This window comes from Astyanax mexicanus, chromosome 9, assembly GCF_023375975.1.
Source record: "Astyanax mexicanus isolate ESR-SI-001 chromosome 9, AstMex3_surface, whole genome shotgun sequence".
Classification (NCBI taxonomy): Eukaryota; Metazoa; Chordata; class Actinopteri; order Characiformes; family Acestrorhamphidae; genus Astyanax; species Astyanax mexicanus.
Window position 1 is genome coordinate 44,387,964 of NC_064416.1, and position 72,089 is coordinate 44,460,052.

At 38.3% G+C, this 72,089-nt stretch overlaps 3 protein-coding genes across 3 annotated transcripts; 2 read left to right on the forward strand and 1 right to left on the reverse strand.

The window, feature by feature from the left end:
* Window positions 1-756: 756 nt before the first annotated feature.
* c9h15orf48 (chromosome 9 C15orf48 homolog) lies at window positions 757-5,586 on the forward strand. Its single transcript, XM_022687030.2, has 5 exons — window positions 757-926; window positions 1,317-1,382; window positions 1,521-1,609; window positions 1,782-1,842; window positions 5,111-5,586. The coding sequence occupies exons 2-5, from the start codon at window positions 1,338-1,340 to the stop codon at window positions 5,177-5,179; spliced, it is 264 nt and encodes an 87-aa protein (XP_022542751.1). The 5' UTR covers window positions 757-926; window positions 1,317-1,337; the 3' UTR covers window positions 5,180-5,586.
* Window positions 5,587-22,269: 16,683 nt separating this feature from the next.
* slc30a4 (solute carrier family 30 member 4) lies at window positions 22,270-38,211 on the reverse strand. The gene is made up of 8 exons (XM_022686994.2): window positions 38,006-38,211; window positions 36,185-36,777; window positions 32,102-32,248; window positions 30,441-30,594; window positions 28,094-28,289; window positions 27,512-27,617; window positions 25,047-25,181; window positions 22,270-24,620 (listed from the first exon to the last, which is right to left on the reverse strand). The coding sequence occupies exons 2-8, from the start codon at window positions 36,579-36,581 to the stop codon at window positions 24,469-24,471; spliced, it is 1,287 nt and encodes a 428-aa protein (XP_022542715.2). The 5' UTR covers window positions 36,582-36,777; window positions 38,006-38,211; the 3' UTR covers window positions 22,270-24,468.
* A 692-nt stretch (window positions 38,212-38,903) lies between these two features.
* bloc1s6 (biogenesis of lysosomal organelles complex-1, subunit 6, pallidin) lies at window positions 38,904-55,513 on the forward strand. The gene is made up of 6 exons (XM_022687014.2): window positions 38,904-39,016; window positions 41,433-41,528; window positions 42,051-42,246; window positions 50,465-50,552; window positions 51,023-51,109; window positions 54,756-55,513. Exons 2-6 carry the CDS (start codon window positions 41,462-41,464, stop codon window positions 54,873-54,875), a joined length of 558 nt encoding a protein of 185 aa, XP_022542735.2. The 5' UTR covers window positions 38,904-39,016; window positions 41,433-41,461; the 3' UTR covers window positions 54,876-55,513.
* Window positions 55,514-72,089: the final 16,576 nt, after the last annotated feature.

Here is a 72,089-nt window from a genome sequence, read left to right on the forward strand (position 1 = left end):
GTAGCTCCTCCTTGCTAGAATCCTTGCTGAAAATGACATAGACATATATATTGTTATCTTCAGTTCAGTAATGGCGGTGCTCGGAGCTGAAGCTAGCGTTACAGGATGTAAACAGAGGTTTTAAAGTTATTAATGCCTCGTTTTAAATGTCAGGGCTCTCCGGATTCTAGAAAGGAGGTGTGGAGCTTCTTTAAGCTGAATAACGGTGTAAAAAGTGATTTATCAGGGTAAATTATGCCCCGTATCACCCAGTCTGAAGGGTGTTTGGATAAACTGTTAAAATTTCTGGATCTCTGAAAGCTCTGGGAGAACGGAGGTGTGCTATTCATCAAAGGTAAGAACTTTTTATCATGTTTTACTACATCAAAAAGTAAATTTTACACTGGAGTGTACTTTTAATATTAACTAAGGTAAAAAAAAACTTAAAAGAACTTATACGCAAGTTTACATGGTCCTACACTTCTCTTCACATAACTACAGAATCCAGACGTCATACACTTCAGTCCTCGTGTGTGTGTGTGTGTGTGTGTGTGTGTGTGTGTGTGTGTGTTCAGTCACGTATGTTGTTGTGCTGGTGGTCAGGTTGGACATGTGCCCCCCTCTCTCTGCAGAAATGCAGATGGTGCTATAAATAACAGCTTTGTTTCTCCTGTCTGCTGCATGCGGGTCGTTACCCTGGAGCCGTGCTCTTAACTCTGCCTCCACAGTCTGTCCCTGCACGAGTCACCTTCCAGAAGCTCGGCCACCAGGAGGCGCCTCGAGCCTCAGATGATGGTGGTTTCCATGGTGAAGCGGTTCTTCCTCATAGATGTCGATACACTGTGTGTACGTGCCATGCAGCTCGTCCCACCTGCTGTATAAAGCCGGAGGAGGCTGGGATGCTGAGCGTCTTCTTCTGGCAAGCCATCAGACAACTTCACTTTGAGGTAGGAATAATTATTATTGACTTATTACAGCCATAATTATAATATTATAATCAGAATTTTTATTTATTTATTTTATTTTATTCTTAAATATCTTTAAAAATGTATATACTTCTTATATATTTAAGTTTGTATTAATATATAAAATAAAAGTAAATACTGTATTAATACTGAGTAAAAGTTAATTTATACAATTATTCTGTCTAAATAATTATGTAGATTAAAAACTATTAAAATAAATAAATTCTTATAGTTAAGTTTTCATTGTAAGTATTCATGAGGAACTACTCAATATTTCAAATTATTGTTTTAAATGATAGATTATTAAATTTAATTATCCATTGATTATAAAGTAATGAATTAGTTAATTCATTAAATATGTCTCTTTCTTAGGCAACTATATAAGCTGTGAAAATGGTGACAGGAGGTTTTCTGCAAATGCTGAGGAAAAAGAAGGAGGTAAGTAGTCTCTGCTTCAAGTTTTCTTCTTTTCTTTTTTTTACAGTTTTCTTTGAAGTATTTGGAGATTAACAAGTGTGTGTGTGTGTGTGTGTGTGTGTGCGCGTGTGTGTGTTTTGATTGTTTTTTCCCCTCTAGCTCATTCCTCTGATCGGCTTTATGGCTTTTGCCGCCGCTGGAGCCACATCTGCTAGTCTTTACTTCTTATTCACCAAACCTGATGTGATGTAAGCAAATTTAACAGGTTTAACATGTTCTACACTGTTTTCTTTTCCACCTGAAGCTGATGTTTCTCATGTTTCAACTGTAACTAATGTCTGAAAATTATGCGATCATGTTTTTTTATATATATATATTTTTTTTTTTTACTTTTTTTTTGTACTATTATTTGTTTTCTAGTCTAAACAAATCCCAAAATCCAGAGCCTTGGGAAAGAGTTGACCCATCAACCCCACAAAAGGTAATATATTTATATTTATATAATATACAGTACTAGTCAAAATTTGGGACACAATTTTTTATTTTTTTTTATTTGTATTATTCAAAACATTATAGCTTGATATTAAAAGCTTAAAAACTATAAAGGAACACATATATAGTTAGATAGTAGGCGAAAAAAGTTTGAATCTGCTAAGCCCAAAAACTTAACCCAGATGTTAAATGGCACAAGTTGGAGCTCAGAGTGAAGGAAAAGCAGTTACCAAGAGCTCAGCACCTCTAGAACTCTTATAAAACAGCTGAAAAAACAGTAAAAGTTCTACCTCTTAAAGATACTGACAAAAGCAAAAGGTGCTACTTTAAAGAATCTTATATATAAAATATATATTAATTATATTCTTCAACTATATTTCCTCATATTTTTGGAATAATACAAATAAAGAAAAAGAGTGTGACCAAACTTTTGACAGGTACTGTATGTATACGTATGTGCCGTGTCATTCTGAGTCTTGAGATCAGTTAAAATGGTAGAGTGAGAAGCCATATAGAACGTGCAGCAGCAGCAGCAGCAGCCACTGTAGGGAGGAAGTGAGAGAACAGAAGACAATTCTACTTGAGCTCAGAAAGCAGAGGAGGATCACAATAGGAGAGAAAATAACTGATTATATAGAATTATTATTATATATTGTTTATTCTGTAAATAGGTGCCTGTTTACTTTCCAGTGTAGATTATCACTGCAGTTGTGTCATCATTACTTAATGCACAGACAGAAATGAGGCAATACTGAATCAGCTGTAATACTGTATATTCCAGAGGAAGTCATGAAATACTCATAAGGCAGTATTAGTAATGAGATTTTGAGAAGATGGAGACGTAGTGATGACACAATCGTTGAGGTGAGGCAGCACTGAGGCAGGAGAGAGACAGCAGTGAAGTAGCAGTAAGGCAGGGGAGAGGTAGCAGTAAAGTAACATTGAGGCAATGGATAGACAGCAGTGAGGAAGTGGAAAAATAGTAATGAGGTAGCAGTGAGACAGTAGTAATGTAGCACTAAAGCAGTGGAGAGACAGTAATAAGGTAGCACTGAAGCAGTGGAGAGACAGCAACGAGGTAGTGGTGACAGTAATGAGGCAGTGGTGAGACAGTAATGAGGTAGCGGTGAGACAGTGGAGAGACAGCAATGAGGTAGTGGTGAGACAGTAATGAGTTAGCGGTGAGACAGTGGAGAGACAGCAATGAGGTAGTGGTGAGACAGTAATGAGGTAGTGGTGAGACAGTAATAAGGTAGCGGTGAGACAGTGGAAAGACAGCAATGAGGTATTGGTGAGACAGTAATGAGGTAGTGGTGAGACAGTAATGAGGCAGCAATGAGGTAGTGGTGAGACAGTAATGAGGTAGTGGTCAGACAGTAATGAGGTTGCGGTGAGACAGTGGAGAGACAGCAATGAGGTAGTGGTGAGACAGTAATGAGGCAGTAATGAGGTAGGGGTGAGACAGTAATGAGATAGCAATGAGGTAGGGGTGAGACAGTAAAGAGGTAGCACTGAAGCAGTGGTGAGCAAATAACGAGATAACACAAAAGCAACAGTGAGGCAGTGGTGATCAAATAATGAAGTCGCACTGAGGCAGTGGTGGGCCAACAATAAGGTAACACTAAAGAAGCTGTGAGACAGTGGTGATCCAATAATAAAGTAGCACTGAGGCAGCAAAGAGCCAGCGATAAAAAAGCATTTAGGGACTGATGAGACAATTCTGAGCCAATAATAGGGTAGCACTGATGCAGTGATGAGGCAACAGTTGGGTAGGAGTTGAGGCAGTGGTGAGTCAAATGTGAGAAATCACTGAAGCAGTAGTGGAGAAGCAGCAATGAGGTAGCAGTGAGGCAGAGGAGAGACAGCAGTGAGGCAGTGGAGAAGCAGCAATGAGGTAGCAGTAAGGCAGTGGAAAGACAGCAATGAGGTAGCAGAGAGACAGTAATAAGAAATCACTGAGGCAGTGGAGAGACAGCAATGAGAAAGCACTGAGGCAGTAGAGACAGCAATGAGAAAGCACTAAGGCAGTGGAGAGATAGCAATGAAGTAGTGGAGAGACAGCAATGAGAAAGCACTGAGGCAGTGAGGAGAAAGCAATAAGGTAGCAAAGAGGCAGAGGGGAGACAGCAATTAGGTAGCAAAGAGACAGTGGAAAGACAGCAGTGAGATCAAAGTGAAGCAGTGAGGAGACAGCTATGGGAAAGCACTGAGGCAATAGAGAGACAGCAATGAGGTAGCAGTGAGGCAGGTGAGAGACAGGAGTGAAGGAACACTGAGGCAGTGGTGAGTCAACTGTGATGTAGCAGTTATGCAGTGGAGAGATAGCAATGAGGTAACACTAGAGCAGCAGTAAGGTAGTGGTGATCCAATAATAATGTAGCACTGAGGCAGTAATGATCCAATAATAAAGTAGCACTGAGGCAGTGGTGAGTCAACAATGATGTAACACTAAAGCAGCAGTGATGCAGTGATGATCCAAAAATAAATTAGCACTGAGGCAGTGATGATCCAATAATAAATTAGCACTGAGGCAGTGGTGAGTCAACAATGAGGTAACACTAAAGCAACAGTGAGGCAGTGATGATCCAATAATAAAGTAGCACTGAGGCAGTAATGATTCAATAATAAAGTAGCACTGAGGCAGTGATGATCCAATAATAAAGTAGCACTGAGGCAGTGGTGAGTCAACAATGATGTAACACTAAAGCAGCAGTGAGGCAGTGATGATCCAATAATAAAGCAGCACTGAGGCAGTGGTGAGTCAACAATGAGGTAACACTAAAGCAACAGTGAGGCAGTGGTGATCCAAAAATAAATTAGCACTGAGGCAGTGATGATCCAATAATAAAGTAGCACTGAGGCAGTGGTGAGTCAACACTAGAATAGCAGTGAGGCAGCGGTGATCCAATAATTAGCACTGAGGCAGCAAAGTGGTGAATCAAAAGTGAAAATTACTACAGCAGAGGTAGCAGTGGGGCAGAGATGAGGCAGTCGTCGATCAAAAATAAAGTTGCAGTAGGGCAGTGGAGAGACAGCGATGAAGAAGTCGTGAGGCAGCGGAGAAATAGCAATAAAACAGTGGTGAGACAACAAGAAGGTAACAGTGAGGCAGTAGTGAGCCAGCAATGAGGAAGCAGTGAAGTACAGATGAGGCGCTGGTGATCCAGTGAGGCAGCTGTGAGACAGTAGTGATCCTCCACCCCCAATCCATAGCTCTCTAATCCTCTCTCTCTCTCTCTCTCTCTCTCTCTCTTTAGCTCATCACTATAAATCAGCAGTGGAAGCCAGTGGAGGAGCTCCAGCTCGTGAAGAGTCTGACCAAGTAATCGCATCGCCTCCATCCTGAGACCTCCATCCATCCCTTCATCCCTCCATCCCTCTCTCTCCCCCGCTCGCCCTCTGCTCACCAGTCTCGCGGAATCTTTTCCGCACAGACTCGCGCTCATAGGCTCAGTGTGCGGAAACGCTTCTGCTGTATTGGTGAGATCTCATCGCATGGGCGGTGCGTAGAGCACATGCGCTCACTCGGGGAAGGGGAGTGGAGTGGGAGTGGGTGGTCGATTGATATATTTGCGTATATATGTGATTTGCATATAGCTGATTTGCATAACATGCAGCGTTTTACTGCACTGTGCTGAATTGTAATGCATTACTGTAAAGTAATTAACTGTTATGAAATAACATATATAAATGTACATATTGATACTGAATAAATATATGTGTTTATCAAAAAGACCCATTCTTTTTTTTTTATTTATCAGTAATTAAAATTCTGTCCACACCCATGTTATCTCTACATTCCGTCTGCAGCAGGGCAGTACATTAGTGATGTACAAATATCGTTCATCATTAATCTGTTTTGGTGGTGGCCGCTTCCCTCCAGCTCTGCTCCTGCTGAGTCACTGGGCTTTTAACGTAATTGCGGTTGGAACCGCCCTCCAGCAGCAGCTACTCAAACATCACGTTTATTATGGTGGTAAAAAAAAGAGCCTCTAGGCAAACGAAGCGACAAAACGCGTGACTCCAGCGTGATCACTGGCTTCAAAAACACACACCACACCTCACTGCTGCCTTCTTTTTTTACGCAGCAAACAAGACCCAAAAATACATATAGAAAAACATTTTTTCTTTACATCAATACCTAGTGCTACAGAGTTTCACCATGTTGTTTCCACCGTACAAAAAATAAAAAAGATCCAAATAGTAAGTGGCTACAAGTTTAAAAGTTTGTGGTTTAATATCCATTACGTATAGGGAGTAAAAAATTCATCTTAATTTATTTGTGATCAGAGACCTTATTAAAAAGCCATTTAACCTTAAATTATATATTTTCTATTAATATCTAAAATGTGTTCCTTTGAAGTAATAAAAAATATCAGACCTCCTTTAACTTTTTATAAACATTTCTTAACCTTAAAAACCTTTTATTGTGGCAATATCTGCCTCTGTAGCGCCCTCTGTGTTTCAGCTGTGCTATAGGCGTGGATGATGTGTCCGTGTATTTTGGTATCAATGTATTTTTGCCAGTCAGCTCTCCCTCCTGCCCCACCCCTAAACCCATACATCACCCAGTGCCCCTCGCAAACTACTCCTCCCATTTTTTTTTTTTTTACATTTTTCAAATTTGAGCTGAGGGTCGAGTCAGCTAAAATCAGAGGGTTTAGTCTCCCTTTAATAAGTTTACAAAGCCAGTGGTTGCTGTATGAATAATCTCTAAGTCCCTCCCTTTAAAGAAAAAAAGAGCCAATCAGCTTGCTGCTTGTGCTGACAACGGAGAAGCTCTCTTTGCTGTGGAGATCTGCGCAGGTGCAGTAGCCATAACAAGGTGAAAACAAAAAATCACATTGTATGTGCATTTTGAGCCAAATGATACACAACTGTTACTTAGGACTTTATTAAATTTTATCAGTGATGTGAAATATTTTGTTCAAATGGTAATTAAACCTTCAATTAAACATTTAGAGTGTTATGGTCTTTCCCCATTTAAACAGATAGGAGGCTTGTCTTGCATTAGGAGATATAAGCATCCAGCCATGTTGCCAAGATGGCCACCGAGTGAATTGACTTGTTAATGAGTCCATCATAAGGAGAACACTGAACAAACAAAGTGGTTTTTCCCTATGAGAAAAATGAATAGGGTTTTAAAAAACCCACCTCTGTCACATTCTGTGGTAAATAAATCTGTTCAGAACCCTGTACGATTTATTCTGTGTACATTTTACTCCTGAACATCACTGGATCCTCTGAATTATGAGATTGTTTAAGAGTCGTAATGAGAAAAATGCTAACTTTAAGCTAATGCTACAGCCAGAGAACTCCAGCTGTAACTATACAGCGTATTAAACACAGCTGATCCAACTAATGAACTAACTGCGCTAACTGAGGAGAGCTGAGAGTCTCACAGCATAAAATCACTAAAACAGGTCAGTGATACTCCAGAACCATCTGTAACACGTTTTAACATTTACCCTCTTTATTATGCAGTGAAATAAATGGGTGTTTCTGGTTGGTTGTCGCCTCAGTGAGGGCAGGTAGTTAGTTGATTAGTTGATTAGTTAGTTGTTAGTTGATGATTTGGGTCAGGTGTTGTAATTAGTATAAACTAATGACCGTAATTAAATACTAAACCTGCAGGAAAGAGCTGATCCTGACCTGAGAACCACTCTCTCTTATTATCTGCCTTTTACAGCTCTAACACAGACTACACTGCTCAACACTACACTGCTCAACATCACACTGCTCAACCTCACACTGCTCAACATCACACTGCTCAACATCACTCTGCTCAACATCACTCTGCTCAACCTCACACTGCTCAACATCACACTGCTCAACATCACACTGCTCAACCTCACACTGCTCAACATCACACTGCTCAAAATCACACTGCTCAACATCACACTGCTCAACATCACACTGCTCAACATCACACTGCTCAAAATCACTCTGCTCAACATCACTCTGCTCGACCTCACACTGCTCGACCTCACACTGCTCAACATCACACTGCTCAACATCACACTGCTCAACATCACACTGCTCAACATCACACTGCTCAACCTCACACTGCTCAACATCACACTGCTCAAAATCACACTGCTCAAAATCACTCTGCTCAACATCACTCTGCTCAACCTCACACTGCTCAACCTCACACTGCTCAACATCACACTGCTCAACATCACACTGCTCAACATCACACTGCTCAACACTACACTGCTCAACATCACACTGCTCAACATCACACTGCTCAACATCACACTGCTCAACCTCACACTGCTCAACACTACACTGCTCAACATCACACTGCTCAACATCACACTGCTCAACATCACACTGCTCAACATCACACTGCTCAACATCACACTGCTCAACCTCACACTGCTCAACACTACACTGCTCAACATCACACTGCTCAACATCACACTGCTCAACATCACACTGCTCAACATCACTCTGCTCAACATCACACTGCTCAACATCACACTGCTCAACATCACTCTGCTCAACATCACACTGCTCAACATCACACTGCTCAACATCACTCTGCTCAACATCACACTGCTCAACATCACACTGCTCAACATCACACTGCTCAACATCACACTGCTCAAAATCACACCGCTCAACATCACACTGCTCAACCTCACACTGCTCAAAATCACACTGCTCAACATCACACTGCTCAAAATCACACTGCTCATCATTACTGAAAGAGTTTTCACCTGTTTAAATGCTTTAATGATTCTCTGTGAAGAAGCATAATAATCCAAAATGTGATCTGACTGGAGTTCGCTGGTGTTATGCAGAATCCAGTCCGGGGTCATTTCCAGCCGCTGTGCTGTGACGTCAGTTAAGCATTAGCTTAAAGTTACCATTTTTCTGATTACTCCCCTTAAACGATCTCATAATTCAGAGGATTCAGTGATATTAAGGAGTAAAATGTACACAGAATAAAACGTACAGGGTTCTGAACATATTTATTTACCACAGAATGTGACAGAGGCCAGTTTTTAAAAATTCAAATCCCGTATTGACTTGAACCGCTTAGACACGGAACCCCAAAGGAACCACAAATATGGGCATAAACAACATGGCGCTGACTACTAAATGACGACACAACTTCAGTGGTCTATGGTGTGCATGGCAGAGTTGCAAGGAGAAATGCTATGAGACCAAAAACTAACTTTTTGGTTGAAATGGAAACTGTTATGTATGGAGAAAGGAAAACACTGCAGTCCAGCATAAGAACCTTGTCCCATCTGTAAAACATGGTGGTGATAGTTTCATGGTTTGGGTCTGTTTTGCTGTGACCAGGCCAGGGTGGCTTGCCATTATTGATGGAACCATGAATTCTGAAACTTTGGAGTATCACTGTAGCACCAGTCTGTCAGAATGACTGTAATAAAGTCTGTCACAATCGCTGTGTGGATAAAAAAACATTATCTAGCAATCATACATTAAGCAGTAGACTTGCCTTGCCTATAATGATTTTGGTGTGACTCCTGTAGTGTGGCGAAACCCTAATTATCTGATGTCATCCGGTAAATCTGTTAACCATTAATCATTTACCTGAATGCAGAACCTGATTAAATGAAAAAACTAGATAAACGTGGAGCCAAACAGCCCAAAACGAGATCTGAACAAATCACAGAACTAAACTGAACAGAGGAACATGCTGGTGAAGAGCTGATCTGCTCTGAAAATTCAGCCAAATGTTAAGTTTAGTACAGAACTGAGGTCAGTTATCCTCTCTGGGACTCGAGGCTACAGAAGACTGTTAGCACGAGCTTAGCAACTATTTCTCTCCAAAATCATGGAATGTCAAGTGTCTGTCAGACATTTTAGATCATATGTATATTATGAACATGGAGCATTATATAGAGTTGTGCTGGAAAGTTTCTCATGTTTCTACATACATTTCTACATAGATTTCTACATTCTGTCACAATAATTGCAATATCGATTAATCAAACAATAAATGAGCATGACCTCAATCATTTTTGATAATAGTGATATCGTCTATTGTGTTTATTTGTATGTTTGTTCACATACTGTATATAACAGTGAACAGTATTTTAGCCAGTCATGTTTCAACAACATATCATACACAGTGTGCACTAAAGGAGGTAAATAATTAGGTAAATAATTCCCAAACTAATTATAATAAATTATTAAAAAAAATTGTTGCTGTCTTTAAAAAAAGTATATATTTTTTTACACTATTCTGTTATTATTATGTCAGTGGCATTTAATAGTCAGGTGTTTTTTTTTTATTAGTGGGATGACAATCAGTTGTGTGTCAGGAAATACCCAGGCAGGGAGACGAGGAGGCGGACACAAGTGCAGGTAGGGACGAAACGAATAATTGAATAAATATATATATATCAATAACAAAGATAAACAAATAACAAAGAACACGTAATAATAAAGTAAACCAAAACAAACGAGAGGAACTAGTGAACATAAACTAAACAAATAAGAAGTACTAAATATATATATATAAACAGGGAGTAAATAAACAAAGAAACAAACAAAGCTAAGAACATAAACAAGGAATAAACAAGAAACTAGAAACTACCAAAAATAACCAAGAAATAACCAAAACTAAACAGGGCAGGGATATATATACAAGGGCATAAACTAATAAACACAAAGCAGGGGTATCTACAAGGAGCCAAGGAAGACGGAAATAAACAAGAAACTAGAAACATGAACAAGTGATAAACATAGAAACTACGACGTGAAGAACAGAGGCTATGAAACACTGAGAAACTATAAAACACAGAGAGAGACGAAACAACAGTGGAAGGTGCAAAGACCGACGGAGACAAAGTGGCAGAGGAGGGCTATTTAAAGAAACAGGAAACACACTATGATTAGAAACACCTGGGGAAGGGGCGGAGCTACAAATGAGACACAGGTGGAAAAGTACTGAGACGGGAGACACAGGGGAGCACAGGTCACGTGGGGAAGACACACAGAGACACGAGACGAGGCCAAGACGTGACATTGTGAGTGGACACCCTGGTGACAAATATATATACTTTATTGCACTTAAAAACATATTGAGAAATGTCTACATATTCTGTAAATAACAGATTTTTGTACTTACTTAAAATATATTACATTAATATTACGCTTTTATAAAATGTTTGAAAGTTTAATCATACGTTTTAAAAAGTACAATATAGTGTATTTAAGAAAATAGTACACTTTTAGTTTAATGTAATTCAATGTACTTTTAAAATACTTATTTCCAAATATACTTTTGTACATTTTTAGTAAAGTGTGTTAAAAACAACTGTTACAGTAGTTCAGTTAAAGTAAAATATATAATGTAAGTTTTTTGAAAGTAAATTAAATTTCTACTTATAATAAAAAAGTAAAGTAAATTTATAACATGCTAAAAATTGTACTACAGTATATTAAAATATATTTTTATACTCAACCAAGTATACTAGAAGTGTGCTACTTACAAAAGACAGGAACAAGAAGCATATTTGTACTCTGATGTAAATATATTTTACATTAATTCTTAGTACTGGTGTATAATAAATAGTGATACAGTTGTAATACTCATTAAATGTTAGCATATTTAAAATATGGGGTTACATACATGAAGTATTATGTTTAAATGTTACTTAAGTATATTTAAATGAAACTAGTTCCATTTAATACAGTTAAGTACACTTAGCACAATTTATCGAAGAATATTGTACTATTTTTATACAATTAAAGTATAATAAATACAAAAAAAGTTGTTCTATTTAAGAACTCTTTACATATACTGATTAATAATAATGTGACTACAAGTACACTTTAGTGCAGTATAGTATAATAATGATTAGTGTACTTTAATCTACTTCTTATTTAAAGAATAAGGATCTATCAAAGTTTGCTCTTCACAACATGTTTGTGGAAGTGCATCATGGCACCGCAGAAAATGAGTTGTTGATGCACATCAGACTGGAAAAGTTTACAAAATCATCTCTAATTGTAGAAATGGAGAAAATTCAAGGCCATTTTTGCCCTTTAGAGGTGGTCGACGAACAAAGATCACGCCAATAGTAAGGTGTGTAATAGAGAAAGGTCACAAAGCAACTTCAAAGCAACTGAAGGCCTCTCTCACATGTAAATGTTGAGAGTCCACCATCAGGAGGACAGGAGTACAGCCCCACCCTGTCATCAGTTATTTGTAACCCCACCCCACCCCCTCTTGATTGATCCTCAGGTGTTTCCAGTTTTCTGTTTCCAGTTTCATTGTGTATATTATCCCCTTTGTTTCAACTCTTCCTTGTCTAGTTTTCTGTGTAGCTTTTGTTTATTATGTTTTATTTTTCATTTATCTTGTTTATTAAATAATATTAAATATATTCTGCATTTACATCCATCCCTCTTATCTCTCACACCATTACTCTCCAAAAAGAACATTTCTGCTTGTTTGCAGTTTGCTGAAGATCACATGGACAAGCCAGAAGGTTATTGGAAGAACAAAAATAAAACTTTTGGGTTTGAATGGAAACTGTTATGTTTGGAGAAAGGAAAACACTGCATTCCAGCATAAGAACCTTGTTCTATCTGTGAAACATGGTGGTGGTAGTATCATGGTATGGGCCTGTTTTGCTGCAACTGGGCCAGGACGGCTTGCCATAATTGATGTAACCATGAATTCTGAAACTTTCAAGCACCACTGTAGCACCAGTCTGTCAGAATGATTAAGTAAATCGTGCAGTTTGCACACGTTAGATTGCCCCCTAGGTTACGATACTGTATTACAGTCTGTCAGAATGGCTGTGTGGATCATGAGGTCATTATAAATCATCATGTAGCGTTCTTACATTAAGCAGTTTAAGCCATGTTGCCCTCTATACTCTCTCTATAGTGCAGCTGAGTGGAATACACTGGGGGGGCGGGGAAGAAGGGGAGGGGTCTGTGATTATACCAGTGCTAGGGTCACAGAACATTGACACACAGGCTGGAAATGGAAAGCAGTGTGCCTGCTGTCATGTGACACAGTTTACTGTGTGTGTGTGTGTGTGTGTGTGTATGTGTGTTTATGTATGTTTGTGTGTGTCTCTCTGCATCATCAGCTATAATCTGCAGTCTAGTATCACATTAATCATCTGATTAATCTGATTGATTCTATACTGATCCAGAGAGATTCAGAAATGTGGTATTGGGAAGGAGGGTCTTCAGCTGTGTGTGTTTTTATTTGTGTGTGTGTGTCTGTGTGTGTGGAAGGAAGGGGTGGGGACTGTACATATCCGTGGCCGTGTTTCAAGGTCAAATGTAATTCTCTCAGATACAGGCCTGGTATGATGGCTGGAGGCAAAGGATGTTTTTCTGTGGCTGCAGGATGTAAGACATAAAGCTTTGGTGCTATGTTACCATAGCAACCATAAGGAATTAGAGCACAGATTTTCCATTCATGGCCTCCAATCACCTTGGGATGGTCCCGCATGCTCACACACGATTCCCGCGGTCATCACTGCCTTCAACTATCTGATTTTACAGTGGCCAAAAAAACAACAACAAAAAACGCTTATTAACTAATTTAACATTGGATATTTAAACATAATTGTATTAATCAAAACTGTAAATTATTTACACACACCTCTCTGATGAAGATTAACAGGTTTCTGAACAGGTGGGCGTGTCCTGATTGATTTCCTGAGTATCTATTGGTCAGTTTCACACAAAACTCTACAAACAGAATCCACCGATTACTGATGAAAGACAGATGACAGACCCATGATACCACTATTCAGATCCATCGAGAGGCAAGTGTGTGAGTGTCTCAACTATTGGTAGGCTGAGACTAGAGCCTTTTAGATGAATTTACTTTAAAAAATGTACATGTTACGGTTTCTAAATTAATCCCATGCGTGGACACATTAACACTGACAGCACAATTACCGACAATGTTTACCGACGTGTGTTTCAGAACTTTTGAATCGGACAATTCTTGGCGCCTGACACTCTGGCTGAAACTCCACCCTCTTTGACTAGGTCTGCCTAACAACAGAGCGATCTATATTCTGATTGGCTCAACAAGAGTACATTATAATATACAGCCGATGGATTGGCAAGCGTGAGAAATACCATGTGTGGCCAAAGCGTGAGACTTGAGAACACTGATCCAGATTATGAAAAGAACTTCTCAACTAATAAAAGAAAAACAGTGTAAAGAAGAACTCTGGTGTGAAATTGACTTTAAGTGTAGTAAAACATGATAAAAAGTACTAATCTTTGTTGAATAGCCCACTTCTGCTCTCCCATAGCTTTTTGATAGGGTGACCAAACGTCCGTATTTCCCGGGACATGTCCGTATTTCACTAGGGCACCCCCCCCCCCCCCTTTTGCCCTGATAAAGCTCTTAAATTATAATTCCTAAAAATTCCACATTTTAAATGTCAGAGCTCTCCGGATCCTACCAAGGAGGTGTGGAGCTACTTTGAGCCTGGACTTTGAGCCGGGGCAAATTGGCCATTGTAAAGAGTGCTGGGCAAAAAGCACAAAATTAGTGGATCTTAGGAAGCTCTAGGACAATGGAGGTGAGCTATTCAACAAAAGTAAGTGCTTTTTAAATCATATTTTACTACACCCAAAGTCCATTTTACACCGGAGTTCTTCTTTAATAAATGAAGCTCAGTCAATCTGATAAATTCAGAAAACATTATGATGAAACTGGCTCTCATCAGGGCCGCACATCAGGACAAACCCAACTAAAAATGTTTTATAGGAACCAAAGAGAGCCATCAGGTGAGTCTAAACCTTTAACTGATGTGTGTTACATGCCAGTCCAGCATCTATTAAAAGCAGTTAAGAAGCTGTGTGTGTGTGTGTGTGTGTGTGGATTCTTTGCATGCTTTGTTGACCAGTTGCTATGACCTTTACCATCAGCTCTCTGTCTGGATGTCCAGCTCTTTTGTTGTGAGAGCAGAATTTCATCAGTCAAATGAATAAGAGTGACACAGTAACATTACACCCGCCCTGTGTGTGTGTGTGTGTGTGTACGTGACACACATCCATTGCCGCCTACATGTAAGTCATGTGATGGGTGATGTGGGGTGTGTGCATTTGTTCCAGTTATCATTATCCCTCCCCACCACAAACAAACCTGAAACAGAAACCACCGCACTCCTCCACTAAACACACTGTTTATGTGTGTGTGTGTGTGTGTGTGTGTGTGTGTATGTGTGTGTGTGTGTGCGTGCATGTATAAAATCACCTCACACACACATACTTACTGACTGACAGACATGCATCTGCTGTGATGAGGCCCTGTAGTAGTGGGGCAGTAAATGAGGGCAGGTATTTTTGGAGAATCTGTCAATGCTAATGCTGTGTGTGTGTGTGTGTGTGTGTGTGTGTGTGTTTCTCTTCTGAACTTGGGGGGCTGGGTCGCTGACCTTGAGCCTGACCTTCACACTGACTGTCCAAAATCATAGAAAATACCATCAAGCTAACTAAATCATAACAAATCCTAAAAGAGCCAATCACATGCTAACTAATGACAGGTTAACCAATCATGAGCAAGCAGTCAGAGCCTAACAATTTATAAAGTAACCAATCACTGTTATAGGATAATAGACCTGTCATAATAACCTTTTTTTGGATGATATATTGTCCTTGGAATAACTGAGATAAACAATAATATAGTGATTTTAGGACCATTTTATGCCACTGTTATAATGGTTATACAATAGCATAAAAATGCATTACATATCACTTTTAAAAAGTAATGAACTGCATCCAAATACTTGGATGTTGACCAAAAAAAAAAAACATTGTTTTAAAACTAAATTAATATATCTGCCTATTCACCTTAATGTATGTTCTTGCTAAAAAAACACCAAGGAATACTAAGGTCAGCAAAATTTATTTAGGTTATGTTCATACATTGTACGATAAGTCGATAATGATTATTGTGACAGCCGTGTAAGATGGTAACCAATCACCAATCAGATGCTAACTAGTGATCAGGTAACCAATCAATCACACCTTAAACAATCACGCTGTAACCAATCACGAGCAAACAGTCAGAGCCTACCAAGTTACAAGGTAACTAATCACAGACTAACCGGTTATTGAACAATCGCATGCTAACCAATCACAGTTATAGCATTGCAGTTATAGTATAACAACACATGCAAACTTTTTACTCTCATTTTTTTGAGTGCCGGCACCTAAAGGGCTAACTATAGCTATGGTAACCAATCAATCATGCTAAGCTATCATAGGTTAACCAATCATGAACAAAGCAGTCAGATGTTATACACTCTTGGTGTAACCAGTTAGAGGATGACCAGCCATCAGGTAACCAATCACATGCTAACAATTCACAGGTTAACCAATCATGGTAGGTAGGCAGGCAGAGGCTACCAAGTAATAGGGTAACCAGATATAGGACAATTACTTCCTAACCAATCACAGGATAACCAGATATAGGACAATCACTTGCTAACCAATCAGAGGCTAACCAGATATAGGACAATCACTTGCTAACCAATCACAGGCTAACTATTTATAGGACAATCACTTGCTAACCAATCACGGGCTAACCAGTTATAAGACAATCATATGCTAACCAATCACAGGCTAACCAGTTATAGAACAACCACAGGCTAACCAGTTAAAGAACAAGCACTTGCTGACCAATCACAGGATAACCAGTTAAAGGACAATCATATGCTAACCAATCACATTTTAACCAGTTAATAGACAATTGCTTTCTAACTAACCACAGGCTAACCAGTTATTGGACCATTACATTCTAACCAATCACAGGCTAACCAGTTATTGGACCATTACATTCTAACCAATCACAGGCTAACCAGTTATAGGATAATCACTTGCTAACCAATCACAGGTTAAACAGTTATAGGACAATTACTTCCTTACGAATCACAGGTTACTGTGATTCATCACAACTTAAATAGTTATAGGACAATCACTTGCTAACCAATCACAGGCTTGCACTTTATTTGGGCCCTAAATTGGGCTAACTACAGCTATGGTAACTACTGAGAATAGATCGGTCACCTATCATAGGTTAACCAATCATGAGCAAAGCAGTCAGATGTTATACACTCACTAACCACTCACAGTGTATCCATTTATTGGATAGCCAAATTCAGGCAAACTAATCAAAATATGACAATTATAGGTTAACAGCCATTGGCTGAGCAGTCACAGGCTAAATAGTCACAATACAATGATAATAGGTTAACCAGTCAGAGGATAAAATAATCACAGGCTGAATAGTCAATCACATCCCTTTCTTCCTCACTGCTCTTATGAGGAAGTGCAGGTGGATTGAGCAATAAAGGTGTTTGTGTGAGTCACCAGGGGGGCGTGTTTATGGTGGAAAATGCAGAATCATCACAGAGTAGTATTTTTCATTCCTTTCCTGCTCTGCAGCTTCATAACTAAACTATTCAGTACAGTACACTCCCTGTTCTGTCTGCTCTGTTGGGATTCAGTCACGGTAAAGGCCCTGGGGGACAGATACCTTTACCTTTGTCTTGTTTAATTAAACTGTATATATATATATATATATATATATATATATATATATATACAGTGGCGTAAAAAAAGTATTTGTCTGACAACATGAAGCAGGATAAAGAAAACACATTATGATCATTGATTATTATCTGAAGAAATTCAAAAACAGATGAGAAAACACTCATTGATTATCTATCAGTCTCTCTATCAGGATTTGGGACGACAGTAAGAGCTATTATTCACAAACGGAGAAAACATGAAACACTGGTAAAGCTTGCCTTGAGTGACCGGCTGACCAAAATTATTCTAAAACGGCATGGACAACTCATCCAGGAGGTCACAAAAGAACCCAGAACAACATTGGCACAACAATTGGCAGAACAATACGCCAACATTGGCGTAAAACTAACATATAATTTCAGAAAAAGAGCATCATACATAAGACATGGTGGTAGTGTGATGATCTGGAGCTGCTTTGATGCTTTAAAACCTGGCAACTTGCTGTAGTTGTTGGAAACATGGGTTCTGCTCTCAACCACAAAATTGGGTTCTGCAGCAGGACAATGATCCAAAGCACACCAGCAAGTCCACCTCTGAATGGCTTAAAAAAAGAAGAATGCAAAAGGCAAAAATGTGAAATACTTTTTTTTCTCAGTTATCAGTAAAGCTTATTATTATTATTAAGTTATTAGTTTTAGGATTCAAATACTTTTCACAGGGCTAGATTGGTTTGGATAGTTTTTTTTACCTTCATAAATGATTTTTTTTCACTCAGGTTATCTTTGTCTGACATTAAAATGTTTTATATCTGAACAATATATGTATGATAAAAAAGCAAAAACAAAAGAAATCTGTAGGGGGGGGGGCAAATATTTTTTCACAGCACTGTATAGGGATGCCTGGAGCGATGGGCAGCCACTATACCCAGAGATCCCACGTTTCACAGAAGAGTCACATATATTTTTAATAGGTGCTCCTCTATAAACCAATAGGGAGTCGGAATGGTGTATGTTTATACTTCTCTACATCCAATCACAATCAGTTTCACTCTATCTGGATGGAGAGATTTATCTGGATAGGGGGTTTATTGAAGGATGAGAAGTCGGAATAAGAAATTCTCATTATTTCGCATTATTCTCACAAAAATATATAACTTTTTTTTAAGAAAAGTTACATTTCGAGACAAGTAAAATTAGATTGTTTAAATAAATTTTAATAATAAAGTTTTAATAAAGTTTTAGCTAAGTAGGTGAGAATCTTTTTACTTCAAGAAGTACAAAAAGTATATATATATATATATATATATATATATATATATATATATATATATTTTTTTTTTTTTTTTTTTTAATAAATTGCTATTAATCTGGTCACTTCTCTTTGGCTGAGCATGTAACAGTTTTGGGTTAAGCTGTGGTCCAGAATGAAACCCCTCACTCCAGACTCCGGCGCAGGCAGGATGGAGCCGATGTGGCTCAGGCAGAACTGCTGTGTAAATAATGTAAGAAGTGTGGACAGAGATATATGTGGTAATAAACCTGTAAACACAAGCAGACACACACTTCAAACTCTATAGCAACCATGACCGTCACTACCTGCCTCCAGCTACTGACTCTCAGTACTGCTGACATCAACACTAGCATTCAGTACTACTTGATTTATACATATACAGCTCTGGAAAAAAATTAAGAGACCACTTCAATTTCTGAATCAGTTTTTCTGATTTTGCTATTTATAGGTTTATGCTTGATTAAAATGAACATTGTTGTTTTATTCTATAAAATACAGACAACATTTCTTCTAAATTCCAAATAAAAATATCGTCATTTAGAGCATTTATTTGCAGAAAATGAGAAATGGCTGAAATAACAAAAAAGATGCAGAGCTTTCAGACCTCAAATAATGCAAAGAAAACAAGTTCATATTCATAAAGTTTTAAGAGTTCAGAAATCAATATTTGGTGGAATAACCCTGGTTTTTAATCACAGTTTTCATGCATCTTGGCATCATGTTCTTCTCCGCCAGTCTTACACCCTGCTTTTGGATAACTTTATGCCTTTACTCCTGGTGGGAAAATTCAAGCAGTTCAGCTTGGTTTGATGGCTTGTGTCATCTATCTTCCTCTTGATTATATTCAATTGGTAAAATCAAAGAAACGCATCATTTTTAAGTGTGCTCTTGTTTTTTGTCTCCAGAGCTGTATATACATAAAGTATACAAATATAAAATACTTGAGTTTCATTGCAGACAGTATAAACCAAAAAAAATCTGATTTATTTGCTTAACCTTATTTAATGTATTAATATACAGTACCATTAAAACTTTGCACACACCTTTACATTTAGTATATTTTCTACAATGTAGATTAATATCAAATGCATGAAACTAATAACTTAATAACTAATAAAAACAAATACAAATTAGCTTTAATCTATGGATTTTTTTTTTTTAAATAATTTTATTTTCTGATTTTTCCCCATTTTCTCCCAATTTGGAGATCCAGTTGTCCCACCCCTTTGTGCGTCCCCATCACCGGTGACGCCCGTGACCTTCGGAGGATGCGGACGAGCACACGCCTCCTCCGACACGTGTGAAGTCAATCACCCCTTTTTTTGAGCTGCTGCGGATGAATCATTGCCTGAGCAGCATCACAGCGCGCTCGGAGGAAAGCACAGCGGCTCGGTTCCAATTCATCCGCTCACAGACGCCTCGTGCCGCCCAGCGCCACCTTAAGTGTGATGGGGAGAGAGCGCCATCTACCCACCCCAGAGGGAGCAGAGCCAATTTTGCTCTCTCTAAGCATCGGCAGCTTCATGGCAAAGCTGCATGAGCGGGGGTTCGAACCTGTAATCGATGGATTTTTGCCAGTGTTGGCCAGACAGCGTAGTTTTTTTAAATGTTGTCCTAATTGGTTCACTATATAGTTCTGCATGTGTTGCTGTACAGCTTTAATGCCTTTAATATTAATTTACATTGAAAACAATCATACAAATAAAGAAAACAAATTGAATAAGAAGTGTCCAAATGTTTGACTGGTACTGTATTTAACATCAGCCTCTATTGATAAATAAAGTATCTCTTTTGCCAAAATGTTCCGACTTCTGATTATTGCAAACATATACAGTGAAGGAAATAATTATTTGATCCCTTGCTGATTTTGTAAGTTTGCCCACTGTCAGAAAATCACATTCTATAAATCATATACATTTATTTTGCTGAGAGAAATAAGTATTTGATCCCCTTACCAACCATTAAGTCTTCTAAGAATTCTTGCTCCTACAGACCAGTTAGACGAACTCGTTACCTGCATTAAAGACAGCTGTCTTAAACTCCTGTCATCTGAATAAAAGACTCCTGTCCACAATAAATAAATCAGTCAGACCTCTACAACATGGGCAAGATCAAAGAGCTTTCTGAGGAGGTCAGGGACAAGATCACAGACCTGCACAAGGGTGGAATGAGCTACAAAACAATAATACACTCAATAAAGACACTCTGTGAGAAGGAGACAACTGTTGGAAGATGGAAGAAATACAAAATGAATGTCAATCAACATCAATCTGGGGCTCAATGCAAAATCTCACCTCATGGGGTATCCTTGATTCCTTGATCATGAGTAAGGGGAGAGATCAACTTAAAACTACACGATAGGAACTTGTTAATGATCTCAAGGCAGCTGGGAGCCACAGTTACTAACAAAACTATTGGCAAAACGTTATGCCATAATGGATTAAATTCCTGCAGTACCCGCAAGGTCTCCCTGCCCAAGAAGGCACATGTGCAGGCCTGTCTGAATTTTGGCGAATGAACACCAGGATGATTCCGAGAATAATTGAGAGAAGGTGCTGTGGTCAGATGAGACAAAAATTGAGCTCTTTAGCATTAACTCAAAGATCACCGTCCTCACTGTCAAGCATGGACTTTAAAAAATGGATCGTAGATGGGTCTTCCAGCAAGACAATGACCCAAAACAAGATCAGGAAGTGGCTTAGCCAGTCACTAGACCTTAATCCCATAGAAAACGTACGGAGGGAGCTGAAGCTTAAAGTTGCCAATGCCCAAAATCTTAATGATTTAGAGATGATCTGTAAAAAGGAGTGGATCAAAACTCCTCCTGACATGTGCGCAAATCTCATCATCAAATATAAAAAATGTCTGTCTGCTGTGCTCACCAAAAAGGGTTTTGCCATCAAGCATTTGGTCTTAGTTAACAGAGGGATGAAATACTTATTTCTCTCTGCAAAATGTTAATAAATTATTACATACAATGTGATTTTCTTACTTCTTTTCAAACTTACGAAATCAGCAAGGGATCAAATAATTATTTCCTTCACTGAATATAGAACCATATTTGGCAAGGGGTGGTTTGGCTCTAACGTTTGAGAAGCCAAGAATCTGCAAACCTCTAATAGCTCATCTGTGTACATCACCAAGACTTCTAAATAGGATCACAACTAGAGTATATTTACAGCCAAAATGACTGATACACTGTACGAGCGGCTGATACTTTAAAATCTTTGTACAGTAACGCTTCCTCCAATGATGATCATTCCTCCAATGATCTGCAACCACAAACACAGTGTTACAGTCCTCATCCACAGAAACCATATCAGGTCTCCTGGCAGATATTCCAGACATTTATACCAGTACATCTTCACCATACACACACACACACACACTGTGTAACCTCAGACAATTTACCACACAGTTCACATGTCACTCACAGCAATAGTAAGAGGAAAGCAATAGTAACATTTTAACCAGAGGGTAATTCATCACTCACAGATTCACACATTCAGCTTCACTCACACATTCAGCAACATCTAGTGGTGGAAAGCAGTACAACCAAAACATGCATATGTGTAAAAAAAAAAAACAACAACAAAAAAAAACACTCTTCAGATTCTTGTGCACGTACTTAAAACTGATTTATTTCAAGTTACGAGGAGCTTCCGAGTGGTGAAATGATCATTTCAGACGCACTCCAAACGCTCCACCACGCCAACACTGCAAAATCTTTAATTAATCACTGTTCAAGTTACGGGAATGTGCAAATTATCAGAGATGAGTTACTAAATTACAAAAAAAATCAAAAGAACGATGGTTAAAATAACAAAATACAAAAAATTAACAAATAAGAAAAGTTATGTGATATGCAAAATAATATTAAATCAGCATCTACACTAACCATTGCAGATTCTTCTTCTGAAATCATTAAATAAAAGGAGAAAATTAAAAAAAGGCGGTGATGATGAGCGGGCTCTGGGCCGACTGGAGTCGAGTGTGTGTGTGTGGACGTGAGATTCACACAGCAGTTTTCCGGAAAGGCACGTGCGTCCTCCTCCAAACCCCGTTGCATTGCACTGTGGTCATCAGAGTTTTACTGTGGTACTGCGGTACTGAGGTTCATGTGGCGCGGTGAGGAGCGCAGTGGAAGGCTGAGATTTTTTTTCTTTTACAGCAGTCCGATTGTCTGCTGCACAACTGAATTCCAACAATTTCGATCAGAAACATGTGGAAAACAAATGCGGAAAGTCAGATCTGACAAAAAAAAAAATAAAATAAAGACGTTTGAGGTTGTGGTGGTTTGGAGACTGTCTGGAGGCTAAGCCTAGATTAGCGCTAGATTAAATTCTTCATCTTAGAGCAAGACCAGCATAGCTTACTAAAGACTAGTTTAACCTACAGCTGGACTTGCTTCTTCTGCTCAGGGCTTCATAGCTTATTATTTATAGCGAAACTGAACCTTAAGAGCACAGAGTCAGTAACTTAGCCTGGATTTAAACCAGCAATTTTGCATAGCATTAGACTTGCTTGGTGTACAGCAAGACCAGTCTAACCTAGAGCCGGACAAGCATGACCTAATCTCTGACTGTTTCTGTGTTTTTTTTAGCTTAGAATCAGACTAGTTTACCTAGACCTGTAGCTCAGCTTAGCTAGGTCAGTTTATTTTATCAGTCTCGGCCCTGGGAGTATTTCACAAAGTGGAATTTCTCTTTTTTTCTGAATGATTTAAGCTCATAATGAGGACTTACATGAGAAATTGTACAATACAATCTATAAAATAATTTTTCTTAGCTCTTTTTTTAGCAGACAGACTATGACCTAATTAATATTATTTAGTATCTACAGAATTCCTATGATTTAAAGTTTTTTAAGTTGTGTCAACTGGTATTTAAGTAAATGACAAATAAACCAGAAAGAAAGAAAGAAAGTACAGAGCTTTCTGTGGACTGGCCTCAGGTTATTTCTGTTCAATTTTCTGAGAAATCCAGCTTCATAAACATCCTTCCTAGCTAAGACTGAGTAACTCTAAGTACTATAATATAAGGACTACAGTTTGGCCGTCTCAGATCAGGCTGAGATGAGGACCAAGTGGAGATGGAGACTCAGCAGCATTCAGAGGCAGTTTAAAGGAACAGTTTAGCAAAAAAAATCAGTCGATCAGCCAAGACATGTTTGACATTATCTGCAGTGTGCTTCATTACTTTACAGCCAGAAGTGCCAGACTTACACTGTCACTGTTATCTAATCTCCATGATCACACGCTCAAAAAATAACATTTCTCAAGCTGTCTCTCAACACACATCAAACACATCAATTTGATTTGATCCGTTCTTCATTTGTTTGCATCAAAATCGACAAACCTGCATGCGATTTTTCACCTATTTCTCACTACTGACATAATAAACTCATCTGTGCATGTAAACAACAAGCTGGACAGACTTCACGTCCCTGAAAAACGTAGAGCCACCGCAAAAGATCAGCAAAATAAAATAAAATCACCACCTAATGTGGTCAAAAACAAGAAAATGTGCATTCCATTCTGTTCACATATGTATGAAAGTGTTTTTCTATCAAAAAAGTGAGAGAGATTATTGTATTTTAAACGTTAAAGAGGGGAAATCGGGACATTAGACGTGGGTTAAAACTTTTTAAAGTTCTTGGTGGGACAGTCACTCTGCTGCCTTTGGCTTTGTCTGTGTTGTTGCATAGCAACACATTCACTGTCACAGTAGCAGTATAAAGGAGAGATGCGAGGATGCGCGAGGGCATGTGTCTGTGTGTGTGTGTGTGTGTGCACGTCAGTAAGTGTGGAAGTTTAGGCACTCGGTAGGCAGTTGGAGCAGGTCTGTGGCGCCCCCTGTCTGCGGCTCTGCAGCTGCACTGTGCAGTGAGACACGCTGTGGGACTTCATCAGCACATGGCGAGCTTTGGCTTGCACCTCTTCCCACTTCCCCAAGCTGTCCGGCACTGAAGAGACAGAGAACAGAAATATCAACATTATCATTTCTGTATCACTGTATTAGAAACACCTCCTCTTGTGTATCCTCGGACTGGCCACTTTACTGGAAACATCCACCCTTGCACTTTCACACACTAGTGACCATATTGGAAACATCCATCCATTAGTGTTCACACACTGGACACATTTTTGGAAACATCTAATCTCAGGGCTGGTGAGATTTTACAGCACTTTTGAGAGATGGGGATTTCATTTTCCAGCAGGACTTGACACACTGCCCACTCTGCCAAAAGTACCAGTTGGTCTTATATAATATTGACATTTTTGACTCCTGCTATATGGTCTGCATACAAGCCCACAAAAAGTGTGTTCAAATATCCAACATACTTTTAGCCATATAGCGTGTACTGAGATGATTATTCAGAATGACTCACTGAGTTGCAGGTGTGCAATAGCTGCCGTTTTATCTGCTGTTAGAGCCCACAACTTCAGCTCCACTACTGCATCCACATCCTCCAGATTCAGCAAATCTGCCTTCATCACACTAACGTCCAGGTGCCAAGGAACACCTACACAGAGGAAACGAGAGGGAGAGAGGAGTGAGAGATTTTAATAGCAGACAGATCAATACATTAAACACTCTCTTTATCTCTCAAAATGATTATAATACCACAAGACGTCTAGGAAACTAGACCCTGGCCCTGGTCAGTTTTGGCTGTAAATTTCCAGTATGTCTCTGGCCTCATTAAAAAATTCCTTGAATTTTCTTGAAAGGCAGTGAAGGTGTCATCGTTAATTAATGAACTCTATAACAGCCTGTTTTGGACTTCAGCTAATGCAGATATGATATTAATCCCACAGTGCTGATTAAAACCACTGGGATTAACCATTTTTCCATCACAGTTACGCACACATTCTGTCTCAGCGCTGTTTTTAACATGCCCTCGACTACAACAGGACCCTGTCAACACATATTCAGATATTTAAAAACAGATCAAGCAGCAGTACTGAAAATCACACACACAAAAACACTAAAATCACTAAAATGCTTGTGTGATCATGTCAGTCCAACAGGGGGCGCCAACAACAAATATTAAAGAAATAAAGACTTTCTCACTTTAATCCAAAATACCTCATAAATCTGCTCTCACTTACACTCAAACACAAGATCTATAACAGGGGGGAAACTTCATATAATAAAGCAAGTATTTGTTTGTTGACCTTCAATCTGAAGAGTGTTTTCAAACACTCCAAACCTAAAAATATATACAGTTCTGGAAGAAAATAAGAGAGCACTTAAAAATGATAAGTTTCTTTGATTTTACCAAATTGAAAACCTCTGGAATATAATCAAGAGGAAGATGGATGATCACAAACCATCAAACCACCAAACTGAACTGCTTGTATTTCTGCACCAGGAGTAAAGCAGCATAAAGTTATCCAAAAGCAGTGTGTGAGACTGGTGGAGGAAAACATGATGCTGAACTGCATGAAAACTGTGATTAAAAACCAGGGTTATTCCACCAAATATTGATTTCTGAACTCTTAAAACTTTATGAATATGAACTTGTTTTCTTTGTATTATTTGAGGTCTAAAAGCTCTGCATCTTTTTTTTTATTTCAGGCATTTCTCATTTTTTGTAAATAAATGCTCTAAATGAGAATATTTTTATTTGGAATTTGGGAGAAATGTTGTCTGTAGTTTATCAAATAAAAAACAATGTTTATTTTATTCAAACATAAACCTATAAATAGCAAAACCAGAGAAACTGATTTAGAAACATATTTTATGTTTATATTTTTCTCTGTTATCAATCATGTCATTCAATTTCTTGGGAATTTGTAAATGGGTTCCTCTTATGAGGTCATAAAAAACAATTTCAGTCTAACGCAGTTTAGCCCCTCCTATTTAGCCTACTGGAGTTTAGCCAAACCCGTTCAGTACTGGTCAATTACTTTGAAAAGACTTTTAATAGACTAAAGTCTGACATCCTCTCATATCTAAAGACAAGACACAGACTAGTCATAGGCTAAGATTTTACAAGGACTGGGGGCCTCGCAGGGTCACCATTTGCAAGACTGCAACTAGATTATTTCTGAGACTATTTACAATAAATAATTATTAATTAATATTAATTATTAATAATTTTAATTATTAATAATATTTTATGTAGAACTGGGTTTGTTTGGGCTTTTGTGCCATATCAGCAACACATTGGCTATTTTATTGCATCAACAATAAACACAGACACAAATCAGTGTTTTCATATGAAAGACTTTCAGAAAATTAAGTATTTTAGCTGGTGGAATTGTTTCAAACAGTTCGTTCATATATGTAACCTTATAAAAGTCATTTCTGGTGGTTAAAAGTGCAGGTTAGTCTACTAAGATATGTTTCATATCTGAAGTCTGTTTGCCAACCAGGAGGTGGCGGTAGAAATGGGTAGAAACTTAAAAAAAAAAAAACACTCTTGCTCACTCCACAGCTCCACCAGTTTCTCCTCTTTTTTGTTCACTCTAGGAGAACTGTGGTTTCCGAGCCATTGCTTTGTTACACATTGGTTGTTGACATTAAATAGACACGTCACTGTTTGCATGAGCCGAGTCTCAAAACTTATGATTATATTAAACACAGTTGATTTTCTCTGAACGCAGGATTTTATCTTCAATCCTAACCATCTTACACTGAACCATCAAGATGAAGCGACCGCAACTCGACTCTAGCAAGACTCTGGAAATGCGACAGAAACAGTAAAATCACTTGAAAATCGTTGGGTGTAAGGTCTGCATAAGGATAAAGCTGTGTGTATTTGTGTGTGTGCGTGTGAATGCACATGTGTGTGTGTGTGTGTATGTGTGTGTGTGTGTGTGTGTGTGAGAGAAAGAATAAGAGACTCACCTTCCAGCAGTATGAGGCCAGTGTCTCTGATGATGCGGAACGTGGTGACCAGCACGAGCACAGAGAATATGTACGTACACACAGGATCAGCCAGCTTATACTCAGGCTGGAAAAACACACACACACACACACACACACACACACACACACACACACAAAAAGGTTATAAACTAGACTACAATAAATATGTTCTTATCTGTATTATACAGCAGTGTTCAATCCCTCAACCTGTAGAAACTGAAACACACTCAGCAACGCTTTACACTCTCAGATATCAAACACACACACAGCATTATTATGGCTTATAAAACTCAGTGGCTGCAGATCACTGCACAAATTACTGTAATCTGAAGCTGGGGATCCACAGCTGCAAAACTCCCAGTATGAATATCTAATAATGTGTAACAAAATTTCACATGAGTCTAGAATAACATAATAAGCTCTAAATGAACAGACTCTAACCTCAGAATACAGTTAATATCTAATAAATATCTATAACGATATAATAATGACAGTATGCAGAATTAAGATCCTTTTGTTTAACATCCAGATGTAAGAATGTGTGCGTGTGTGTGTGTGTACCTTAAACCGGACAATGTAAGCAGCAATCAGAACCCCGATGCTCTGCACCAGGTCTCCCAAAGCGTGGATAAACGCTGCCCGCATCGCCAGGCTGCCGTGCCCCTGATGACCATGCCCTGACCTCTGCGAGTGGGAGTGCCCGTGGGAGTGTGAGTGAGAGTGCAGGTGACCTGACTGGTTCAGGAGGAAGCCCATTCTACACACACACACACACATATACATATGAGAGACTGTAGATCTGCCTCAAGTTTATATCACAATTAGGCCTGTCACAATAACTACATTATCGACTTATCGTTCAATAAATGGACATGACCTCAATTATTTTAATAATCGTAATATCATCCATCTCTGAGTGAAGGGTCTTTATGTCGGTTCAACGCGGGCCAGCTGGGACAGATCGGGACTGCACGTCATGGTGTGGGGTAGACCCACGATTCCCCTGCCGCTGCACTTCACAATGTGTGTGTATGTATGTATATGTCATATATATGAGAAGAACCTACTATAGCCTACTGTGGTTCAAGCTGGGACCTCTCTAGGTTCCAAAATTAGGTGCGTAAACAGGAATGGAAAGTTTATTGTCTTTAAAACGGTTAATTCCTTGGTTATTATTTCATGTTATAATTTTATTAGTGCCAAATTGATGGTCTAAAAATGTCAACAATATAATTTATCGCAATCATTTCTGGGACAAAATATTGTTTGAAAAAATAAATAAATAAATAAATAAATTATTGCGACAGACCTAATCACAATAACTACATTTATTAACAGTTAGGCCCATAAGTATTTGGACAGTCATACAATCTTTATGATTTAGACTCTGCATGGTGCAACTTTGGATTTGAAATGAAACAACTGAGATGCAATGAAAGTGTGGACTTTCAGGTTTAATTCAAGGAACTTAAGGAAAATATCATATGAAGCCTTTAGGAATTACAACCATTTTTCTACTAAACTTCCTCATTCCATTAAACCTGAATATCTACACTTTCATTGCATCTCAGTTCTTTCACCTGAGATCCAACATGGTTTCATAAGAACCCAAATCATGATGTTTGTGTAAATGTCTGTATATTCTGTAAACTGTACATCAAGGCAGAAAGCTAGATGGCTTTAACTGCACTGCCTGGCCCAAAAAAGTCTTTACCTGGATTTAAGTAAGTAAATGATGTGTGGTTGGTTGATCTGCAGGTTTAGGTTCAGCAACAGTATGACATTGTTCTGACATTGCTGAAAGAATGAGGTCAGCTGACTCTACCTGAATATACTGAATATAGACCAGGTTATTCCATCATTGGTGATTTTTTTCTTCCCTGATGAACACGAGCATACTCCAAGATAAGACAATGTCAGAATTCATGGGGCTGGAATTGTGAAAGAGTCCAGGGTTCAGGATTGAGAGAGTCCAGATCTTAACCTCATTGAGAATCTTTGGGATGTGCTGGATGGAGAAGTGCTGCTTTGTGCAGTGGTCAGACTCTACCATCATCAATGCTGCTGCAAGATCTTGCAAGATTCTGCTCTAAAATATGCAAAATGTGATATATTTAAACTGTTTCTGGCAGAGAATTTCAACAGACGTGTTTTAAATCTGCTGAAAAAAGTGAGCCACTTCCTTTCCTGTTTAGATAATATCATGTGGAAACTTAAACTGAATAATGAGCCATGAAATGTGACTCAAAGTGAGGGGACAGCCGTGGTGTGGACTTTAGCCATCTAACTGCACCTAATGATCTGTGTGTGTGCAGCAGAACGTGCCGGGTGTAGAGCGGGGCTGCTAAACCGTGTGTAGAGCAGAGTTAGTGATGGGTAATAAACCGTGTGGAGCAGAGTTAGTGATGGGTAATAAACCGTGTGGAGCAGAGTTAATTCTCACAGATAAACATGTGTTCACTGGTTCAGTGTATGAGCAGAACACAACACAGTAATATAAACCATAGGAATTCAGTCATAGGTTGCCAGGTCTGTATGGAACCCTCAAGGGAATTGCCAGTTCAATACATAAACCCCAGTTACAGTTCTAATGTCTGAAGAGACTTATATGAGCTCATACTGGAGAGAACGTGTTGGGTTTATGGTAAAACCAGCTGCAGAACTTTATTTCTGTTCTGTCTTTAACTGCAAATCGTAAATTCATAGTCAAAGTAAAAATTGACCAACATTACAAAATGATCACTTTAAAATTCACCTGCATTAATTTAAATTCAGAGTTTCGTTCTCTCGTCTCATTGCATGAGATAAGTGTCTTGCTAAACCCCTAGTTTTAAGGGGATTGAGGTAAAATCTTTGCTTTGAAAAATCCAATAAATAAATACTGTTTGGTAAAGAACTGTAAACTCACATCAGGTTAACAGCCACACCCACAGCGGCGGTGATCAGCATGACGTCTCCATCAATGGTGAAATCAGGATGGAGTGTTCTCTGTACCGCTTCATTCAGCAGCACTCCAGTCAGGATATAGATCAACAGCACACTGATCCCAGCAGACATCACCTCTACACAACACAAGAGAGGAGAAATTCAAAGATTAAAAAATAATTAATCACAAAAAATGATAAGAAATGAGAATAGTGGGGAGTGTGAGATAATAAGAAGAGAAAAGAGGGGAAAAAATTGTAGAGAAGACGAGACAAGAGAAGAGAGCAGATGAAGTGTAAATGAAGGGATGAGAAGAGAGATGATGAAAAGCAGTGAGTTAAAAAGCAAGAAGATCAGAGGAGACTAAGAGAGAAGTGAAAAGAAGAGAAGAGTGTGAAATGAAGATAGGAGGAAAAGAGAAAAAAAATTATAGATGAAAAGAGGAAGCAGATAAGAAGAGTAGTGAGATGTAAAAACAGGGGATAAGAGAGGAGTAAAAAAGCAGTGAGATGAAAAGTCAAAGCAAGGAGATGAGAGGAGAAGATGGGGAGGAAAATGCTGTGAGAAAAGCTGTGAGAAAAGAAAAGAAGAGAAGAGAAGAAAAAAGGGTAAAAAAAAGAAAAGAGTAGAAGAAAAGAGAAGAGGTTAAACAAAGAAAAGAAATGAGAAGAGGGTAGAAGAGAAAAGAAAAAAGGATAGACGAGAAGAGAAGAGACAATGGTAGAAGAGAAGAGGTAAGAAAAAGAGGGTAAAAGAAAGAAGAGAAAAAGGTAAAACAGAAGAGAAGAGAAGAGAAAAGAAGAGAAAAGAATAGGGTGGAAAACAAGAGAAGAGAAGCGCAAAGAAGAGGGGGGAAAACAAGAGAAGAGAAGAGAAAAGAAGAGGGTGGAAAACAAGAGAAGAGAAGAGGGTAGAAAAGAAAAGAGTAAAAGAGAAGAGAAGAGGTTAAACGAAGAAAAGAGATGAGAAGAGGGTAAAAGAGAAGAGAAAAAAGGGTAGAAGAGAAGAGGTAAGAAAAAGAGGGTGGAAAACAAGAGAAGAGAAGAGAAAAAAGAATAGGGTGGAAAACAAGAGAAGAGAAGAGAAAAGAAGAGAAAAGAAAAGGGTAAAAAAGAGTAAAAGAGAAGAGAACGGGTTAAACAAAGAAATGAGATGAAAAGAGGGTAAAAGAGAAGAGAAAAAAGGGTAGAAGAGAAGAGAAGAGGTAAGAAAAAGAGGGTAAAAGAGAAGAGGTAAGAAAAAAAGGTAGAAGAGATGAGAATAGAGTACGGGAGAAGATGGTAGAAGAGAAGAGAAGAGAACAGAAGAGAAGAAAAAAGGATAGAAAAGAAAAGAGTAAAAGAGAAGAAAAGAGGTTAAACGAAGAAAAGAGATGAGAAGAGGGTAAAAGAGAAGAGAAAAAAGGGTATAAGAGAAGAGGTAAAAAAAAGGTAGAAGAGATGAGAATAGAGTACAGGAGAAGATGGTAGAAGAGAAGAGAAGAAAAGAGAAGAGAAGAAAAGAAGGTAGAAGAGATGAAAAGAGAAGAGAAGAAGGTAGAAGAGAAGAGAAGAAGGTAGAAGAGATGAAAAGAGAAGAGAAGAAGGTAAAAGAGAAGAGAAGAAGGTAGAAGAGAAGAGAAGAGAAGAACGAGTGAGGAGTTACCCAGGCGCTGGAAGCCGAAGGTGAATCTGTTTGTGGGTGGTTTGGCTGAGAGCCAGAGAGCCAGCAGGGACACAACAATTCCCACCAGATCCGTCAGTATGTGCAGAGCGTCCGTCATGATGGCCAAGCTGTTGGCCATGTAACCACCTAAACACATAGACACGCATATATTAATATATATATATTAAATCTGATTTGTCTGAATTGAGCATCAGGTTAAATAATTACAGCTTCATTTGAGAATAATGTAACTCCCTTTTATAGTACTAAAGCAATATCCAGCAGAAGGACAGGTTAATTCATTCCCAATCTGAGAATTTGTTGGAAAAAAAAACAGTATTAAATTCCCAGATCCATTAGTTAGTTATTTAATTGAGCTATTTGTGACAGATTGTGACAAAATTCTCAAGCAGAGTCACAAAGGCCATCAAAAAGGTTATGGTGAAATATAAACTTTTTGATGTAAAGAAAAAGTTCATCAGAGTTTCCAGCCTCAGAAACCGCAAGTTAACATCGCCCCAGATAAGATCCAACTAAATGCTTTTGGTTTGTAAGTTTATTACATGAATCCTTACGTTTTGCTTCATAGTCTGAATGACTTAGTATTAATTACCATGAAAGTAAAAAGAGAATACCGATCAGTCTCAAGCATTTACATTCCTGTCTGGCTTTTCCAAAACTGACAATCTGCCCACATTTTACCATTCACTACTGACAATAGAGCACTGTGACAGCAGGAAGTGAAAGTTTGCTATACTGGAAAGTATGTAATGCTTCACCCTCAGCCAGAAATACAAGCAGGAGAGCATCTACTCACACTCATAATGCATTACCTGTTCCTACATTAGCAAAAGTTTTTGTTCTGTTTGTGTTTGTGCTCTCTGGACTGACCAGAGGACGATGGGTTCCTCCCACAGTTTCTTCCTCTTAGTGTGAGGGGGTTTTCCTTGCCACTGTTGGCACTATTACTGTGGTGTTACTCATAAGTACATGACGTCCTTTTCACAAAATCACTCTTGCATAAAGAGATCCCATCAGCTCTATTTTTGCCCGTTTCTGTCCCTTTAAGAATGAGAGGTTTAAGGGCTCTGTCACTTTTATACAAATAAGCTGTTGCTGGCCATGCCATGTATACACCAAGCCACAGACCCACCCTGACTTGCTACAGATCCCTCCTTCAGAAGACGTCTGCTGGCTAATCCTGTTATGTACTGTCTGACATTTTTTTTTTTTACCAAAATGACTTTTTTGACCGAAATGGGGTTTCTTTAACTGATCTAAATGGTGGGGCTCTGGTGGGGGTTGAAAGGTGAGATGTGGTGCCAGGGTGGTTCTATGCAGGTTTAATTATTGTGATGTCACTCACATTAGGGGGCCATCCGAACAGCTCATTAAAGCATATGATTCACAAAAAAACAGATGGATGGATGGATGGTCGGTTCGCACTCGTAGTGTTTATAAGGACAGTTGAGACCCAAGTGAAAACACAGAAGCAAGCAAAGAGTGAGTTTTGCATAATATATTCACTTTACCGCAAAAATGTTTGATGAGAAAAGCATTATTTAATTGTTATGCCAATTATTATGTAAACCAAAAAAATTGTAAGACTAAGTGTACCTTTCTACTCAAAAGCAGCCAGATTGTGAAAAGGAATGAAAACTGAGTAGACTAATACAAAACATAATAAGGTGATGCTGTGTGCTTCATTTAATTTAATTTAAGAAACAAAAAATCTTCTTGAAGGCTATTTATATATAGGGAGTGTGAGCCTGTGAGCCTGCTGCTGAAAATAACCTAAAAGAAACATTGAACACACTTCTAGAAGTGCTTGTCTCTCTAGACACATCCTGCCTGAAAAAAAAAAACATATTTTATACATTTATTAAGGACTCTGTCCTGTTGTCTTCAACTGCGTGGGCACAGTCTCTCTCTCAAAATACTTTATATTAATTGGTTTCTACAATGTCAGTTATGAGTTTGCGTTTGAGTTGCTTTGCTTTTAGGTGTTGTGCTTAATTCTAGCTCTCTGTCAAATTCCGAATCCCCTTTGCATACACTCATTTCGCCCCACAGCAAAATGAGTGTAAAAGATTTTTCTCTGATTGCTTATATTTTTCGTTTATGAATAAGGGTTAATTCACATTTTAAGCGATTGTGTTCACGCCAAGGGGAGACAGATTTCAAGTTTGTTTGTTTTAAGACAAACTCAACTTCCTGTAATTGATCTAAAAGTCTAAACTATCTAGAAAAGTGTTTTCACACTGCAGATGAACCGGATCATAGATCCGGTCCAAGAACATCTCTTTGGTTTGGACCCATCTCTGGTTATTTGGTCTGCACTGTACTTCACGCCCCCTTTCACACCTGCTACTTTGGTTCGGACCCAAACTGAAATGTCTAAAAAAATCTGGACCAATTACATGTCTAGTTGGTTTCTATGGCGTCACATCAATGCCAAAAGTCGGGGACGCAAAAATACTAGGTGAAAAAAATTAACCAGTGTGTTTTAACATTTTGCAATTTACTTCTTGTGAGCGCTAATGTGAAGCTTACGAGCAAAAAAATTGGGATATCTCTCTCGAGCTTCAATTTTCTCCTCTCTGGTTTTTAATTTCCTCTTGAATTCACAGTTCTCCTCGCGGCTTTACATTACATGTTTATGCTCGAGCCACGCTTCTGCGATCGAGTTTTGGCTGATATCTCCAGACTTTGTGACGGACCGCCTACTAACAACAGCCAGAGGAGGGCGTGGGTATAGTGTCCGGAATGACCGGCTCTCTCAGTCAGCGCCTGGCGCGACCAAACCTCCGGCGCTGTCTGCCCGGGTTAAGTGCACGGCTCTTTCGCTCAGCATCTGGAGCGAACAACCCTCCAGCGCTGTCTGCCCGGGTTTAGTAAATGAGAGAGCCGGTCATTACAGGCACTATACCCGTGCTAACAGCGCAGGAGAGCGGGCTGTTTGGATGTTAGCATAGCTAGTTGGCTAACTCTCCTTGTGTCCTTTTTTCTCCGCCCCCTCCGGCTAGCGGAGGTAGGCGTTCCGTCACAAACCCTGGAGATATCAGCCAGTAGTATTCGCTGAGAGAGGCGACCCTGACCCCGCCCCAAACTGTCAAAACCACCCCTTTCAAAACTCGAGCGCAAAAGCCTCGCTCGAGCAAAAACAAAAGCTGCAGGTAATTTGCACAGCGCGTGAGGAGAACTGTGAATTTGAGAGGAAAATAAATAAACAACCAAGAGGAGAAAAACTATATTCTGAGAGAGATATTCTGTTCAGCGCGCACACAAGCGTGTTTGTTTGGTTTGGTTTCACACAGGCTTAAACCTAAACTCACCAAAGAACCCGCACCAATAAACCACGCAAGCACATTGTCTCCTCTGATTGGTCAGAGTACAGATGTAAAAGTAGTAAATGGAGTTGCACAGCTGCGAGCAGTGAACGCTGCACTTACTGTGTGTGTGTAAACAGCATAAAGCTGCAGGGACTGCATTTGTTTATAGCTGTAGTAATTAGTGTTATAATCTGGCTAATACATATAAATTATTTATTTGTACATATTTATTTACAGTCATTTAAATAAATATGTATTTAAATGACTGTATTTGATAGCTGTGTTGGATTGAGACCAGATCACGTTATCACCACAAGCGATCCACACTAGAGTGCAACTAATGTGTTCACACCTCAATCAAACAACACTAAGGGTACAAACCATAGACTGTGTATAGCTGGACAGAGCATCGTCTCTCAAAAGTGAAGCCACCACAGGTCGGGCGCCCCCTGCTGTTCGGTTTCAGAAAGCTGTGTAACCTCACCCATCCCCATAGGTTTCAATGGCAAAACAGACAACTTTCAATCACGTTTTTTTTCTTATATACTGTATTTCTACCTCCATTATTTAAATGCAACAGCTATAGTAATGGGAATGGGAATGGCGACACGGCGTCCATCTTTTTTACAGTCTCTGGTACAAACGAACCAGAGTTCCTTATAACTGGACAAAATAGTGCTGGTGTGAAAACGCTCTAATAGCGGAATAAGATTCTGATCTGGTACTGCCCAATGTTCTTAATGGTTCTTACCTACAAGTTCTCCTATCATGAACAAGAAGTACAGCACAGCGGCCAGTGCTAGCTTTCTCATCACACGGCTCTGCTTATGTCGCTCTTTCCTCCGTGCACAGCTCTCGCACGCTTCAGCGGCGGTGACCCCGGGGCTGCCCGAGCCTGAGGACAGGCCCAGCAGAGAGTCATCATCATCGTCCCCATTGGTGAGGAAGGTGTTGACTGTGGTGCCATTGGAGGACGCCGCCGTGTAGTCCTCCATTTCTCCAGAGACCACCACCTTCAGCCGGTTGAACCGGGGACTGTCCTCCTCCGCCAGCTCCTCGTCCAGGGGGGTCGTCGCACTCCAGTCCCGGTCCGACCGCTCCCGGCGCAGCGCTGAGCGCATGCGGGACAGTAAGTCCATCCCAGACATAGTGCTGGAAATGAGCTGCTCGACAACGTGGAGAAATGCGTGTATAAACGAGTGTGTGTATAATTACGAAAGACAGCTGTTAAATCAGTCCGTCAGGTTCGGCCCGGAGTGTTGTCGTTGAGGGGAGGCTGCAGCGGTCAGGTGATCTCTCAGGATCCTCAGGTTTACTCTGCATAACGTCATCATCTTACATCACCTGCAGTTACAAACAATACGTTATAATAAACAATAATAATAACAGCAATTATAGTAATAACAGCAATGACAGCAATATATACAGAGGACTGTGTCCCTTTACTAAACAACAACACTTTCCCTTCAAGCTCTGCGTTGTAGCTTTTTTACACTATCCAAAAAAAAAGAAGGGATCTTTAATTGTTCTGGAAAGAACCAGATCAAGTCAAATAATCAAATATTATTTAATATAATATAATATTAAATACACTGGTTATTAACTGTTTATTTAACTCTTAACTTTTTATTTCACTCAGCTGTGTTGGTTCAGCTCCTGGGCTGCTTTAGTTCTGTTGCCTTTTAAAAAGTAGTTTTAATTTCACTCCAAAATCACCTAGAAAATCTCTTAACACTTCTCAGTTCCTGTTCTGAAAGATGCTGGATGGATTAAAAATGCGGTTCTCGTGGGGAACCCCAGTGTTTTTAACAGGACCTGATTAACACACTCAGATCAACATCATTTGTATCTACTCCCACCTCTCTGTTTCACTTTTCTCTTTTACTCTCTTTCTTTTACCCTCTCTCTCTCACTTGCTCTTTTACTCTTTCCTTTTTCTGGACAGCAGTAGGTGAAGAAATAAAGTATTTCTTTCCTAAACTATGATTTAAAAAAAACTCATATGACAATTATATCTTTAATCGCAAAACATTTTGGAACTATATACTGTTCAAAAACAATTTTTATCGTGCTAGACCTAGTATTTTTCTTACTCTATAACTCTGCCTCTCTCTCTCTTTCACACTCCCTCTCTGTTTTATTCTATTTTACTCTCTCCTTTACTTCTTCTCTCTGCCTCTTTCTCTCTGTTTTCCTTTCTCTCTTTCTTTGTACCTCTCTTTCTCTTACTCTCTACCTCTGTCTTTCTCTCTATTATTCTCTACCTCTCTCATACTTTCTACTTGTATCTCCTTTACTCTCTCTTTTACTGTCTTTCTCTCTCTTACCCTCAACCTGTCTCTCTCCTTTACTCTCTCTTTCACTCTCTATCTGTCTCTCTCCCTTTCCTCTACTCTATTTCTCTATCTTACCCTCTAGGTTACCTGTCTCTCTTTCCTTTACTCTCTACCTGTCCCGCCTTTCTTTAAGCTATCTATTTTACTGTCTACCTGTCTCTTTCTCTTTTACTCTACCCCTGTATCCGTCTCTCTCTCTCTCAGGCCGTGTCTCTCTGAAACACAAACAAACTCACCGTCTTCCTCCGTCTCTCTCCCAGCCGAGTCGTTAATTGTCCATTTTCCTCACAGACACTCTCTCTCACTCTGTCTCACTCTCTTTCTCACACGCGTGTATGTAGTGAGACCGCAGCATTAGTGTTAGTAGTGTCAGTGTCAGTATGTCTCTCTCTCTCCTCCGCTGCTGCTGCTGCTGCCGTCCCTCTCTCTCTCTGCTGTCGCTCAGAAGCTGTGAAGTGAGACACAGTCGCTGGAAAGTCACCTGACTGCTCTGCCAAAATAAAAGTCACCATAAACTCTAAACAAAGAAAATAATGATGTATTATTATTATTATTTTATTTTATTTTATTTTATTTTATTTTAATAATATAATAAAAACACATATGAGTGTATATATATATATATATATATATATATATATATATATATATATATATATATATATATATATATATATATGCTGAAAAATAAGGGACATATATGGAATTACGTAGTAAACAGAAAAAAAATGTAGTCCTCCACAATCTGAGATCTAGGATGAGCTGGAGCTTCACAGCGCGAAGGAAAAGCAGCAACTATTGTTCAGCACCTCCAGGAACTCCTTTTAAGACGCTGAGGAAACTATTCCAGGTGAATTTCCTTTTATTAAAATATCGAGAGTGTGCAGATCTGTCCTTAAATATAAATGTGATTCTTAGAAGAAACTACAGTATAAAACGTATGCTGGTTTGTTTAATATTTTTTCTTTACAGAATAATTTGGCATGTGTTCCTGTAAAGCTTTAATACAGTATTTAATATTAGATTTAAACTGTAAAAAATTAAGAAAACACACAGAATGAATAAATGTAATTAATACAGTTTTCATTAAATAAAAGGAGACTTTTATTTTGACAGGCTGTGATTTGGCGCAGGCGCGCTGCTGTCGCTGCTGTTGCTGGTCTCAGTAAGATGTCACATGATGTTTTGAAGGTCTGATCAGTTCAGGAAGAAATATCTGGGGTTTTAAGTCTCAGAAATGATTAAAGGTAAATATAAAGCTTTTATATACCCGGGATTAACAGCAGGCTGATGCACAGGCGAGGTTTAGAGGTTTAGACATGCGGTTGGGTTTAAAGTGCGGGTTTAATAGGATAGACTCTGATCATGATGAGATCAGATTAGATTAGATTAGTTAAACAGGACACTGTCATCTATTATATACTGATAGATTTCTTTGGGTACACGTGACCTGACCTGTGTAAAATAGAACACGTGGTGTTACAGATAGCAGCCGGTTTTTTAAAGAGGCACTAAACTCTAAATCATATTTTTTCCATTAATAGCTGAAATGTGTTCCTTTGAAGTAATAAGACATACATGTCCTACTTAAAATTTGCAGCTCAGCCAATCAGCACTCCCTCCTGTCCTGCCTCTAAACCCATACATCACCCAGTGCCCCCTCTTAAACTACCTCTCCCATTATTAAGACTTTTTCAAATTTGAGCTGAGGGTGGTGCCAGCTAAAATCAGGGCGTTTAGTACCCCTTTAAAGGTCCAGTGTTATTTTTAGAGGTGGGTATTCCTGGTAGTTATGCATGGTGATATCGGAATTATATCAGTATCAAAAGATAATTGCTAAGGTTCGGTCAAAGTTTCAAACTAATACTTGCTGATGTATATATAACTAATTGATGCTGTTCACCCTACTACACTTGTCCAACACTGGCTGTGCTATGTTAAAATTAATTTATAATTTTTATTTCTTTTAATATATCTATTGCTTTTATTTATCCCAGTAATTTAAAAAGAGAGTTTTAAAAAAGGATTTAAAGCTGTGAGCAGTCTATGTAAGCTCCAGTTAGCTTAATAAATGAAATATACATTTCTCAGGAGAAAACTTTGATTTTATTTTTTGTATACAACTAATTGGGCGCTAAATTTTAATGTATATAAAGGTTACATTTGTTTCAAAAGGTTTCAGTTGCTTCCCTTAATAATCTGAATTTGTTAGAGTAAAGGCAGTTTTTTATAGTGGTACATACACTCAACAGCCACTTTATTAGGTACACCCTGCTAGTACCAGGTTGGGCCCAACAAGCTACTGGAAACATTCCTTAGAGATTCTGCTCCATATTAACATGAGAGCATCACACAGTTACTGCAGATTTATCAGCTGCACATCCATGATGAGAATCTCCCGTTCCACCACATCCCAAAGCTGCTCTACTGGACTGAGATCTGGAGACTGTGGAGGAGATTCCAGTACAGTACAGAACTCTCAGTAAATAGTTTGGGCTGTAATTATGGCTTACAGCCAATAAAAACCCATAAATCTGTGTATAAGAAAAATTCAATATTATATAAGACCAATTGGTACGTTTGGCAGTGTGGGCAGTGTGCCAAATCCTGCTGGAAAATGAAATCCGAATCTCCATAAAAGTTGTCAGCAGAGGAAATTATGAAGTGCTTTGTGTTACTCTGTGTGTACATCTATATAATATATGAGTTTCACATTTTGAACTGAATTACTGAAATAAAGAAACATTTTAATGATATTCTAAATATTTGAGATGGTAGTATATTGATTGTGCTAAATATTAATTAAGATAAAATACTGATTAATTCATTAAAAATTGAGAATAACATAATATACTTTAAGGCAAAACGTATAGATAAACAGTTGCTTTAGTAAAGGTCAGTTTTCAGTAGGGGTGTCTCGATTCTCTAAATCCTCGATTCGATTTTAATTCCGATTTTAGGGTCATGATTCGATTCGATTCTCGATTTTCTTTTCCTTTTTTTTTTTTACAGCAGAGAGGCCTATGCCAGTTTTAGATTAGTCTATGGTCAGTCATTGGTTTGATTCATCAAATTTACAATATCTTAATTTAAAAGGTGGGCTTGATATAAGTGATGCAAAGTGATACAAGTGATCTGTAATACACCACATTAGGCACTAATGGTCAAATTTAAATAATTTAATTAAGATATATATGTAATGCCATCTAGTGGCTTTTTTTGGTATCAACAGTGTGCACTATTACAGCAATGTGCAACATAACAAAATAAATAATAAAATAATGCAGGAACAGTCATGTACAAAATAATAGAACAATTAGAGCCTTAACAAACTGAACGCTATCCTACTATAACAGTTAAACAGAAAAAAACATTTTTTTCTTTAATAAAGATATTTTTATATTTTCAAGTTTTTCTTTCAAAAGATGAGGATGTCCACATTCTCTGGAGAAAGGGCTGCTCTTTGACAGTCGGCTAAAGTGTGCTGCGCCGTTTGCGTAGCGTGCTGCCCCATTGAAAAGATATAAAGTAAAAAAAAAAAGAGATGAGAAACACACTTTTCTCATGTGTGGACTGTTTAACTGTGTTTTATGTTAGTAACCAGTTACCGTAGATTAATAGTTTTTTGAAATATGGCACATTACCCTTTATTTTATCTTTTAGGGTTGCTACGATAAAAGCTTTTAGTCCTAATGGAGCATAAAGCTGGAGATGCAGACTGGCCCATCCCTCAAGGGGCGGAGCCTCCAACTAACACAGGTCAGTCAACCTCTGATTTATTCTGAGTATTAATATATAAACTAGTCAGATTAATGAATACTTGTAATTATAATAATAACAGCATATGTAATAATTTTATAATTTATCAGTAATTGAATTTACAGCAGTTTAACCTATATAATAGATGTTCAATTTCAACTACATGTGTTTTTACATTCATGACACAGAGCTACTTATGAGAGTTTACACTTAAGATTATGTTAGTAAATTTAGGAATATTTATATGTATATGTATATATACATATATACAAAATATCAGAAAAAAAAATCTTAATCATTTATATTAGTCCATTCATAAGGACAGTTTTTCACAGTATAAACAATCAAATGATGAAAAAAATGGAGATACAAGGTCTATGCAGGACAATAACGATATTCATATAGTCAGCTCCATCCTTACACATTCACATGTATTTACTTTAAGGTTAAAATCTGGTTCACAATAATTAAACTCCAGTGTGTAGTGTTTTGAGAGGGCTCTGCTATGTGGTGTTTATGCAGAGAGGGCGGGGCCAGGCTCGGAGGCGGGGCCAGAGGCTGAGGAGGCTGAAGCTGGATCTGGGTCTGAACTTCAGGCTGGACCTGTGGAGGACCTGCTGATCGTAGATAAAGAGTCTGTGGAGAAACTAACCGAGGGGCTGATCTCCCACTACCTTCCCCAACTACACACCTCTAAACACGCCCTGCAGGAGCTAACGTAATGCGCACACACACACACACACACACACACACATATATTACATTTCTTTTTGACACAATGTAAAGAACAACTGCCAGATTCAGAAAGTGTCAAAATTAAAAAAGACAAAGCATTTCATCTAGGGCTGGACCCGAATATTCGGGTATTCGGATATTCGTTCGTTGAGTAGGTATTCGGTTTTTAATTTTGGTATTCGGATATTCGTTTTTTTTCTCCTTTCCAGAGTTCCACCTCACTCTAACCACTTCTGTTTTCGCGGGTCCCGTCAGAATATCTTGCGCGCGGTACAGAACTGAACTGTTATTGGCTGGAGCGGGAGTTTAATCCAGACGATGCGGGAGCAAATTAATAAATAGTTAAGAAAACTGTAATAATTGTAAAAAAAAAAAACCTAAAGAAAACTCTCAACGCGCAGGATGGACCGACACACACACGCACACACCGATGGTCTTTGGACTGGGGTAAGGAACGGCGCTGCTGTTTTAATAAATATATAAGTAAATTTGAAGCATTAAATGTAGTTTGTTTAATTTATATTAGGAACGTGGGGCGGGAGCGGCAGAAATGTGTATGTGGCGGGCGGGCGCGGGATTAAAAGAAGCTATTTTTTTGCGGAGCGGTAACGAGACAGAAACGCGGAGCGTGGAAGAGTGGGTTTAAAAATCAGTCTCGCGCAGACCTCTATTATACATGATAAAAAAAATGCAGGCTCTTCGAAACTGATTTATATAATAAAACGTAAGGGGTAATGTGGCAACAGTAGGGGCTAAATCGGTTACAAAAGCCTGGCCTACAAAAATGATGTCTGAACGAATTTCCTCTTATCTAATATAATTTAAAATGGTTTAAAAATATAAAATAATTTCTAAGCAAACGAAATATTTAATATTGAGCTTATAGCCCAAGTGCAAAAATACAAAATCAGTAATACGGCTATGCCCTGCACAATCCTTAAACCGAAATAGACCAAGTACAATAACGTCATTAACAATGACTTTCCTCTACTCTAACATAATTTAACATGGTTTAAAAATATAAAATAATTTCTAAACAAACGAAATATTTAATATTGAGCTTATAGCCCAAGTGCAAAAATACAAAATCAGTAATATGCCCTGCACAATCATAGGCGTAGGAACCGGGGGGGACAGGTGGATTTGTCCCCCCCAAAAATGATATCAGTTCGCTCAGGTCAGCTGTACTATTAATGAGGAGACAGACCGGACCAATCACGGAGCCGGTTCAGGTATTAAGTCACGCTTCTCAGTAGAAACAGCCAATCAGCTTGCTGGTTTTGCGGCGCGCGGAGCAGAGGCAGTTTGCTGTTGGGGAAGCCCCGCCCCCTCGCTGTGAGATTTAGCACGGGATCGGGACGCAGCAGCTTCAGCTGATTTTAAAACAGATCTGGATATACGGAGATTTTCCTAAAAGAAAGGTAACGATAGGCTAACCACTTCAACTGTGATGATATGTTTCTGATAGCTGGTTAAAAATACACGTCTCTGAATCAGCACACAGTTTAAACCCACTGTGATTAATAAACTCCAGCTGTGTTAGTGTGTAAGCTTATCTTTGGAATTAGCTAGATTGGGAGTCAGGGTTAAAGGAAAAAAATAAAATATATATGTAATGTTTCCCTGTACCTGATCAGCCAATCACTTTAATTTTCAAACTGTTTATTCATTTAGGATTACAGGACTTACTGTGAGCTATAATGAACGAAAATTGATTTAACTAACTAGTTATCTAGAAGCTGGATGTAGATGATCGCCAGAATTTCGTACAGTACTTTAAGTTGGTAGTTTAAAGCAGTTACTTAACCCCGATCACTGCCCTAAACTAGTGTTTTCCACCTGATCAGCTAATAAACAGTCATTTACTGAGTTTACCTGTTAAAATCCTTTAGCCCCCTATGGAGCCTAAATTAATCATGTATATCCACCAGAGGAAGCTCTAGAATATGCAGAACAGTTTTAATATGCAGTAGAATATATAAGAACTGGGTTGAGAAACACTGCTGTAACGTGACTTCTGTTCATTTGTATTTCACAGTAAGAGCACATATCCTGACGTTTATAAAAGTCTCTATGAAACGTAAAGTTACATTCTTTTACATAAAAGGACACCATCTTAAGAAGAGCTCTCAGTAGAAAAAAATAAAAGTGCAGGAGAAAATGTAAATATACAACAGAATTGACATGCCAATACATAATAATAATAATAATAATAATAATAATAATAATAATAATAATAATAATAATAATAACAATAATAATAACAATAATAATAATCTGTTATATTATTTTAAATATTAGTTGATAACTGAAAATTTTTGTCATATGTACATAATTCAGACATTGCTTGCATAATTTTTCTAACAACAGTAGCTGTAATGTGGAGTAACATGTTTAGGTTGTAAAATCACCTTATAATAATAATTTACTTTTAATTAAAAGTAATTTCCACAAATGTTGTTCTAGGAAACTATTGGGTGGGCTTGGGTTCATATTGGCAAATGTGTCCCCCCCCCAATATCAAGCCCGCTCCTACGCCCTTGTGCACAATCCTTTAACCGAAATAGACCAAGTACAGTTTACAATGACTGTCCTCTAATATAATTAACAATGTTTAAGAATATAAAATACTTCCTGAACAAACGTTTTTTTTTGTTTGTTTTTTTAAGCAAATAGCCTAAGTGTGAAAACACAAACAGCAATTTACTGGGCTGGCTTGCGCAGCGGAGAAACTGTGCACCAGCCTCCTAGCCTGCTTACGCAGCGGATAAGCTGCGTGTGGGGCAGCAGAAATTCCGGGATGAAAACACAAAGAAATCTGGGCTAAAAACACAGAAAAAATATGGGGTGAAAACACAAAAATCCGGGATAAAAACACCAAAAACTCCGGGGTGAATATGTCTCGTAGGTCAGAGCAAATCGAACATTTTTCAGTGGATTAAAGGGGCCGTGATTTGCTTTTTTTTTTTTTTTTTTAACCTCTTTTTTTTAAAAACGAATATTCGAATATTCGCTTCGAATCAGTGCCGAATATCCGGAGCTCAAAAAACGCTATTCGGGCCAGCCCTAATTTCATCATACTCCTTTTTTTATTCATAGTTTACATAAACATTTATATTTAAAAATATATTATATTTAAAAATCTATATCAAATATTACATCAGCACCAACAGAGCCCACCCCCTTTTACAAAGTTCTACAAAGTAAAGAAACAAAAAAATCACTTTAAAAAGGAAATTCCAGCTGATGGACGTAATGGCCAAGACACTTCACACATATGAAAGGAGAAATGTAAAACTTGAAACTCTTTAATGTTTTTTTTTATTTCCTACATTGTAAATGAATACTGAAGTGATCCAGACTATGAAGGAATACATAAGGAATCATGTAGTAACTTAAAAGTGTTAAACAATCCAAAATACTCTGTAAAGAAGCTTTTAGGTGCTCTAATCTGGAGAGCTGTTAACGTTTAGTAGTTTCTGAGGCTGATGAACTTGTCCTGTACAACAGAGGAAACTCTTGCTCTTCCTTTCCTGAGGCGGTCCTGATGAGTGCCAGTTTCATCATAATATATAATACTTTTCAGGGACTGTACTTTCAAAAAAGTTCTTGAAATGTTTCGAATTGACTGACCTTGATTTCTTAAAGTATTTTTTTTTTACTTACCCTGGTGAAAAAAGACTTAATTGTACTTTAAACATATTGAAAAGTGTCTAAGTATGCTGTAAATAAAACAGATTTTGTACTTAATTAAAATATATTAAAAATACATTAAGATTATGCTTTCATCAATTGTTAATATGAAGTACACCTTTAGTTTAATGTAATTCAATATACTTCTAAAATACTTATTTTCAAGTATACTTTAGTACAATGTATCCTGTAACTTTTTAGAAAGTAAATTAAATTGCTACTACTAATTTAAAAAATTGTAAAGTGAATTTGAAACAAGCTAGAATTGTAGTACAGTATATTAAAATATATTTTTATCCCCAACAAAGTATACCAGAAGTGTGCTACTTACAAAAGACAGGAACATAAAGCATATTTCTAATGTAAATAGATCACATATATTTAACATAAATTCTTAGTACATTTCTTATATACCTGGTGGTATAATAGTGATACAGTTGTAATACTCACTAAATATATTATAATTTTACTGTAAGCATATTTAAAATATGGGGTTACATACATGAAGTTATATATTTATATGTTATTTAAGTATATTTACAATAGTTCCACAAAAAAGTTTTAGCACTCTTTAAATATACTGATTAATAATAATGTGGCTACAAGAACACTTTAGTGCACTATAGCATCATAATGCTTAATGTACTTTAATCTACTTCTTTCACTTTCTTGCCTTAATCTGGATTAGAACATTACTCAAATATTCACCATTCACTGTATACCTGTAACTCTACCTCTTCACTACTTTACTTTAACTGATGCTCTCAAACACTTTATTAAGAGACAAGAAATTCAAGTAATTAACTCTTGATGAGTTCAGCACAGCTGTTAACTGAAAGCCTGAAATCCAGATTTATAAATAAATATTAATTAACCATATTTTTTTGTTCATAGTTTGATGGATGTAAAGTCTGAATTTAAGCATTAGAATTTAGAGTTGGATTCAAGCATTAGACTCTTACTGTATGCAAGCTATTGATAGTTCAGTGTAAAGTTAGGATCCAGCTGTAAAAGCAGACAATAAAAGATTCCTTTGACATGATGATGGCTTGAGGATCTTGAGATATGAAGGGGTGTTCTTCTATCTATCAGTGTTAATATATCAGAAAAAAGGCTTTCTCAAGAACACAGAAAGTGTTGGACAGAACCAGAAATAATGCTAATTCTTCTAGAGAACATGAATCACATAGGGGAGAACCTAGTATTAGCACTAAGTGCTGATCTTATGCGTAAATATATAAAAAGAAAGAAGGGGCAGGAAGTTCATATTGATTGACACTGGAGCCTTTGTCTTTATACAACCCCTGGCAAAAAGTATGGAATCACCAGTCTTGGACGAGCACTCCTTCAGACATTTCATTCAGTAAAACAAACTCTGATCAAAAACATGATACAATAATAAGGTCATTCCAAAGTGCAACTTGTTGGCTTTCAGGAACACTCAAAGAAATGAAGAAAAAACATTGTGGAAGTCAGTGAATGTTACTTTTATTGACCAACCACAGGGAAAAAAATATGGAATCACTCAATTCTGAGGAAAAAAGTATGGAATCATGAAAAACAGATAAACAAAAGATGATTCAAAATACATCACTAGTATTTAGTTGCACCACCTTTGGCTTTTATAACGGCTTTCAGTCTCTGAGGCATGGACTTGATGAGTGACAAACAGTATTCTGCATCAATTTGGTGCCAACTCTCTTTGATAGCAGTTGCCAGATCAGCTTTGCAGGTCGGAGCCTTCTTGTGGACCATTTTTTTCCATTCCACCACAGGTTTTCAATTGGGTTGAGATCTGGACTATTTGCAGGCCATGACATCGACTGAATGTGTCTTTCTCCAAGGAATGCCTTCACTGTTTTGCCCTATGGCACGATGCATTGTCATCTTGGAAAATTATTTCATTATCTCCAAACATCTGTTCAATTGAAGGGATGAGAAAACTGTCCAAAATGTCAATGTAAACTTGTGCATTGATAGAAGAATTAACCACAGTCATTTCCCCAGTGCCTTTGCCTGACATGCAGCCCCATATCATCAAGGACTGTGGAAATTTGGTTGTTTTCTTCAGGCAGGCCTCTTCATAAATCTCACTGGAACGGCACCAAACAAAAGTTCCAGCATCATCACCTTGTCCAATGCAGATTCTTGACTCATCACTGAAGATAACTTTCATCCAGTCATCCACAGTCCATGATTGCCTCTCCTTAGCCCACTGCAGTCTTGTTCTTTTATGTTTAGGTGTCAATGATGGTTTTCTTTTAGCTTTCCTGTATTGAAATCCCATTTCCTTTAGGCGATTTCTTACGTTTCGGTCACATACATTGGCTCCAGCTTCTTCCCATTTATGCTTCATCTGTTTAGTTGTACTTTTTCGGTTTTCAAGACAAATGTCCTTAAGTTGCTTGTCTTGACGCTTTGATGTCTTTCTCGGTCTACCAGTACGCTTGGCTTTAACAACCATTCCATGCTGTTTGTATTTGGTCCATATCTTGGATACAGCTGACTGTGAACAGCCCACATCTTTAGCAACCATGCGTGAAGAGTTACCTTCTTCTAGAAGTTTCACAATCCTCTCTTTTGTTTCAAGAGACATTTCTCTTGTTGGAGCCATGGTTCTTGCCACTCTAATTCGTCCAGCAGCCTTCCAAGGTGTCATGACTGCAGGTGTTTTTAACTGCAGACTAACGAGCAGATCTAATCTGAGGCAGGTGTCCATTTAGGGAAAGGAAATTGACTGGGTGTGTCCTTATTTTCTACATTCAATTTGAGTGATTCCATACTTTTTTCCTCAGAATTGAGTGATTCCATATTTTTTTCCCTGTGGTTGGTCAATAAAAGTAACATTCACTGACTTCCACAATGTTTTTTCTTCATTTCTTTGAGTGTTCCTGAAAGCCAACAAGTTGCACTTTGGAATGACCTTATTATTGTATCATGTTTTTGATCAGAGTTTGTTTTACAGAATGAAATGTCTGAAGGAGTGCTCATCCAAGACTGGTGATTCCATACTTTTTGCCAGGGGTTGTATACAGAGTTCGTACGGTCAAGAAAACCCTGGAAAAATCATAAAATTTAAGAATAACAATTTCCAGGCCTGGATAAGTTTTTGAAAAATAGAAATACCCAGAAAGTTTTGGTAAATTCATGGAAATTTGCAGTTCACAAATGTGTGTTTCCATTAATCGAATGAGAAAAGCTATTTTGAGCTAATAAATGCATCAGCTCAGTTAGTTCACTAATATGGCCCTACACAATAGTGCACTCAGGATCTGACACACATTTTATTATTATTATTGAAGATTGTGAAGATTTTTTTTTTTTACAATTATAGTTATAGTTAATTTTTGGTTTTACTGTCCATGTCTGCATTAATTTTGTTTTTCTTTTTCAATTTTATTTTAAATTTTTCCCATTTTCTCCCCAATTTACACGGCCAATTACCCAACCCACTCATTAGAACTCCCCCTATCACTAGTGATGCCCCAACACACCAGGAGGGTGAAGACTAACACATGCTTCCTACGATACATGTGAAGTCAGACACCGCTTCTTTTCGAGCTGCTGCTGATGTAGCATTGCCGAGCAGCATCACAGCGTACTCGGAGGAAAGCGCAGCGACTCGGTTCTGATACATCAGCTTACAGACGCCCTGTGCTGTGGACATCACCATAGGAGTGATGTGGGGAGAGAGCGCCATCTACCCACCCGGAGGGAGCAGGGCCAATTGTGCTCCCCTTGAGCGCCGGCAGCTTGATGGAAAGCTTGTGCGAACCTGCAACCTCCCGCTCATAGTGGCAGCACTTTAGACTTTAGACCACTCGTCGGCCATTGTTGTTTTATAAAAGATCGTATGGTCATGAAAATTTGCCTTGAGAACATGAAATATCATGAAAAAGTAATAGAAATGTATTGGTTAAAAAGTGTATGAACTGTATATAAATTACTTATTTTGTATCCATTGCAGGCAGTATAAAGGAGCATTAGCAGAAAACACATTATAATTGTAAAAAAGCTGAGGCTGCGAATGCTATTTAACAGCTAAGCGGACCCTGTCAGTTGCTCTACTGCTCTCAGGGGGTATAATTATTTTTTTCAATAAGTTAAATATGTAATAACAGCACAATAAACAATGTTCCTCCCAAATGTTTCTTCCCATTACTTTAAGTAAATATTTAAAAAAGAAAATTGGCAAGTTTTGTTTCCACTTTCATAACACAGAGAATCTTTAGAACCTTAATAACCAAACAATATATTTTAGTCAAGATAACTGACTGACTGTAAAAATGTCTGGTCCAAATTTTACTGCAATGTTTCAGAACACAGCTTTTGTAACATTTGTCACTTTACGAAATACACAGTGTACGTGCCCTGCAAGTGCAGATGAAGTATAATAAATTATGATTAAGTGCTGGTTTTACATTATTGCAGTTAATTACAGATGGTGAACTCTCTTTTCATGTTATTTCATGTTAGTGATAACAGTCTCCCTGTGTTTTTCTTTTCAGGCAAAATCAAGTGATATTACTGGAAACTTTCGAGCAGGAGATAACAAAGTTTCGGGAGTGTAACTCCATGGTTGATCTTAATTCTTTGGTGAGTTATTTTTTGTTAGTGTTTTTTATTAGTTTTTTTTTTTACACTGTGTGAATGACAGGCTGCTGCTGCCTGAGAAGCATTTCTGGTGGAGGGGCAGGAGTAAAAACGAGGTAACTGCATGGCCTCCATCCACATGGTTGGGCACGTGCTTGTAGACGTGAGCACGTGTTGAAAGCTGTGCACCTCATTCCAGCACAGATATTTCCAGTTACAGCTGAATTCACACTTTCAATACCAGATTAGTACACTGTCGATTTACAAGACCCCATAACACACCAATATTTTTTCTACCATTTTTTAGAGTGATATAGGTATCACTTTTGTAGAATATGGGTTTGTTATTTTTAATTTTGTCCAGACTTTTTGTGTGTCTGATTTGTCACAAGCTCTATAAGTGTGTGTGTGTGTGTGTGTGTGTGTGTGTGTGTCTGTGTGTACTTGCTGTAATGGTGTTGGGTTGTTTGTAGTTCACAGAAGCTAAACTGTATCACAATAAACTGGTGAACATCCGGAAGGAAATGATAACTCTACACGACAAAACCTCCAAACTAAAGGTGAGCTATTAATCTGTCTCTCCGTCTGTCTGTCTTTCTGTATTTCTGTCTTTCTTTTTTATATACAGCTCTGGAAAAAATAAGAGACCACTGCAAGGTTTTCAAAAATCAGCATCTTTACATGTATGACAGACATATCATTCCAGTGTCAGTTGAATTCCAACCCAAGTGCACCTCATTCTATTTAATGTGCTTCTGATTAGGTATTAGATCACCTAAACTAAATCTTATTTAACGAGGAAAAGTGAAAAAAAAACCTCTGCTTCGGTCTGGGGCTGCACGATATATCATTTAAGCTTCGTCATTGCGTTGTGTTTATGCTCAATAATCACATCGCAAGACATGCGATGTCACTTAAGGCAATTAAATCAAACACGGCATGTTGAAATGTTTTGATTCTTGACACAAGAGGTAGTTACACAGCGCTGTCTCTGTGTCTGTGTGAGTGACAGGCTGCTGCTGCCTGAGAAGCATTTCTGGTGGAGGGGCAGGAGTAAAAACAAGGTGCAAAACCGCATGGCCTCCATCCACATGGTTGGCCACGTGCTTGTAAACGTGAGCACATGTCGAAAGCTGTGCACCTCAGTCCATCACTGTTTTGCAGTGCAGATATTTCCAGTTACAGCTGAATTCACGCATTCAATACCAGAAAAAAAAAAACTTAAAAAAAAAAAACATTTATATGCCTAATTAAAGTGCCAACTACTGTTATCCTCAGGTTTTGAGTGTTCAGCACTAACTCAGCTCTTGAATGGTCCTGACGCGAGACATTTTTACAATGTAAAATTTTTCCAATATTGTGCAGCCCTACTGTGGTCATTACAATCCTCTTGCAATAGGATAAGCTGCATGACAAAACAAGTGCTCAGAATAGCTTAAAAGTAATAGGACGAAAAAAAAAATATTAACTATACCAGTTAATAGGAGTTGAAAAGAAAAGTCTTGACTGAGAAAAAGAGGAGCTTATTTCTGGCTTTACTGCCAGAGGGATACAGTGAGCGCCATCCTTAAAATTTCTAAGACAGCAGTTCATTACAAAAAGGTCAAGCAGCAGACATTGGGGACAACAAAGCTACAGACCGACAGAGTGTCGAAATCGACTCTCCTCTGACTGGGATGAGCATTATCTTATTTGAATGTCAATCAGCAACCGTAGGATGACATCAAGTGACCTACAAAAGGAATGGCAAAAGGCAGCTGGGGTGAAGTGCATGGAGAGAACAGTTTATAACAGGCTCCTAGAGGCAGGGCTCAAGTCATGTAAACCTAGAAAAAAAGCCTTTTATCAATAAGAAACAAAGGAGACCCAGGCTGAAGTTTGCAAAATACCATAGGGGTTGGACCATAGCGAACTGGAATAAGGTCCTTTTCTTTAAAGAGACCTCTTTCCAGCTTTGCCCAACACCAGGTATTCTAATGGTAAAACGGAGACCTGGAGAGGAGTACAAGCCTACTGGTTTTTCTCTTGTGAAATTTGGTAAAGGATGGATGATGATCTGGGGAAGCTTCAGCAAGGCTGAAATTGGGCAGTTTCATCTTTGCGAAGAATGTATAAATCAAGCCATATACAAGGTTATCCTGGAAAAAAAAAACCCAACTCTGAGGACTGTTTTTTTTCCAGCAGGACGATGCTCAATTTTACACAGCTAGATCAAATAAGGTGTGGATGAAGGACCACCAGATCAAGACAGTGTCATGGTCAGCCCAATCTCCAGACCTGAACCCCATTGAAAACCTCTGGAATGTACTCAAAAGAAAGATGGATAGTTTAAAGCCTGCTTGAATTATTGCATCAGGAGTGGCATGAGGTCACCCAAAAGCAGTGTGTAAGACATGTGGAGAAAACGCAAAGAAACACATGAAAGCTGTGATTAAAAATCTTTTATTCTACCAAATATTGATTTCTGAACTCTTCCTGAGTTAAAACATTAGCATCATTTCTTGGCATTATTGAGGTCTGAAAGCACTGCATCTTTTTTGTTAATTTGGCCAATTTTCATTTACTGCAAACAAACGCAAAATTTTAGTTTGAAATTTGCGAGATGTTGTCTGTAGTTAAAACAATATAAACATACATCTATAAAGCGTAAAGTCAGAGAAACAAATATTTTTGCAGTGGTCTCTTAATTTTTTCCAGAGCTGTATATGTCCACATAATCGGCCTACCATTGATTAGCCCCAGTAATTTGTGAGGAAATTCTTATATTCTGCGTGAAAGCAAGTTTAAAGATTCTCCCAACTAAATATAACCTTTCACTTTGGTATCCATCTAGACACTGAACAGTTCACGTGCAGCAGCTAGAGTCTGTGGCACATATACTGAATGGCTGTAGTTCTCTTAAAGGCTTGTATGTTGCCCGACATGACAGACTTGTGGACCTGATAGCTACTCAGCTTCCACATTTAGGAAATGAACTGGTTTTTAAACAGTCCACAGTTAAATCTGAGTGGTTTGATGTACTGTTTGAAGTTTTTTAAGGAATTGCCAACTCGCCAGATATTGTTTGTGTGTCCCAGAGTCAAAGGAAGGCTGTGCTGTATGGAATATCATTTCCATTTGATCTGTATTTGGAAGAGTCGTATATCTCAAAAATGACCAAAAGTACCGACCTCTGGTTAGTGTTATTGAAAATTTAGGATTTAAATGCCAACTGATAGTCCTGGTGTTTGGGAGTCTTGGTCACGTGCATAGATTGGCAGTGTGTGGTCTTGGTGTTGGGGGATCAAGTAAAGTAAAAGCTAAACAACTAGTAAAGTTCTGCTCTATTTCAGCGATCACTGGGAGTATGCATATTTGAAAAGCTGCTGTTTTCTTTATCCATAAGTAGAGAATACATGAAATGTTGTAATACCTTGTATGAACTGTATGTGACTACATTTGGACAATTTTTCTGAAATGTTTTGTTTCCTTATTGTTCATGATATTGTAAATGAACGTTGCCTCGCTTTGCCAAACATTCACACAAAGCAATCCAGACTGTTCTCATACAGAGTTCCCCAATGGTGGAACTAACTACCTTCTACTACCAGATCAGGAGAATCTCTCGCTATCTTTAATAAACTCCTGAAGACTGAGCTCTTCAAAGAGCACTTACTCTCCAAACACCTCTAACTAGCTACCTTCTACTACCAGATCAGGAGAATCTCTCACTATCTTTAATAATAAACTCCTGAAGACAGAGCTCTTCAAAAAGCACTTACTCTCCTAACACCTCTAACTAACTACCTTCTACTACCAGATCAGGAGAATCTCTCACTATCTTTAATAAACTCCTGAAGACAGAGCTCTTCAAAGAGCACTTACTCTCCTAACACCTCTAACTAACTACCTTCTACTACCAGATCAGGAGAATCTCTCACTATCTTTAATAAACTACTGAAGACAGAGCTCTTCAAAGAGCACTTACTCTCCTAACACCTCTAACACACTAACTACTTCTAACCTCATTTCCTTCTTCCCCTCCTTCACTCCTCTATCCCATTATTTCCCTTTGACCTCCTTTAGGCCCTATCGAAAAAATGTTTTACCTTTAACTTTTATTACTTTTGTACTTGACTATTGTAAGTTGCTTTGGACAAAAGCATCTGCCAAATGTAATGTAATGTGATGTAATATGTAATAATATGTGTGTGTGTGTGTGTACAGAAGCGAGCACTGAAGCTGCAGCAGCAGAGGCAGAGGGAGGCGCTGGAGAGAGAGCAGCAGAAAGAGAGAGAGATGGAAAGAGAAAGACAACTCATTGCCAAACCAGCCAAACGGACTTAATAAAACACACACACACACACACACAAACACACACACACACACACACACACACAGCTGCCAAAGTTCAGCAAGGCACAGCACGTCCAGGAGCAGCAATGATGTCTTTCAATCCACAGATCATCCACAGAGCATTCCCTTTTATTTAGGTTTAGTTTTTTTTCTAAGTTAAAGTTATGGTTCATGTTAATCAACTGTATGCTAAACGTGAGCATATATATTTTTATAATCATCTGAACTTTTCTGTTTTCAGTTCAACTCCACTCTCTAGGCTCTGTGTGTTTCCATAGATTCTGTTAACTGCTTGACAAGGTTAATAGCCTGGTAATAAAAATCCCCCTTAACCCTAAAAATAGACTGTATATCACACCTGACCTCTATATTATTAACGTACTGTACCTACTATACCTAAATGTAGGTATTGTGATATAAACTGAGGCGGAGCTACAGTCTCTCATTAGGATTGAATGGGATTTTTACCAGAGTTCTCTAACGCTTGTCCAATAAAGCAACACTAGATATTGAAGAATGGATTTTTTTTTTTGGCCTAAATTTTCCCTAAAGCCTGAGCTTGGTCTGGACGGTTCCTAATTTGATATCTGTATAATTATGAATGTTATTAAAGCACAAAGAATTCATAACCACAATGTAAAAAGAGTCATTTTTGTGGGTTTCAGAGAGAGAGGAGTTCTCATATGAAATAAAAAATTATTCATATTTTTTTAGAGGTCTCATTCCATCGTTTTTATTTATTTATTTATTTATTTTTTTCATTTATTTTAAAATGTCTAGTTGCATCTCTACTATGAATGAATACTCTCTGAGCCTTTTTTTTTTGTTAAAGAGTGCTCAGGTGTTTCTGTTTAGCCCTACTTTAGATCACTGAATTAGCGGTGTCTACTTTTGCTCAAAAATATTCCAACATGCAAATATATCATCTCTGATTGGCTAACCTAACAGCACTGCAGAAGAAAATGCAACCTGCTGCCTCCCTCTTACCTCAGACTCAGAATTTCGGTGCTTGGGCAGTTTCACCATGTCGAAGCCCCAGACTCTGCTCTATATCATAGAGCCAGCGTTGACCGGTGTTCTGTCGAGTTGTGCTACTTTGTCAAACCGAGCTTTCATAGTGTTTATTTAAGATCTTAGTAAAACGTGGAATCAACCGGAGATCCGATTTAAACCTACAGTTACTTACACAACAACTAGCTCTGTAAACAAAAGCTGTAAGGTAGCCTGTGGACGGTCCTGAGCCAAAGTGAGCGAGGCCATGAAGTCACTGGTTGACATTTTACATCTCTCTGATCAACTTGTATTTCTGAGCATTTTCTTTTACTAGCTACTGCAGAAACATGCAGCATCATATACAACTCAGAGAGGCGTATATTCACAAAGAACTAGAAAAAGTGGATTGTAGCAGAAGGAGACCTGTAATATCAGGAACACACATTCTGCTTATGTATCATAATGGATCATGATCCAGGATGTGATATGCATTTAAATTATAGCTGAGTATCCAGGGTTCATGTTTTCTTGCTGTAAAGATCGTGGCCTAGACATTTTGTGTGGGGGATGGTAGAGTAATACATACGGAATAAGTGCAATAAAAATTCTATTCAAATACATTCACTGCATATTTATATTTATAGTTATACTAATTATATTTGCTGTTTTATACTTTTGTCTACTTGCTTTGCACTTTATATTGTTTATATACACCTACTCTTTGTTTCTATCTGTGTGTACTGTATTGATGCTGCTACTGGAACCCTAATTTCCCTGAGGGAACCTCCCAAGGGATCAATAAAGTTCTATCTATCGATCTATCTATCTATCTATCTAAAATGATGGGTATTAAGATGAGATTTGTCCTCCTTGCTGCAGTAGTAGTTTCCACTCCAGCCCAGAGAGGCAGTAGTACCAGTAGGTTCAGTTTAAATCAGCGGCACAGTTTAAAAAGCTCCGCGGCACAGTTTAAAAAGCTCTGTGGCACAGTTTAAAAAGCTCCGCGGCACAGTTTAAAAAGCTCCGCGGCACAGTTTAAAAAGCTCCGCGGCACAGTTTAAAAAGCTCCGTGGCACAGTTTAAAAAGCTTCGCGGCACAGTTTAAAAAGCTTCGCGGCACAGTTTAAAAAGCTCTGTGGTACAGTTTAAAAAGCTCCGCGGCACAGTTTAAAAAGCTCCGCGGCACAGTTTAAAAAGCTCCGCGGCACAGTTTAAAAAGCTCTGTGGCACAGTTTAAAAAGCTCCGCGGCACAGTTTAAAAAGCTCCGTGGTACAGTTTAAAAAGCTCCGTGGCACAGTTTAAAAAGCTCCGTGGCACAGTTTAAAAAGCTTCGCGGCACAGTTTAAAAAGCTTCGCGGCACAGTTTAAAAAGCTCTGTGGTACAGTTTAAAAAGCTCCGCGGCACAGTTTAAAAAGCTTCGCGGCACAGTTTAAAAAGCTCTGTGGGACAGTTTAAAAAGCTCCGTGGCACAGTTTAAAAAGCTTCGCGGTACAGTTTAAAAAGCTCCGCGGTACAGTTTAAAAAGCTCCGTGGCACAGTTTAAAAAGCTTCGCGGCACAGTTTAAAAAGCTCCGTGGCACAGTTTAAAAAGCTTCGCGGTACAGTTTAAAAAGCTCCGCGGTACAGTTTAAAAAGCTCCGTGGCACAGTTTAAAAAGCTCCGCGGTACAGTTTAAAAAGCTCCGTGGCACAGTTTAAAAAGCTTCGCGGTACAGTTTAAAAAGCTTCGCGGTACAGTTTAAAAAGCTTCGCGGCACAGTTTAAAAAGCTCTGTGGTACAGTTTAAAAAGCTTCGCGGCACAGTTTAAAAAGCTCCGCGGCACAGTTTAAAAAGCTCTGTGGGACAGTTTAAAAAGCTCCGTGGCACAGTTTAAAAAGCTCCGTGGCACAGTTTAAAAAGCTCTGTGGGACAGTTTAAAAAGCTCCGTGGCACAGTTTAAAAAGCTTCGCGGTACAGTTTAAAAAGCTTCGCGGTACAGTTTAAAAAGCTCCGCGGTACAGTTTAAAAAGCTCCGTGGCACAGTTTAAAAAGCTCCGTGGCACAGTTTAAAAAGCTCCGTGGCACAAAAGCTCCGTGGCACAGTTTAAAAAGCTCCGTGGCACAGTTTAAAAAGCTCCGTGGCACAGTTTAAAAAGCTCCGCGGCACAGTTTAAAAAGCTCCGTGGCACAGTTTAAAAAGCTTCGCGGTACAGTTTAAAAAGCTCCGCGGTACAGTTTAAAAAGCTCCGCGGTACAGTTTAAAAAGCTCCGTGGCACAGTTTAAAAAGCTCCGTGGCACAAAAGCTCCGTGGCACAGTTTAAAAAGCTCCGTGGCACAGTTTAAAAAGCTCCGTGGCACAGTTTAAAAAGCTCCGCGGCACAGTTTAAAAAGCTCCGTGGCACAGTTTAAAAAGCTTCGCGGCACAGTTTAAAAAGCTCCGTGGTACAGTTTAAAAAGCTTCGCGGTACAGTTTAAAAAGCTTCGCGGTACAGTTTAAAAAGCTTCGCGGTACAGTTTAAAAAGCTCCGCGGTACAGTTTAAAAAGCTCCGTGGCACAGTTTAAAAAGCTCCGTGGCACAGTTTAAAAAGCTCCGTGGCACAGTTTAAAAAGCTCCGTGGCACAGTTTAAAATGCTCCGTGGCACAGTTTAAAAAGCTCCGTGGTACAGTTTAAAAAGCTTCGCGGTACAGTTTAAAAAGCTCCGCGGTACAGTTTAAAAAGCTCCGCGCGTCAGTGCGCAACAGAGGGGTGTGCATGCTCTGCTTGTTATGTAGTTATAGCCTATCTAGTTCCACTCTTGACCTTGTGGCTGTGTTACATTGATGAGTGTTTTCCAGTTTTAACAATGTCTTCCTTTTAGAAATGAATTCAGGATTAGTTAACCATGCTAGAAATGAGCCATTCATTATTATGGCACTGTCACTATGTTGCAAAAAGATTAAATACAGTAAGGAACCTAAGTTTATTGTTTTAATAAATGTTCTATTTCTTTACATTTTCCTTTCATCTTTTTATCTTCTCACATAATTTAAACAAAATTTCAAAACAAAAAATCGTTTTTGAATCGAATCGTGACCCCAAAAATCTGAATCGAAACGAATCGCCAGACACTGAGAGATTCGCACCCCTAGTAATTAGTTCTCCCACTCAGCTCAGGATAGTATTACAGCCTTGATGTGATTTATTTGGGCAGGTGTGAAAACAGTAATCACACCTGGATGCAAACCAAAAAAACCTTCATCAGAGCCTTAAAGAAGAAATGCTCATGGTATAGTCCCACAAAACCACTGAAGCAGTACGTTTTATCATTTTTCTACATGGCCTATATCCTGTAATATTTTCAAGATTATTACAAAAGTTATGAACAACTGCCATCTATGCTTCTTCTCTATGTACTGGATAGTTTGACAAACATTCATTATCAGACAAATGCAACCTGAGTTAACCTGAAAAACATTTTTTAATGATCATTGTATTTATTAAGTGAAAATATCTATCCAAACCAACCGAGCCCTGTGTGAAAAAAAAAAAATGTATTTTTTGAGACACTCAGAGGTGAACTTGTTTGTGTGCTTTGGGTCATTGTCCTGCTGCAGAACCCAAGTACTCCTGAGCTTAAGGTCATAAACAGATGGCCGGATATTCTCCTTCAGGATTGTCTAGTAAACAGCAGAATTCCTGCTTCCATCTATTACAGCATGTTGTCCAGATTCTTAAGCAGCAAAGCAGCTCCAGACTATCATAACACTACCACCACCATGTTTTAAGTTCAGTATGATGTTCTTTTCCTGAAATGATGTGTGTTCAGTTTTACACCAGATGTAACGGGACACACACCTTCCAAAAAGCTCCACTTTTGTCTCGTCAGTCCACAGAATATTAACCCAAAGTTCTAGAGATCATCAAGATGTTTGTTGGTAAATGTGAGACGGTCGGTTGTGTTGTTTTTGGCCAGCAGTGTTTTTTTGTCTTGGAACTCTTACATGGAGACCATTTTCACCCAGTCTCTTTCTTTATTTATTATTAAATCATTAACTCGAACTATAAGTGAGACATATGAGACCTGCAGTTCTTTAAATAATGTTTTGGGTTCTTTTGTGACCTCCTACAGTTTAAAAAGCTCCGTGGCACAGTTTAAAAAGCTCTGTGGGACAGTTTAAAAAGCTCCGTGGCACAGTTTAAAAAGCTTCGCGGTACAGTTTAAAAAGCTCCGCGGTACAGTTTAAAAAGCTCCGCGGTACAGTTTAAAAAGCTCCGTGGTACAGTTTAAAAAGCTTCGCGGTACAGTTTAAAAAGCTTCGCGGTACAGTTTAAAAAGCTTCGCGGTACAGTTTAAAAAGCTCCGCGGTACAGTTTAAAAAGCTCCGTGGCACAGTTTAAAAAGCTCCGTGGCACAGTTTAAAAAGCTCCGTGGCACAGTTTAAAAAGCTCCGTGGCACAGTTTAAAATGCTCCGTGGCACAGTTTAAAAAGCTTCGCGGCACAGTTTAAAAAGCTCCGTGGTACAGTTTAAAAAGCTCCGCGCGTCAGTGCGCAACAGAGGGGTGTGCATGCTCTGCTTGTTATGTAGTTATAGCCTATCTAGTTCCACTCTTGACCTTGTGGCTGTGTTACATTGATGAGTGTTTTCCAGTTTTAACAATGTCTTCCTTTTAGAAATGAATTCAGGATTAGTTAACCATGCTAGAAATGAGCCATTCATTATTATGGCACTGTCACTATGTTGCAAAAAGATTAAATACAGTAAGGAACCTAAGTTTATTGTTTTAATAAATGTTCTATTTCTTTACATTTTCCTTTCATCTTTTTATCTTCTCACATAATTTAAACAAAATTTCAAAACAAAAAATCGTTTTTGAATCGAATCGTGACCCCAAAAATCTGAATCGAATCGAATCGCCAGACACTGAGAGATTCGCACCCCTAGTAAATAGTTCTCCCACTCAGCTCAGCCTTGATGTGATTTATTTGGGCAGGTGTGAAAACAGTAATCACACCTGGATGCAAACCAAAAAAACCTTCATCAGAGCCTTAAAGAAGAAATGCTCATGGTATAGTCCCACAAAACAACTGAAGCAGTACGTTTTATCATTTTTCTACATGGCCTATATCCTGTAATATTTTCAAGATTATTACAAAAGTTATGAACAACTGCCATCTATGCTTCTTCTCTATGTACTGGATAGTTTGACAAACATCCATTATCAGACAAATGCAACCTGAGTTAACCTGAAAAACATTTTTTTTAATGATCATTGTATTTATTAAGTGAAAATATCTATCCAAACCAACCGAGCCCTGTGTGAAAAAAAAAAAATTGTATTTTTTGAGACACTCAGAGGTGAACTTGTTTGTGTGCTTTGGGTCATTGTCCTGCTGCAGAACCCAAGTACTCCTGAGCTTAAGGTCATAAACAGATGGCCGGATATTCTCCTTCAGGATTGTCTAGTAAACAGCAGAATTCCTGCTTCCATCTATTACAGCATGTTATCCAGATCCTTAAGCAGCAAAGCAGCTCCAGACTATCATAACACTACCACCACCATGTTTTAAGTTCAGTATGATGTTCTTTTCCTGAAATGATGTGTGTTCAGTTTTACACCAGATGTAACGGGACACACACCTTCCAAAAAGCTCCACTTTTGTCTCGTCAGTCCACAGAATATTAACCCAAAGATGTTTGTTGGTAAATGTGAGACGGTCGGTTGTGTTGTTTTTGGCCAGCAGTGTTTTTTTGTCTTGGAACTCTGACATGGAGACCATTTTCACCCAGTCTCTTTCTTTATTTATTATTAAATCATTAACTCGAACTATAAGTGAGACAAGTGAGACCTGCAGTTCTTTAAATAATGTTTTGGGTTCTTTTGTGACCTCCTGGATGAGTTGTCCATGCCCTTTTGGTGTCACTTTGATAGATTGGTCACTTCTGGAGGGTTCACCAGTGTTCCATGTTTTCTCTATTTGTGAATATTAGCTCTGATTGTGGTTTGCTAAAGTCCCAAAGCTTTAGAAATTTAATTTGTAACATTTTCTAGGCTGATATATGATTAATGACTTTATGAATTTCTGATTAACATGTGGAATCAAGTGTGCTGATGGTTTTCAGAATGATAACCTGAAGACATGCTGGTTCTTGGTTCTTTGTGGAAAGGTTTGACTCCTCTGGTCTAGCCAGTTCTTGTTCCTGTAGTACTCAGGCTGAACTCTGGGTGACAGCAGAGCGCTGTGATAATTCTCCATTTTGGGAAGTGAAGGCAGAAAAGGGGAAGTAATGTGTCACAAAAATGTCCTGATGTAGGACTGAAATGAGATAAAATAAGACAGGCAGAACATTCTTATTACATTATAACACTGAACACTGAAAATATTACACTTTTATACAAAGTGATGTAGCCAGTAGCTTGTATAACAAAACAATTGAACAATGAACAGTGTCTAAACAGCTGGCAACAAAAGTGAGTAAGTACATCGCTATGTGAAAATGGCCAAATTGTGCCCTAAGTGTAAATATTTTTGTGGCCACCAGAGTTCACTAGAGCTTTACAGGTTGCTGGAATCACAACATCACAGAGCTGGTGGATGTTGGAGAACTTTTGCTCCTCCACCTTCTTTATGAGGATGCCCCACAGGTGCTCAGCTGGGTTTAGGTCTAGATACATACTTAGCCAGTCCATCACCTTCATCTTCAGCTTCCTGTGCAAAGCAGTTATCATCTTGGTGGATGTGTTTGGGGTCGTTGAAAATCTGCTCTGCGGCCCAGTTTCCAGTAGAGGGGATTATTCTCTGCTCTGATTGGGCTCAGTTTGGCCATTTTCATTTAGGGTGTACTCACTTTCCAAATTGATTTAGTGATTGATTGTTTTATTGATAATCTGAACAAAAAAATGTTATGTTTATGTTGACATGACCTTGGCCAATCACATCGATCTAGCGTCATATTGGCAAATGGGCCTACATTGCACTAATTTTGGGTGGCAACCAATGTTTGACATTGGGACTACGTTGGCCTAATGTTGGGTGCCAAGAAATCTTTGAAGTTGGGCCTACATTGGTATGATGTTGGGTGCCAACCAATCTTAGAAGTTGGGCCTACGTTGGCCTAATGTTGGGTACCAACAAATCTTTGAAGTTGGGCCTACATTGGTCTGAAGTTGGGTGTCAACCAATGTTTGATGTTGGGCATACGTTGACCTGGCGTTGGTTGTCTACCATTGCTTGACATTAGGCCTACGTTGGCCTGGCGTTGGGTGTCTACAGTTGCTTGCTTTATGGCCTATGTGGGCCTTGCGTTAGGTGTCTTCTGTTGCTTCGCATTGGGCCTACGTTGGCCTGGTGTTGTTTGTCTACCGTTGCTTGGCATTGGGCCTACATTTGCCTTGTGTTGGTTGCCTATTGTTACATAGCATTGGGCCTACGTTGGCCTGGCATTGGTTGTCTACTATTGCTTGCAGTTGGGCCTATGTTGGCCTGGCGTTGGGTGTCTACTGTTGCTTGCTTTATGGCCTATGTGGGCATTGCCTTAGATGTCTTCTGTTGCTTGGCATTGGCCCTACATTGAACTGGTGTTGGTTGTTCACCTTTGCTCAGCATTGGGCCTACGTTTGCCTTGTGTTGGTTGCCTACCGTTGCTTGGCATTGGGCCTATGTTTGCCTTGTGTTGGTTGCCTACCGTTGCTTAGCATTGGGCCTACGTTGGCCTGGCATTGGTTGTCTACAAATGCTTGCAGTTGGGCCTATGTTGGCCTGGTGTTGGGTGTCCACCGTTGCTTGCCGTTGGGCATACATTGGCCTGGCCTTTTGTGTCTACCATTAAAACATACAACTTCCAAACCACATTTAGATGTTGTTTGAAATGCAATTAACTATCAGATTTCTACAGATTGGTTGTAGTCTGGATGCTAATGCTGCTCAAATTGAATTTGATATTGTTTTGGCTTCATTCGCAATGTAACAACTAACAACCACCTCAAACCCAGAGTGACAAAAGTGCAATAATCCAACAACGTGGCACTGTTACCACAGCAACCAATGCAGATAGGTTTGTCTGATTACAAATAGTGTGAACAATCTTCTGAACAAATCAGATTTGAGAAATTAATCCAATTTGTCTGGAGTCTGAATACATCTAAAGTTAATTTCCTCAAGAGGTAGCACGTTTTTTTGTAAGCTTTTTATTCAACTTAACATATACAGCATTAAAGCTGGTGAGTAAAACCAACTACTGCCACATGTGCTAAAACACCAGAAGGTGGCCACAACAACCACAAACCCAAACTTGCACAACAGGGACTAAACCTTTATTAGCTAACAACTTTAATTAAGAACTATTATTAAGCTAGTATCATGGTTTGGAGCTGTTTTGCAGCCTTGGGTCTTGCTGTAAACAAATGTAGAGCAAAACTCTACAGGATCATTTCACTGTATCTGTCCATGAAATAGGCCATGCAGCAAGACAATGACTCTAAGAACACAAATACATTGAAAACAATAGAAAAGTGGTTTAAGCAGTAGAAATGTAAGATTGTGAAGTGGTTACGTCAAATCCAGACGCAGTAACTCATAACCCAATAAAAATGTTGTGGAAAGACCTAAAAAGAGCAGTTGACGCATGCAGTGACGCTCACCAGCATCAGCGAGTTGAAGCTGTTTTGTAGGGAGCAGTGAATCAAAATTACTCAGACTTATTGTGCAGGGTTAATTGCTATGTGAGGGTTGATGTTTTGTTGATGTTATAACTTTTTAATTAAAGGGCACATATAAAGCAAATCTTACTTTTTGCATGCTTTATTTCCACCTGGGTCTCGACTGCCCCTATAAACATTCCAAAAAACACCAAAAATCTCTCATTTCTTTCTTTAAATCAGCTGAAAGTGTTGTTTGCTGTCAGAAATCTTATGTTTCTATAAGGCTTTTGGATGCTTCCTTATTGTGACATCACAATGCGGAAACCTGCATAGAACCACTCTGAAACAACCCCTCACCTGTCAACCCCCACCAGAGCCCCACCCACTAGATCATTTGAAAAAAACGCCATTTCCGTCTGCTGGTTAAGAAGCTCAGACAGTACAAAGGATTAGCCAGCAGACTTCGTCTGAAGGAGGAATCTGTACCTACTGTCCATGGCAAGTCAGCAGATGAGGGAGTTGTAAGTACTTTCAAATACGTTTTATAAATGAGTTCTGTGTTTAAATCGCAGTTAAGTATAAACTAGCTTGTTCATATTTTGCAGTTTAGCACAAGCTAACACTGATGTGTATACATGACATGGCCAGCAACAGCTTATTTGCATAAAAGTGACAGAGCCCTTAAACAGCTCATTCTGAAAGGGACTGAAACTGGCAAGAATTTTGTATAGCTTATAGAGCTATTCTAATGTGTAAAACAGGTATAATATGTCCTCTTTAAGTTACGCTGGTAACCCCAGTGAAAAAAAGTAGATTAAAGTATACTGAGCATTATTATGCTATATTGCACTAAAGTGTTCTTGTAGCCACTTTATTATTAATCAGTATATTTAAAGAGTGATAAAATGAAACTAATTGTTTGTACTTATTATACTTTAATTAAAAATATAAAAATAGTAGAAAAGTCTTACTTAAATTGTGCTAAGTGTACTTAACTGTACTAAAATTAAACTATTTTAAATATACTTAAGTAACATTTAAACATTTAAACTACTTCATGTATTTAACCCCATATTTTAAATATGCTTACAGTAGAATTATAATATATTTAATAAGTATTACAACTGTATCACCATGATTATTATACACCAGGTATATTAGAAATGTACTAAGAATTGATGTTCAGTATATGTGATACAAATATGCTTCTTGTTCCTGTGTTTTGTAAGTAAGACACTTCTAATATACGTTGTGGGGTATAAAATATATTTTAATATACTGTACTACAATTACAAATTTACAAATGTACTTATTAAGTTATTTAACACTGTATCCTATAACTTACTTATATTTATATTTTCCTAATTATAATGGCAGAGCACTGAAATACATTTTAACTGTTTTATTAATGTAATACCTAAATATATTTTATTTTTTTTTTTTTTACCAATGTAGTACTTTAATTTACTTTCTAAAAGGTTACATGATAAATAGTTTTTTAAGTGAACAACTGTAACAATTGTTTTTAACCCACTTTGCTAAAAAATAACAAACGTATATTTGAAAAAGTATTTTAGAAATATACTGAATTACATTACATTTGATGAAAGCATAAAATTAATGTACTTTTAATGTATTTTAAGTAAGTACATAAATATGTTAGTATCAGTCTTTCAAGGAGGGGAAGCTCAATTTTGGCCTACATCTTAACATATGTAGTTTTATTTATATAAAAATTCTACTCTCCCTACCTGTTACTTTTCCCCACCTTTTACACCAAATTAATCAGAAAAGCACCAGAAATAGAAGCTGGATTTGTCGCTTGTTGTTTTTAATAAAAAAAATGCCGCTATAAGGATTAGGAAAGTCTCCGGTTCAATGCTCCCATCACAGATTTTTACACTAAAAGATTGCTGATTCGCTCATTTCGCTGTCAATCAAAAAGGGACTCCTCCTCAGACAGATCATCCAATCATCACGCAGAAGCTGAGTGTCCGGGCCGGCCGAGGCCAGCCCACTGCCCCATAGACCCCCAGAGACGCTGAGCGTCCGATGGGCGGGACAAAGCCCAGCGTTTATCCAATGACTCGTCTCGTTTCGCCGCACGCTTTGCTCCGCTATTGCAGTCTGTGCACTGTTTAAAGCAGCGCTGTGAAGCTGCGGGAATGAGTGAGAGGAAAGCCGCGGCGTTACCAGTGATAAGAAGCTGATTCTGAACTAAGTTCAGCGCGGTGTAGCGCATATTTAATCAGTGACATGTACACACAACAGTATATATTTAATCACTTATTTTTTTTTACATTTTAGGGGAAGCTGAGCTTCCCTTGCAGTCTTAGAGCAATCGCCACTGGTTAGTATATTTACAGCATACTTCAACATTTCTCAATATGTTTTAAGTAGAATTAAGTATATTTTTTTTTACCAAGGAACTGAATCATTCAAATTTAGAGTAAAGTAGAATCTACTATGTTTTGTAATATGTAATCTGGTTCTCTTTATTTATTTGTAGTGATTATATAAATATATTTGGTTAGTGTTTTCTCCAGTAAAGAGCACAGATGTGATCTCTGTGCTGATGTGGTTTGTGCTGAGCTCAGAGGAGCTGTTTTATTAATGGAGGCTGAGAGTTTTGTTCTCAGTCACACTGAGATTGACCCCGCCTCAGGCCTCAGCACAGCACAGAGCAGAGCAGATGTGATTACTGTAATGATGTTTTACTGCTTTATCAGCCAATTCCAGGTAAACCATCTTACTCTTGACCATACCAGCTGAAACTCGGGGGCCTGACCCCGTGACCTTTGGGTCAAAGTGTAATGTCTTCCTGATAAAGCTATTTTAACCTCCTTTTAACATTTCCAATAAAAATACAAAAATTGGACATAACTATTTAGAGGTGGCCTTTTTAGAGTGAGGAATAGTTAACAATGTAGAAAAGTAGCATTTAAAGGAACAATACTGTGTGAAATGGACCTCCGCTCTCCTACAGCTTTCTGAGATACAGTATTTTGTGCACTTTGCCCAAACAGGCTTTAGTTTAAGTGAGATGGGGCATATTTTTGTCCCTAAATTGCTTTTTCCACCGTTATTCAGGCACAAAGTAGCTCCACACTTCATTGGTAGACTCCAGAGAGCCCTGACATTTAAAACGAGGGATTTAGAGCTTTAAAACTGTACAAGAAGTAGATTTAAAACAACTTTTAACATCCCATAATGTAGGAAAATCTCTTAATTCACAATAAGTCAACCATTGAGCACAAATAGTAAAATATTTTGAGCAATGTTTATATAATTTGTTGTTGGTTCTTTGCATTCTAATATTGACAGTAACCAGGAATTCTCAGCAACAGCTGGAATTCATGCATTTCGAAGAAATTCATTTTGCAATCTGCTTAAATATCCTATTCGCTTGTGCTCGACGGTTGACTTATCCTCACTCTAAACTGGCCACCTAATAGTTATGTCCTGTTTTTGTATTTGCAATTATTTTTAAGTTTTTATTTTTTTTTTAAGTTTTTGTATTTATATTGATTTTGATTTTTGATTAAATCTTTAACACTGATCTTATTTGAGGCGAGTGAGACCTGCAGTTCTTTAAGTGTTGTTCTGGGCTCTTCTGTGACCTCCTGGATGAGTTGTCCATGCCCTTTTTTCACATCCAAACCTACCTGACCCTACATTTTTACATGGGGCCATGGTTGGTTTGGATTTTTTTTTTCTTAATTTACTCAGGTTATATTTGTCTGACATTAACGTTTGTTTTAGAATCTGAAAAATGTAAGTATGACAAAAAAGCAGAACAGCGCAATTGTTTACTGCGGTGTATGTGGGATATTGTATATACCAGCATTTTGATATGAACTTTGATTACTTTGATTATGAGAAGTAGATTCAGAAAGTTAGACACATCTAATGAATTATTAATTAATTACAGGTCTATTATAAAAGTATAAATGTTTAATTTGGTGAGAGAGGAAATGATGCTGCTGGGTAGAGCTGTGTTTGAGACACAGGTGGGAGTGTGAGGGTTTAGGCATGTTTATAATTGAGCAGTGTGTGTTAATGAAGTGTGTAATACTGTGGGTCACTGTGGTGTTAGTGGTGTTATGTGGGCCTGCAGGTTCAGATTGTGCTGATAGTCTGTAAAGAGCTCTGTCTACATGTCGTGCGTGCACACACACACACACACACACACAAATACGTACACAGACATATTTTTATCCTTACTACCAAACTGACAGTGAGCCAAACTCACACGGCACCTCCCACACGGAAGTGAGAGTGTTTGGGTGCATAGGACTGTTTAGGCTGGTATGAATGTGTGTGTTGTAGACATATAGCAGCTCTTGTCTGAGGCCAAAACAGTGTGTGTGTGTGTGTGTGAGGGAACTTGGGCAGACAGTGGGCCGTTTCCGAGGACGGCGTGCCCCTCCTTATCCGCAAGGGTGTTTAAACTCGTCTGCTTTTAGCAGTTTGGCCGTGAGGGAAAAAAACAAACCTCGGCTTCAGACCGCAACCACTGTCTGAGTTGTGTGTGTTTTTCTGCTGCTTCAGAACCTCAGGAGAGCGTGTGGTGTGGGGGGGGTGAAGTGATGCTCCGTCTGAGCAAATACTGATTCACTCCCACACTCTTCCTCACCTTCCTCTGAATAAGAACCTGCTCAAATCTCTGTACACTGCTAACAAATCCCCTGCCAAAAAACTAGACAAAACGAATGTAAACTGAGACATATGTGCTTAAATTACGCAAAAACATCTGGAGTAAGCAGATGTTTCTTAGTATGATAACAAGTGAAGTAAGTAAATCACTTATTATTAAATTTGTACACAAGAATCAGAATGGTAAAACTCGAATGGTAACTGTTTTTTTGCATGTCTTTAGTTCAAATTACTTAAAATGAGGTGAAATTAGGTGAAGTTAGACTGATTTTGATCATTATTCCTAAAATAAGCAAACTAATCTTATACTCACAATGCTTATTATTAAATCAATGACAGTGAACTTAACTGAGGTGAGTTCTTTAATAAATGTTGTTCTAGGTTGTTTTGTGACCTCCTGGATGAGTTGTCCATGCAATGTTTTCACACTCTGTCACGTCCTTGCCCTGTTTCCTGTCTGTTCTCATGTTTCTCTGTTTACCTGTTCCTCGTGCCTGTGTGTTCCCCACGTGACCTGTGCTCCTCTGTGTTTTTCCCCAGTCTCATTTGTAACTCCACCCCCTTCGTTACCTGCTTCCCCAGGTGTTTCCCATTTCCGTTTCCCTCCTTGTGTAGTTATATCCCTGTGTTTCCGTGTTTCCTTTGTCGGTCTTTGCACTAACTTCCGTTGTTTCGTCCTTCCCGCGCTTGCGTCTCGTTTGGTCTAGTTTATTGCTCCTTGTTTATTTCCTTGTTTATCTCAGTTTATTTATTGTTTATTCCTTGTTTATTCCCTTGTCCTGTTTTGTTTATGCTGTCTTGTTTTAATTCTTTGTTTCCTTGCTTGTTTCTTTGTTTATTTTTTAACAAAACCACCCTTACCTGCATTTGCGCCCACCCCACGTGTCCCTGCCTGATCATCAGCCTGACACATCCAAACCAACCTAACCCTACATTTTACATAGCACAATCATTATTTGAAAAAAATGCTTTTCATATTTCCTCAGGTTTTCTTTGTCTGATATTAAAGTTAGTTTGATAAAGAAACAGAATAACTTGACTGGTCACTTTTTTGCATGTCTTTAGTTTAAATTACATAAAATGAGGTGAAATCGCCTAAAATAAGCAAAATAATCTGACAAAAAACATTTCTTGGTGTATTTCAGTAATGCACTGCAAAAAAATCTAAATCTTAGTATCTGAAAGGATCTAAGTTCAAGGTAATTAATCTTTTTTTGGTCAGATAAGTGTCTTTAAGCATTTGTCTTACTAAGCATTATGTAAGTGTAAGATTATTTAACTTATTTTAGGAATAATAAGCTTATTCAGTCAATGTTATTCAAACTCAAAAAAATAAAAAAATCGTCAGTTAAGCAACTCTGTGATGTTTGCTTGATCTAAGTCTTACTTCACTCATTTAGAGATTTTTTGTGTATTAAAATTTGTTTAGCCCATTGGCAGATTGTTTTGCTTAATAAAGCACTTACATCTTGCATTTGCCAATGGATTTTCAGCAGTGTGTGGTTTAAAAAAGGATGGAAACATAGTGCAGTGCAAAAAAATCAATTGGAAAAAACAAGATAAAATATATGCAAATTAAAACAAATATATGTATATTAAGCAAATATATCTGCCAATGGGGTAAGCAAAATTTTCTTAGTAAGATTTCTTACAAAAAGCAATGGCAAAGTCTCAAAATGAGTGAAGTAACACCTAAATCAAGCAAAATTCACTGTTTTTGGACACAAGAATCAGAACGACTTGATTGCTGCTTGATTGTGCTTATTTTGAGTTCAAATTACTTAAAATAAGGTACAAATTCTAAGTAAGAATGATTAAGATAATTATCCCTAAAATAAGCAAAATAATCTAACACTTACACAATGCTTAGTAAGACAAAAAGTCTTATCAGAGAAGAAAATAAGATTTATTGTCTTAAAATTAGAAAATTTCACTTGCTAAGAGTTTTTGCAGTGTGGTGCCTCATTCATTTTAAAACATTATAGTTACTGATCATAGTTAGCTTACAAAATTATCCTGAATGAGCTACACAATGAGTATAAGCAATGTTTTACCATAATGGTTGATGAGTGAGACCAAGCTGGTAGACCAACACAAACACAATGACCAGCACTGACACCAAGTGTCACTAATGTGACTACAATGGTCTTCGAGATACATCAGCAAGCCCAAGCATGACCAAAAGCACATGCAACTTCTGGTTAACCACCTACATTACCAGTATAGGCTATATTTTCAATGGACTTTCCAGTTTTTTAACTTTTCTAGATCCTCCAATATCATACAAGCAAAAGCTGGTAGCTTTAGCTAAATGTAATGTTGATAAATTTGGGCTGTTTTCCCTGTTTCAGCTGCATATATGCTGATTGTAAATGAATGTATTTTAGTAGAATATAGTAAATATATTAAAGAAGTTTAGTTGGGCTGGAGTTTATCTGGAGTTCTCTTGAGTCTCTGCACGGATCATCTTCATACTAGACTACATACATCTGCTATGTTCTTGCTGGAGTGTGTGTGTGTGTGTGGGGGGGGGGGGGACGTGTGCAGGTGTGATGAATCACAGTATAAACCAATAGGGAGTCGGGATGGTGTATGTTTATACTTCTCTACATCCAATCACAATCAGATTCACTCTATCTGGATGGAGAGATTTATCTGGATAGGGATTTTATTGAAGGATCAGAAGCCGGAATGAAAACAAGCTGAAATTAAACAGGAGTAACGAGGCTGTTTTTAAAATGTAAGGAGTAGGAAGTTCAGATACTTGTGGGAAAATGTAAGAAGTAGAAGTAAAAAGACATTTAGATAAACCAAATATCTTCTTAAGTAAATGTTTCTGACAAATAAAGGTTTTTAAAATGTAATGGTGTGTTTTGTAAGCCTCCCTCTTCCTGGGTGAGTATGGCACTCCTTCCTCCACCAATCACTTGGCCTTGGCACGATGTTAGGCC

Coding starts and splice junctions, on each gene's coding strand:
- c9h15orf48 (XM_022687030.2), top strand. CDS start 1,338: ATGGTGACAGGAGGTTTTCTGCAAATGCTGAGGAAAAAGAAGGAG. Junction 1,610..1,781: donor TTCACCAAACCTGATGTGAT/GTAAGCAAATTT, acceptor TTTGTTTTCTAG/TCTAAACAAATCCCAAAATC. Junction 1,843..5,110: donor ACCCATCAACCCCACAAAAG/GTAATATATTTA, acceptor CTCTCTCTTTAG/CTCATCACTATAAATCAGCA.
- slc30a4 (XM_022686994.2), bottom strand. CDS start 36,581: ATGTCTGGGATGGACTTACTGTCCCGCATGCGCTCAGCGCTGCGCCGG. Junction 32,249..36,184: donor CATGATAGGAGAACTTGTAG/GTAAGAACCATT, acceptor CTATGTGTTTAG/GTGGTTACATGGCCAACAGC. Junction 25,182..27,511: donor TGGCCTCATACTGCTGGAAG/GTGAGTCTCTTA, acceptor TCCTCTGTGTAG/GTGTTCCTTGGCACCTGGAC.
- bloc1s6 (XM_022687014.2), top strand. CDS start 41,462: ATGGAGCATAAAGCTGGAGATGCAGACTGGCCCATCCCTCAAGGGGCG. Junction 42,247..50,464: donor CACGCCCTGCAGGAGCTAAC/GTAATGCGCACA, acceptor TTTTCTTTTCAG/GCAAAATCAAGTGATATTAC. Junction 50,553..51,022: donor TGGTTGATCTTAATTCTTTG/GTGAGTTATTTT, acceptor GGTTGTTTGTAG/TTCACAGAAGCTAAACTGTA.